At 36.0% G+C, this 72,089-nt stretch overlaps 3 protein-coding genes and 2 long non-coding RNA genes across 5 annotated transcripts; 2 read left to right on the top strand and 3 right to left on the bottom strand.

The window, feature by feature from the left end:
* The first annotated feature begins 40,457 nt into the window (after positions 1 to 40,457).
* On the top strand, positions 40,458 to 41,429 carry LOC147496419 (uncharacterized). Its single transcript, XM_086562574.1, has one exon. It carries the CDS (start codon positions 40,458 to 40,460, stop codon positions 41,427 to 41,429), a length of 972 nt encoding a protein of 323 aa, XP_086418700.1.
* Positions 41,430 to 55,131: 13,702 nt separating this feature from the next.
* LOC147496418 (uncharacterized) lies at positions 55,132 to 57,577 on the bottom strand. Its single transcript, XR_015196585.1, has 4 exons — positions 57,086 to 57,577; positions 56,828 to 56,897; positions 56,519 to 56,691; positions 55,132 to 56,432 (listed from the first exon to the last, which is right to left on the bottom strand). It is a non-coding gene; the product is annotated as an uncharacterized LOC147496418 (long non-coding RNA).
* Positions 57,578 to 58,667: 1,090 nt separating this feature from the next.
* LOC147496417 (uncharacterized) lies at positions 58,668 to 59,794 on the bottom strand. The gene is made up of 3 exons (XR_015194780.1): positions 59,584 to 59,794; positions 59,289 to 59,413; positions 58,668 to 59,192 (listed from the first exon to the last, which is right to left on the bottom strand). It is a non-coding gene; the product is annotated as an uncharacterized LOC147496417 (long non-coding RNA).
* A 3,256-nt stretch (positions 59,795 to 63,050) lies between these two features.
* LOC147496416 (acyl carrier protein 1, chloroplastic-like) lies at positions 63,051 to 67,142 on the top strand. The gene is made up of 4 exons (XM_086559441.1): positions 63,051 to 63,309; positions 66,247 to 66,345; positions 66,456 to 66,578; positions 66,704 to 67,142. Exons 1-4 carry the CDS (start codon positions 63,235 to 63,237, stop codon positions 66,833 to 66,835), a joined length of 429 nt encoding a protein of 142 aa, XP_086415567.1. The 5' UTR covers positions 63,051 to 63,234; the 3' UTR covers positions 66,836 to 67,142.
* Positions 67,143 to 69,105: 1,963 nt separating this feature from the next.
* On the bottom strand, positions 69,106 to 70,857 carry LOC147496415 (uncharacterized). Its single transcript, XM_086562459.1, has 3 exons — positions 70,514 to 70,857; positions 69,497 to 69,822; positions 69,106 to 69,413 (listed from the first exon to the last, which is right to left on the bottom strand). The coding sequence occupies exons 2-3, from the start codon at positions 69,818 to 69,820 to the stop codon at positions 69,135 to 69,137; spliced, it is 603 nt and encodes a 200-aa protein (XP_086418585.1). The 5' UTR covers positions 69,821 to 69,822; positions 70,514 to 70,857; the 3' UTR covers positions 69,106 to 69,134.
* Positions 70,858 to 72,089: the final 1,232 nt, after the last annotated feature.

The raw sequence follows: 72,089 nt of genomic DNA, 5'->3' as shown, positions 1-72,089 counted from the left end.
TAAGCTTTTGTTTTATACATTCAGATCCAAAATCGTGCATGGGCTTGGAGCCATGTTTTGGGCCGAGAATCGGGCCCAAAACCCAATTCTTTCAAATCCAAAAGGCCTCTTCAGCTGCAGTTGGCTTCCACAGACTTTTCGTCCACTTTTGCTCCTCTGATTGGGTCAAGGCTTGGACCATTGGAAAGCTCTTTCCGAGCCGGTCGTTTTGACATAAGGTAGGCCCAATTCCGAGGTTTGAGTCCAAAGATATGGCATTCGGAAGTTCTGCTGACTGTTGCTCCTTTATCTCGCTAAAGTGGTACATTTCTGCACATAATGGACTTTGAAGCCTGGAATGCATAAAAACACGTAATCAGTATTAACTCTTACTTATTATTCACATAATTGGTCTAACAGTATGATTATTAAGGGGTTAAAACTACAGTTTTGGGCTCTTATCAAAAAGGTGGAAAGTGGGGAAAATTGGTGATGGAAGCCTTAAGATATACAAGACATTCCTCGATAGGTGGGTCAAAAGAATCATTGGGATAGAGGGTGAACAATTCATCTTTCGTCATAGTGTCAAGGGATGAAGGGATGTTGGCAGGGTGGGACTCGCGAGGTGGCAAAGAGGAGTTGCAGAAGAGTTGAAGGAAATCTTCCTCAATTTCATCTACGTCCAAGGAGTCCTTGTTGAAGTTGGAACTTCCAAAGGAAAGGAATTTGTGCATCTGATCATCCAAAAATGTAGTTTTGAAATAATCCTGAGCTAAGCTCTCGATCATGCTAACCTCTCCATCGATATTCGTATTAGGAAACTGTTTTATCATTTTAAAAACATTTACCTCAACAGAAAGATGGCCAAAAGACATGGACATTGAACCATCGCGGTAGTTTATAAGCGCATTGGCAGTTGCCAAGAAAGGATGCCCTAAAATGATCGGAACAGAGTCGTTAGCGACTTCTGTATCGAGGATAACAAAATCTACAGGATAGTAGAAATCCTGGACCTTAACTAGCACGTTTTCAACTACACCCTTAGGATACTTGATAGACCTATTAGCTAATTGCAACGTCATTGTTGTAGGTTGCATCTGCTGTAGACCTATTTGTTTATATAAATAATAAGGGAGTAGGTTAACACTCACCCCCAGGTCTAATAAAGCAGTGGCCGTGTGAGTATCCCCTAAGGTTCATTGTACAGTAGGACGACTAGGGTCCTTGTACTTAACGATTCCATTGTGTTCCGTTAAAGTTGAAAATTGTTCAGTTAAAAAGGAGTCTTTAGGAATCTTTGTCTTACGCCTAGTAGTGCACAACTCTTTGAAAAACTTAGCATGGTGAGGTAACTTTTTAAGTGCTTCAAGAAAAGGTAAGTTTATCGTTAGATTTTTAAAAACTTCCCTAATCTCGTCAAAATTTGTATCCTTGTTTAACATAGCTAATCTCTAAGGAAACGGTGGTTTCTCTCTATATTTAGCATATGGATCAACAAGATGTTTAACCTTGTTTTTCTGTTTCTTAGGTTGTGGTTTAACTGGTACCTCTATAGGGGTAGGATCTTCTGCTATCATTTCGGTATCTAGTTTGATATCCGGTGTAAGGACTACTGGTGGGGTAACTATAGGCATAGTTACTTTGTTATCAACCACTCTGCCTGAATGGAGAGTGGTGATGGAATTTAGCTCACCTACGTGTGCATTTTCCGTATTAGTATTACCGTTCAACTCAAAGGCTGTGTTTGTTTTTTTAGGATTAGATATCGCTTGACCTGGAAACACACCTTTAGGTTGTACTTTCTCTTGTGCTAACTGCTGTAAGGAAAGTTGGATGGCTTGTAAAATCTATTGTTGAGATTGTATAAAGGCATCAAAACGATCCGGTTGTGGGAGAGTAGTTGTTACAAGTTGTGTGACAGGAACTATGTCACGTTGATTATTAATGGGTGGGTTGTGATAGTTATTATTATTAACCAGAATGTTACCTCTATTAGCATTATAATTATTATTGTTATAATTATTATAATTACCCTGACCTTGTCCTTGACCTTGTTGTGGTGGAGCTTGGTTATAATTATTTGCTTGCCTAACATTTTGGTTATTAAACCTTAGAGGTTGTTGATTATTTCTCCAATCGAAGTTGGGGTTTTGTCGCTAAGCTGTGTTAGGTTCGCTATTAATGGAACAAACATTATCTTGTTGTGATTGTTGTTGTTCATAGGAAAGAGGACAATAGGAGTCGGGATGCTCTGGACTCAAACAAAAATTACATGGATTAGAGTTGACATTCATGATGGGGATAGGCTTTTGCTGAATAGAAATAGCCTCTACCTTTTTAGTGAGAGATTCGATTAATTTTTTTAGTTCAGGATCGGGTTTCATCTCAAACATACTGGTAGCCTTAACTGTTAAAGAAGAACTAGCGTTGCGGGAGATATCGTCACTACCCCCCTAGTTATTATTACGCTTTGTTTGATCTTCTAAAAATTTATAAGCCTCTGAGGCTCCCTTACTGAGGAAACTACCCCCATTCATTATGTCAAGCACCTCTTTGTGGTGGTGCAACAATCCCTTGAAAAAGGCACGAACTAACGTGTCTTTCGCGAGGTTATGGTGTGGACACTCTATAAGAAGATCGGTGAAACGATTCCAAGCCTTTGAAAATGATTCATGAGGATTCTGTCAAAACAAATGAATCTTGGAAAGCATTTCATCGGTCTTCAGTGGTAAGTAAAAATGTTCCATAAATAGTTGAACAAGTTTAGCCCACGAGTCCACAGAATTAGGCGCTTGGGCAGTTAACCAAGACGCCGCCTTATCGGCTAAAGTGAAAAGAAATACCCTTAGTTTAATTTGTTCAACACCAACCGTAGGATGGTGGAATGAAGTAAGGACTTGGTCAATCCTACGCATGTGCTGATAAGGCGTTTCATGGTCTAACCCATGAAAAATGGGTAACAAATTAAATATATTTGGGGGGATTCGGAAATCCCCCACTGGGTCTAATGGAACGATGCAAGATTTTGGGCTATCATTCAAGGCTTTGTAAAAGTCAGAGAGAGGAGACTCTCTTTCTTCAGCCATTATTTCAGGTGTGGTGTGTGGTATGCTAGCTAGAGGTGTAGTGAGTGGTATACTAGAAAAACGTGTTTGTTGACGTTGCTGGTTGATTACGTTAGGCATTTTTCTTCGGCCTGACCTTAATCTCATGCAAGGCTAAGACCAATCTTAACTAAACATGACAACACTCCAAACAATCCTGATATATGAACATCTAACAGGAGATGTGAGGTGTGGAAGAAAGAAGTACATGAATGCCTCCTTGCTTCGCTTATGAATAGCGTCTTGTATACGCGTGCTCAGTGTGTATAACAAGTTAGAACACTGAATAACTTGAAGAAATGGAAGTTTGAACTAACCTGTGGAATCGGGATGTTCAGAGTAGAGAAGCAGGTCAGGCCGGAGAATCAGCCTAGGGTCGACTTCGAGTCCAACTCGAGCTCCAGCGCCCGGTGGCGTGGGGCTCAAACTTTGCCTTGGCAAGCGCGGTGGGTAAAACTTCAAGTTCAAGTAAAACGTTCAAGTTCCAGGCGTTTTTTTTGGGGGCTTCGGAGTAAAACTCAAGTTCCAGGCGCTTGTGTTTTGCCTTAGTAGGGCGCGGGTCGCGCTCTGTGTATTCCTGTGAGGAAAAATTCAATTCTGAAACAAACGACCACAGTTAGAATCAAACAAGGGTAGGTGGGTTATGGGACTTTGGAAGACTAACAATACTAAAGAAAACAATACAAACGGGAACTAAGATGGCAACGGCGCCATTTGATAAACGTAAAATTGAATAGTTTTACTCACAAATAAGCGATGAAACTAAATGCAAGTAAAACTAAAACTATTTTCTACTAGATTGTTTATCAAAGATTTATTCTACTCTCGAATCTATCGAAATAGAGTTAGAGTAAAAGATTTGTTCCACTCCTAGTTCGTTAGTATTCAATGTTTTCTACGACTATCAGTCCTATCCAAAGTTAATGAGAGTAATGGTAGGAATTTATACTATGATGCAAATTATACTAACAAGATATAAATTTATACGACTACGAAATACTAAGTTGATACTAGATAAAGAATTAGGGGGGATTGATTCTGCCTTAACTCAACTTAATTTACTAACGAAGAATCGTCGTAATCTAAATTGAAATGCTTTCGTATAACAATTGGTTCTTCCTAATCCCTAATTGTTCATGGTAATCTCTACCAACTAACATCTAGCATGTGAAACAATCAAACCCATTCTCATGGTGAACTAATTATTTTCTAGAATGGAATGGAAATTACGACTATTCTACGCTAATCGAAATTAAGTTTTCATTAAGGTTTCTTCAATCCCCTCTAATGGAGGTTTAGCCTAGAATCATTAAACTATCATTTCCAATTGAATTTAAACAAGATATCATCAAAAGATTGTAAATTTACTTATTTCAATTCAAATGGAAATCTAATTATGCAAGAATTGATTGAAACCAACAATGATAATAACTAAATCTAGGAATCGAAACTACAATGATTAATGAAATGAAACTATATTATGAAGAACAAACTACTTTATTGATCTAATAATTTAATAACAATTGATTCAAATACTAAATTAAAACAAGATAATAAAAACTAATTAATAAACTAATTAATGGATTCTCAAAACTAGATCTAGATTATTCTCTAATGGCTACTTGCTACCTAACCTAATTATCTCTTCAGAGTTAAGTCTTCTCTATTCAAATGGAGGAGACAAGATCCACATTTTCATGTATGGGCTGAGGAGCTATGTTTTGGGCTTGAAAATCGAGCACAAAACCCAATTTCTTCAGTCCATAGAGGCCTTCCAACTAGATTTTACTTCAACAGAATTTTCATCCACTTCTGCTCCTCTGATTGGGTCAAGGTATAGACCATTAGAAACCTTTTTCTGAGCCGGTCGTTTTAACATAAGGTACGCCCAATTCTAAGGTCTAAGCCCAAAGATACGGTCTTCGGAAGTTCTGCTGACTTTTGTGTGATGTTTCTGCCCGCGTTGACTTTGACTTTTCAGCTTTGACCGGCTTTTAAAGGCTTTTTCTCCTTGAATCTTGGCCTTTAATCACAGAACTTCTTAGCAACCAACCCTTGCTCCTTTATCTGGCCAAAATGACACATTTCGGCACATAATTGACTCTAAAGCCTGGAATACATAAAAACACATAATCATCATTAACTCTTATTTATTACTCGCGTAATTTGTCTAAAAGTATTATTGTTAAGGAGTTAAAACTACATTTTTGGGCTCTTATCATAACACTATCATCATCTACATCCTAGTAGCCGTAGACTATGTATCTAAATGGATTGAGGCCATACCATGTCGTAACAATGATAACAAAACAGTCATCGAGTTCATAAAAGAAAACATTTTTTCAAGATTCGGTGTTCCAAAAGCTATCATCAGTGATGGTGGATCAGATTTTTGCAATCGAGTTTTTAAACATATCATGAAAAAATATGGAGTAACCCACAAGGTTGCAACTCCATACCATCCTCAAACAAGTGGTCAAGTAGAAGTTTCTAATCGAGAGATTAAACGTATCTTGAAGAAAATAGTTAATCCAAATAGGAAAGACTGGTCTCTCCGTCTGAACGATGCACTATGGGCCTACAGAACCGCTTTTAAAACACCTATAGGGATGTACCCCTATAGGTTTGTCTTTGGAAAACCTTGTCATTTGCCAGTTGAACTAGAGCATTGTACCCAGTGGGCAATAAAAACCTTTAATTATAATCTTGATGCGACAAGTGAAAAGCGTAAACTACAAATAAACAAGCTCGAAGAGATTCAAAATGATGCTTATGACCTTTCAAAATATTACAAAACCAACATGAAAAGGATTCATGGCAAGCATATTTTACGAAAACAATTCGAAGTTGGTCAAAAAGTTTTGCTTTATAACTCTAGATTGCATCTTTTTCCAGGAAAACTGAATACTCGATGGACTGGTCCTTTTAATATAACTGAAGTCATCCCTTATGGGACTATTACTTTAAAGAACCATAAGGACAATAGTACCCTTAAAGTCAATGGTCAGCGCCTCAAACATTTTCATGAGTTACAATCTATGGATATCGAAGAAATCCTTCTCCAAGATCCCATCTACGAGGATTAACTCCTCTTTTTATGTATTCCTTTACCATTCCATTCTATCTTTTGCTTTTAAAGGGATACATCAATAAGGTAACCGGACCTCTCCACTTGGAGGGTGTGGTTGTAAGTGCCGAAGCCTTAGCCCACAGTATATCTCGCATATTCTTTGTAAAACACTTTTTACTCATCGTTAGAGTAAGTGTGAACCTATGGAGCAAGTATACAATTTTTCTTTTCATTATTTTACACTTCTTTTACAAAAATGTTTGTTTTCTTTGTGCTATTAATGATAGATTCTCGATACATCAATAGTTAAGTGATTTTTCAAAATGGGCAATGCATTTTACACATACCAACCCCTAGAACAACGTAATCTAGGGGCGGTTTGAGATCAGCTTTGCTTATTAAGGGTCGCCTATATCACCGAGCTATTCACCCGGGTCAGGACATTCCATGTCTTGCGCAGTAAATCCCCCAACTCGCGTAGCTGAAGCTCTGTCTGTCTAAATTGGGTTCGCCATAGAGCCAACACAAAAGTTGCCTAAGATTATTTGTTATGATTTTTTTTCAAGTAGTAACATATAGAATCACAACTTTTGAGTACAAGTTTCTTAAAACATCTCTCCATAGTTTTCAAAACCAGAGGACATAAAAATGAAAGTTATACGACTGGAGTAACCAAAATGATACCGGATTAACATATAATTTTATCTTCTTGGAAAAACCTTTATATAGATATAGATATATTTTGAATGAGAAACCCAAAAAAAAAAAAAAAAAAAAAAGTCTCTAAACAAGAATTAAACAAATAGAATAATCCAAAATGATACTATTCTCTGTTTAATTCTATCTTTTGCCTCTACCTCTCTATTTTGTCTCGAGAATCTTACGTTAAAAGACTCAAAAAATTTCAAATTTTCAAAATTTTCCTTTCTTAAAAATCTTTCCCCTCCCGTTTAAATCTTTTTCCCCTTCTAAATCTCTCTCATTTCTGAAAAACTTTTCAAAAATGTCTTCTGTAGTAAAGAAAAACCCTCCACCTAGCAAGACTAGATGGATAAGTTTCAGTGATCGTGTGCAAGCACTTCCTAGATAATTGCAGCTTAAGATATAAACTCATATACCGAAAATCATTCCTGGTTTAGGTAAGAGTTCATACGCCTGTAAGAGACGAGCTATGAGAGAAGGCTGGTGCTTGAATTTTCAAACATCAACTTGCCCCAGTCTTTAACCTCATAGTGAAAATTCAATTTTTACGATGTTCATGTGCTAGCCACCTACTCATCGAGCACAACGGATGAGAGTAATCTAGCCATCTGGTTGGGATTGACTCAAGTTTTCAAAAATTTCCAAGTCTTGGGGATCTAAATTAAAATGACCTACCTTTTAAAAAATTTCTATCAAACTTATTGAAAACCCAAAATAATTAATTAAAATTTTTCTTTCTGTTATCTATACATATTTCCCTACAATTCATGAACAGTTCTTTCTATCATCTACTTTTCATCCACCATTGTATGTGAGTGTACCCTATACCGTTACGTTACATTTTCGATGCTGATCATTTTGGTACCTCACGGGTCAAGATCGGACGAGTAACGAAGCACGGATCGGCTCTTGAAGTTGGCAAGGCACTGAGGACAAGATCGGAATTTTCTTATTTCATTTGGGCTTGGGCCAAAATTTCAATTTCATTAAAGAGGCACGTGCCTTGCACGTGCCATCAAACTATTTAACCCACTCAACCACACACATCTCTTCTTCTTCATCACAAAAATCCCCAACCCTAGCCGCCCACACCAGCTCGCGATCTCCCCCATCCAACTCGCGATCGTGACCTCACCTCAGCACACCTCCACCCAAATTTTTTACAGCGTACTCCATTTTCAGCCCCCATTCTAACTCAAAACCCAAATTTTATCAATCCCTACTCTAAATGGCTTAAATTCTTAAAATCGTGCCAGAGCAAAATTTTCAAGACCTCTTTTATTTCAATCTGTTTGAAGTGCACTTCAGGGCTGAGATTAGGAAAAGAGGATGGGAACCTTTGGTTTTTTTGGAAGGTGTGGCTTATTCTCCCTCTCTTACTCTTTCATTTTATAACTACATGCTTAGAGGGGAGGATGACTGCATCATAGTTGTCAAGGATGGCCGCTCGCTGGAGCTCATCAAGGAGGTGGTGAGTGGAGTTCTGGGGATTCCTCTGAAGGCTTATGTTCAGACAGAATAGTCCCCAGACGGTAAAACCATCGACGTGATGATGGTAGAGACACTTCTCCGTGTTTTAGAATTGCCTACGAAGGAACCAGCTAGCAGTATCTCAGTGGACAACCTATAACCTTCCAGGCTCAACCAAGCCTTCGGATATAAGTAAGGCGATGCTTCATCTTTTATGGATTCTTCAAGAGCAGAAGAACAGCTTCTGCATCGTCTCCTTTATCTTTGAGAAACTCTGCAAACCGAAGAAGTCAACTGCTCCTCTACCAGTGCTGGTCACCAGGATCATGCATCACTAGGGATTCTAAGCCACAGACGCCCTAATGGAGTTCAAGGACGCTACCACAGGTCTTATCTATGCCCATTGCGTCCAGAAGTTATGGGCTCCACCTGAAGCCAGAGCCGCTGAGCAAGCACGCCCGACTGAGAAGGTGGATTACTTCGCTGAAGATGCCACTCAACAGTTCACTCAGCCCATGAACGGAATTCACTTCCTCCATGGAGGCCAGAGGATTCTGCATTCGTATCTCCACCAACTCAGGGAAACTCAAGGGAACATTATAGCGGAACAGCGGACCATTAGAAAGGAGCAGTGGTTATTCCAGTAGGAGCAGCGACATTTTCAGCACAGTATCACTAAAACACTACATATCATCAGAGACGCGCTCCTGCGTAGTGATATACATGCTAGGTCCCAACGTCAGCAAGGACAAGGATCTTCTAGACGTCGAGATGAGTGACGCACAGATTCTGACTAGGATTCTCCCTAGTGTTTGTATAGTTGGATTTATTTCTTTTTCTTTTTCTATCTTACATATATGACGTAGTATAAGTTTAATTATATGCTTAATATTATTTCCTTGTTTTATTTTGTTTTATTTTTCTTATGGAATTTGGTATATGAGTTGAAGGTAAAACAGATATATCATGCCAAAATTTTCCATTTTTCTTTCATGCATTTCATACATATTTTCAAAAATACAAAAACCCAAAAAGATTTCATAATAGAATAAATATCCCTAGTATAATAAACCATGTATTTCTCGTTCTATATCAAACAACCCACGCCCCAAACTTGTTTTGGGGTGGTGTATTTTCATCATGAAGAACATAATACAAGTGTATCGCCATTTTTGCTCATTTTTCTATATTAACCTCTTTCCTTATCTCTATATACTTTGAGGACAAAGAATAGTTCTATTTGGGGGTGGTATAGTAAAATTTTGCAAAAATTAGGCATTTTCTATATAGTAGATATAATAGTATATTTCTTCTTTTCTAAAAAAAAATAAAAAAAACCAAAAATATTTTTCCATTTAGTATTAAAAAGTCTTGTTTCCTTTTTCTATGATGAATAAAAAGTTTAGAAGTCTCATTATAGAAATAGAGTAAGGACTTGTTCTTCGTACTTAGACTAATATACGTACAATAGTTTCTGCATCTTTTCATGAATAGCATGCATCAGCATTTATTTGTATATAGCAGTGAGTTTCCAAAGCCAAGGTTAGAACAATTAAGTTCCATATCCTGTGAGAATCTAGCCAAAAGTCTCATCTGAATGACTATTGAGTGATGACACAAAGGATGTTCGGATAGAAATACCACACGTCCACTTGTTTGATCACTACACCATATTCTAAGAGAGAATTTAGGCCCTTTTTGGATCATTATAGCCAAATAAACCTTAAAAACCCAAAAAAAAATAGGTTTTCCTCTAGTTACCCCTCTTGAGCCTTCACCCTTTTTTAAAAGCCTTTTTATTTTTCACCAAAAATTCCTAACCCATTACAACACACAATAAAAAGCTTACCCAGCTGACAAGTTGAGAACTGGATGGATATCAAAAAAAGAGAAGAGAAGAACTTGTACAAAAACAGAACAATTATTTGCTTCGAAAAGAAAAGAAAGAAAGACCCATCAAAAACCAAAACTCCAAAAAGCCAAAGGAGTCAAAAAAATCGAATCTCCCAAAAGTTTAAAATCAAAAGGGGACAATATCAGAAACAAAAACAAACAAAAGCAAAATCAGAACTCCTAAACATTCAAAATCATATGGAGTCACAAAGCCAAAGGGCTAAAAGAATGTATCACAATTCGGAAGCAAAATAACAAAACGAGGTTCTTCTATGGTTACAAGTATCTTGAAGATCCAGTTTCTCGACTTATCAAATTTTGTTTTTACCTTCCTTTTTCTTTCTAAACCATCACCCTAGCCCCGTAACTCCTAATAAAATACCTCTAACTCAATTAGGAATAGGATGGTGTGATAATAAGTGGCAAGCGTGATCAATCGACCCCGGTTACTTTAGACATCATTTGAGTATGCGAGGAATATAACTGCCTGCTGCACTTGAGAGAACGAACCTTGAGTAAATCTATCAGAGAGTTGTGATTGCAACACACCCCTGTGAGAACCCACCTTGACTCTGCTTTTGCATTTTATTGCTCATGTTTTGCACATTTATCTTTATATGATTAAATTACTGTAAATATGTTATTCTAAGTTCAAAGGACCTTGTCCTTATTCACCGCTAATGAGATGTATGAACTTCTAAGAATAAATAAGAAAACAAGATCCTATGTACTAAATAGAAGAAGTTTGTGAGTACCTTCACTGGAAAACTCTCATGAGGCTTAAAGCTCATCCACTAGGGAATTCCTAGTAGTTTAAGGCATTGTCACATATGGTCAATGCAATCGCACTCTGCAAAATGAGATTAGTATAACTTATAATAAATCACTCATTTGTGATCTTAGTTTTTTCCCTCATCCTTGCTTGAGGATAAGCAAGATGCTATTTGGGGGTGATGATCAGCTCCCAAATGTGCATTTTATTACCCTTATATTGCTACATTACAACATGTCTTATGTTTAACGAAAAGATAACTCATGGCTTTTATTGCCTTTTTCAGGTTATGGAGTATTTCAACCCACTTATCATAAAAGCTGCATCTTAGCACCAAAAGGAGCCTTAAATATGCTTATTATGAAGACCATAAGCGGCTATGGAAAAGCGCTGAAAAAGTCAAAGTCAACAATCAAAGTCAAAGGTCAAGGTCAAAGGTCAAAACCCTCAAATCAGAAGACCGGAGATGGAAGCCCTTATCTCAAAATATGACATTCTCCTAAAACCTACCTTAGTCAAGAAGAAATCAAAAAGAAAAGCAAAAGTGAAGTGTGAGGTGTCTCATTTGTAATTGATAGACTTAAAAACAATAGTTGTACCTACTCTTAACTAGTTATGCTATGAATAAGTAAAACTAAAACTATTTAGTACTCTATGAATAAGTAAAACTAAAGCTATTTAGTACTCTATGATCAAAGTTATCTACTCTCGTCTATCATGTAATATGTGGAGTAGAGAATTCATTCCACTCTTAGTTTCTTAGACAAAAGTTTCCCTAGTTCAATCGATTCTAACAAAACGTAATGAGAGTAATGAATTATGATTATACTAATATGGGAATTTAACTAATTTAATTGTTCTAACTTATACTAAGGCAATTAAATACTAATATGTGAATATGGAGAAGGAATTAGGGAGATTTGATTACACTTGATGTATTCCTAATATGCTAGTGTAGATTATTGCAATCCTAACCAATAAAGATTAAGTGTTTGATCCCTAATTATTCATAGTAATCTCTGCCAACTAATAATTAGCATGTGAGGAAGTTCAACCCATTCTCATGGTGAATCAACTAACCTACTAGAGTGAACTCTTAGAAAGCAATAATCCTAACTAACACCAAGTCTTCATCAAGCTTCATCAAACCCCTCTAATAGAGGTTTAGCTAAAAGTCATCAGACTATCATTAATTGAGAAATAAGAAGAAGACATAATGAAGAACAATAACTTTCTTTTGTTAATCTAATGGAAGAGAGTCTAAGAACTAAAAACTATATTAAAGACTAAGTATTAAATAATTAACTAACTTAAAACTAATGAAAGAGTTATATGAATTAAATCCTAGGTTTAAACTAAATAATAACTAAGTAATTGAGAGTTCTGCCTTAGTCCTCTTTATATAAGAGAGGGCTAGGTTTACAATTTTGTGTATGGGCTTTGGAGCCATGTTTTAGGCCATGAAATCAAGCCCAAAACCTAATTACATATGTCCAAAAAGGGATTCTCTGCTTGAAATTACTACAACATCCTTTTCATCCACTTATGCTGCTTTGATTGGGTCAAGGCCTAGACCATTAAAAAACTCTTTACAAGACAGTCGTTTTGACATATAATAGGCCCAATTTTGAGGTCTGCATCCAAAGATACGGCCTGCGGAAGTTTTGTTGACTTTTCTGCTCTATTTCTGCCCGCGTTGACTTTGACTTTTCAGCTTTGACCGGGATTTAAAAAGGTTTTTTCTCCTTGAATCTTGGCCTTTAGTCATAGTACTTCTTAGCAACCAACCTTTGCTCCCTTCTATTGCAAAAATGACATATTTCTTCATATATTTGACTCCAAAACCTGAAATACACAAAGGCACGTAAACAGTACTAATTCTTATTTATTATATACATAATTGGTCTAAATGTAATATTATTAAGGGGTTAAAACTATAGTTTTGGGCTCTTATCAGTAATGGAGAAGGGCAAATCTGTAAAAGGTAAAAGCAAGGGTATATAATCCAAAAGTAGGGAAGAAAGAAAGCATCCATTATCTAAGGATCTAAACCATTTGGTTTGTTTAATTTCTTGTCTAGTTTTTCAATTCAAGTTTTTACTTTATTGTTTGTTTTATTTCCTTTCAATCAAAACTTGTTATTTTACTTGTTCTTATTTCAATCTTCAATCTTATTTTACTAGTTCTTATTTCAATCTTCAATAAATCTTTCTTCAATGTTTTCAAGTCATTTCAATACCAACAACTAAAGCTTTCATGTTTTTATTAGCTTAAAACCAATCTAATCTATACAAGAGTCTACATTTCTTCTTCACAACTCCCATACTCAAACTCTAAACAATTTAGGATCGGATGAAACTCACTTCTAAAACAAACTCTTTTGAAGTTACCACCACTATCTAAAGCTTCAAAATGTCATGCTGCCTCTGGCGGTCCGACATACTTTGCATCAATGTATTATTGGATCTTGTCATCAATGCCAAGTATCACCTTAGTTGCCCTGTGCAGTCGAACATTTCTGATAAGAATGGGTTGTAAGGCACTAGCTACATCCCTGTTATCAACTTTATAATCCCGAACTTCTTACTCCTTACCAGTATTGCATCTATGGTAAATAGGATACCCAACTTGATCCATTGTTGTTTCATCCATGAATGCACGTGGATAATGTTTGGTACACTTTCCGTTCTCCATGCATGGGGCTTACGGATTCTTGGCGCCACAGGGTCCGTGAACCATACACCTCTTTACAATTTCAAAAAATGTTGTTTGGGAGACAAGGTCAGGGAATTTGGCATACACTACTTATCCACCTGTTTTGCATTTCATATCTTATCAAGCTATTTGAGAAAGATGAGTGCATGCATATGTGGTAAACCTCGTTTTTGGAATTCAATAGTATATACATGTGCAACTGCTTCGCCAAGCACACCATTTCTGAGTATTTCTTCCATTATGGCTTTCATTTTCAACTCGAATACACGTGTAACCACTTCAGGACATTCCAAAGTAGTCTGGTGCTGCTTGAGTGCTCTTCTAATTTCTAGCCAGTTTGGGTTTGTCCTAGCAGTAAAAAACACATCCGGATGTTTATTGTAACGCGTTATGGCCATTGAGTCCTGGTAAATTTAGTACATTTGTCTTGGGCTCCCTATATGACTCAACAGGAGAATGTAACACTAGCCGATCTCTTCGAGAGGTAATCCTTCCATGGAAATGTTTGTCAAACACTTATACAAATCTACAAGAATGTTATCTTGGTTCATCCGAACATAACGCAAACGATTTTGTTCAGTTGCAGCCCAGGCATCCACTATCCATTATTGATCAAAATAGAGAAGCTCCCCTTAAAATAGATGAGTATTCTATAAGGCGATCGAATAAACAATAAGCGTAATATTGCACTTGAGTCAAATGGGCTTCACCTGGACAATTGTTAGCAATATCCCATTGGCACAGATCTAGTTCCCAACCAAGGTCTCCTCTAGGGAAAAATATATTGAACATAACTTAGAGGTGAATATGTTGGGTGACACTCACTTATTCTTTCCACTCCACCTTCTGTATAATGCAGAATGATGTCTTGTAACATATCACATTTAGTTTCATCCCCAGGCAACACAATGGCAATTTCAAAAGTCGATCGAAGATTGTACTGACGTCGATCAGTACCAGGAGTGTATTGTATGTATTCTGGAATATTATTGTTTGTAGTTGTATTTCACCTTAGGATGTGATTTGCATTTTTGAAAAACTTGGACCATACATTCGCTTGAATAAGCAACCCTTGAATAATACTCAACACCTATGTTAACAAATGTGGATTGTGTTGTCTTCTGTATTCCAGAGCGGCACTTGCATCGTAAATGTATAGTTGGGTGTATTTCGGGTCAATATCACCATTCGGTAATAGTGATCCAATCTTATGGCACAATTCTCCATGAATAGTAAATGATTTTGGACCACGCCCTCTCAGGACACGATCATTTGCTTTAACACCCAGACTTGTAAAAGCATTGCATGCGTTGTACCCTCGAATGTTTTTATAAAAATCTTTTGCTAGCCAATCACCACCTTCGAAAAGTGATTCAAGGGGTTTGGGAAAAGGTTCAAGGCAATGGATTTTTATTTTGCCTTGTAGACAACACGACCCAAATAAAGGGTTTTTCTTAGTAGACCTGGTCAATTGCTCATCTCTCCAATTTAGGGGAGAGCAAGACTGACATTGGATGATCATTTCACCAAGATCATGGCACACATCTGGAACAACAGCCAGTGCCTCAAATGGGTTCCCAAGCTCAAATAATCTTCTTCGTCGGATGATTTTGTATCGCCTTGATAGGTTTGATTAAAGTCCATCTCCTTTTGAGAATGTATTAAGTCTATATCAGACGTACTCATAAGAGTAGTATCAACTGATCTGAAATTCAAAATATAGACATTTAGATTTTATGTACCACAATATAACAACATGAAAAGTTTCCAATAGTAATATATATTAGACTTACTGGCCACTATGCAAGGAAGAAGATCCAAGTTGGAAACCATAAGCGAAATTATGTGTTGAACGAGGAGAATGATGACACCTATTTTCGTCGCCAGAATGTGATGCAAACAATTGTCTGACAAATTGCCTATCATTTGGACGTTGTAAAATCGATGTCTCATCATCAATGACATTTTTACCTTTCTCACTTTGTCGAGATAGGATCAATATAGAATGTTGGGAACCTCTCAAAACATTGTCTGTAGTGGATGAAGAAATAACACTTGCCACTGGAGAAGCAATCTGCAATCGTAAAGTTCTTTCCCTTTCTCTACGTGCACATTGAGCCAGTGCATATCAATTGGGTCATTCAAATATGGTTGAACGATTGACCATCACTACTTGATGTAGGACTTGATGGTTTCTTTTCAATTCATCTCTTTTTGAGAATGTAAGTCTATCTCAGACATACTTATAGGAGTAGTATTAACTTATCTGAAATTCAAAATAGAGGTACCAATGAGATTTTAATCACCATAAAATAACAACATGAAAAGTTTCTAGCGGTAATATTAGACTTACTAGCTGCTTTGCAAGGAAGATGATCCAAGTTGGAGGACAAAGGGAAAACTACGTGTTGATACTAGAGAATCGTGGTGCCGATCTTCGTAGATAGAATGTAATGCTGACAATTGATTGACAAATTGCCTATCATTTGGACACTATGATATCAGTGTGGGATCATGTGTGGAACCTCTTGAAACATTGTTTGTAACTTACGAAGAAATAACAGTTCCAACTGGAGAAGTGAGCAATCGTAAAGCTCGTTCCCTTTCTCTACGCACATGTTAAGCTAGTGCATATCGATTGGGTCGTTCAATCACGGAAAAATGATTTACGGTCACGACTTCATGCGGTAGTGGATGTTCTGTTGTTGGGAGTAATGTTGGAGTTACAATCGTCTATGCTCTCTAACGTCGTATTTGCAATTGTGGTGTTTTACTATGACAAAGTTGTTCCAAAATAGAACCTTGAAGATCTGTAATGGTAGTAGATTTAAAACCAGTATGGTTTTATTTCGCATGAGTTGAAGTTATACAAAGGAAAACTAAGTTTGGATAGTGGGTAGACCTTAATTTGTGCTGCCGTTTGCGTTCGAATGTACTCGAGATATTTCTCAATTCACTGCTGCTGGTGTTTCACAATCCATGTTTAACTTATGGATTAAATTTTAATCAGTTTGTGTAATTGTTTGCATCAGTATAATGAAAGGAAATATAAGGTTACATTAAATATACACTTGACCTTAGATTAGATGTTGAGACCAAAACAATAAGGATTAAATTATGAATGAACATTTAGTTGGGGAATCTCACCACCGCCCGCCCGAGAGTTTGTGTTACCTGAGAACTGAAACTTAAGGAAGTTGTTATCTTGAAACTAAAAAACCAAGCAAGGGAAAACATCATATGGTAAGTTTATTCTGTCTCAAAACAAAACATCATGAAAAAACAACACTAACCTTGTATTTTCAATGCAAAACATCATTACAAAACAACACTGACCTTTGCTGAGGCAATCAAATTTTTTTGTTTCTCTATTTGTTCATTCCCGAGGAAAACTAATCTGTTATTTTGGAAATCGAAGTGAGACGTAACATAAAAGAGCTTTGTAAGGTAATGAATGGCACACCAACTATGACAAAAGCAGTTAGAGGAGAGAATCTCAACCCAAAAAAGGTGTGGTTGGGATTTCTTTGTAATATTTTCTGATAGACCTGTGATTGAGGTAGGGACTATGGTGGGGTATTCAATTTTAATTGACATACAAAAAAACTCTGACCTATGTAAATAGTTTTTCAAATAGTTTTAATTGGCTGGAACTATGCAATGTGTATAGAAATACACGACATGTGGCTCAAAACATAACCCTATGCATTGGGAAGCTACTATCATTTCAAGGAAGGGTGGTGCTGGCAAGACATGTTCTCAACAGTATCCCTGTTCACAACATGGCCAGTTACAAATGGCCAATCTCAGTGATAAAGGAATGTGAAACCATTATCTGGAACTTTATATGGAGTGGCAATCCAGCGGAAAGGAAGGCAATCACGATCTCTTGGGAGAAATCATGCAAACCAATCGAGGAAGGAGGCTTAGGGATCAGGTGACTCAAAGATATTAACCTTTCAATGCTTATGAAACAAGCCTGGTGCTTACTTACAAAGGAAGGAGATTGGTCAATTTTCATGAGAGGTAAATATATAAATAGAGTTGGTGGGTGGTCCAACTACAAATCCTCAACTGTTTGGAAAGGAATCAAATGGGCCCTTACCGAAATGTCCCCTCTACATGGATGGGTGGTTGGTAATGGAGAGTCTATTAATCTTTGGAGGGAGAATTGGTTGATACAGAAACCAATATGTGAGTATTTTCACGAGGAAAGAAAGGAAATCATTAAATTTCAATCTAGACTCTGTGAATATATTCAAGATGATAGATGGCAATTCTCTAATGAAATGACTCAAATGCTACAGCAGCATGGAATTGATATATCTTCAATACCACAACTAGATAGCTCTAAAAAAGATTTAAGGATCTGGATAGCTTCCACTACAGGGCAATTTACAGTGTCAAAGGCACATGAAGCAATCAGGAAAAAAGTCACAAAACCACCATGGTGTTAATTCATCTGGAATAACAAAGTCATTCCCATAACACAAGGAATCGCATGGAAGCCTGCACATGGGGCAGCTCAAACTGATGATCAGCTACAGTGAAGGAAGACTCATCTTGCCTCAAGATGTTGCATTTGCCTAAATCAAGAAGAACCTCTGGCTCATGTATTATTCCATTGCTTTTTCGCTAAGAGAGTTTGGAAATATGCAAGGGAAATCTTCAACATTCACAATGAGCTGGAATCTTTTAATGATGTGCAACAATAGAGTAAGCACTATAGTTCACTGATATTGGATATGTGGAAAGCGTGTGCTTTGACAACCATGGTAAGCCTCTGGAAGAATAGAAACAAGGTTCTGTATGATGCTAAGGAGTCAAGTTACAAGAAAGTGACCTTTTTTATCATGAGAGCAACAATAAGAGCCCATCACAAGTCATCAGGTCACATGGAAAATTCAGTACACGATCTCAAGGTACTGAAATGCTTTAATATTCAACACAAACTTTGCAAATACCCCAAAATATTTGAATGGTATTGGCTCTTACCTCCTCCGGGAATTCTTAAGATTAACACTGATGGATGCTCGAGGGGAAATCCAAGAAGGTCAGAATGGGGTTTGGTCCTCAGAAATCATAAGGGGGATTTTCTGGGAGCAACAGCTGATGGCATAGGTATATCGACCAACTACTTGGCCGAAACAATGGCAATTGTGCAAGCCATAAAAAAAACTTTGGAAATGGGATGGAGATATATATGAGTGGAATGTGACTCCTCCTCGGTGGTTAAAGCTTTCCAAAATAATACAGTGCATTGGAGATTCAAGCTTATATGGCAAAGGATAAAGGCTGCAGCAGCATGGATCAATGTCACTCCAATATGGAGAAAGACTAACTTGGGAGCAGATAGTTGTGCACAACATAGAGCTGCTCTTCTTCAAGGAGAAAGTATGTGGTGGGACTCCAGACCTCTTTTCATGAAGAATTTAGAGAACCACTATACTACTTACTTCATATTTGTCAACTAGATTCTCTGGTACTAGGAAAGATACTCACTTGTTGTTACCTTTCCTTTAGCTACTATTTCTCATTTTTATTTCATCTCCATGTAACTCTTATTCTTTTATTATTAATCAATTATCTTTTAGAAAAAAAGTAAGTGAAAACATTGAACTGAGGACAGAAACTAAAAATCTAGATAGAGGGAGTCTAGTGTAGGAGGAGAATACTACTACAATGAATAATTGTTCTAGTGTTGATGATGTAGCAAATGATGTTACATTAGTGGCTCGAGAACAGGTTAATCAACCTCTTGAGACAGAAGTGGAACATGTTAAGGAAGTTGTCAATAGTGTATTATCTGATTTATCATTAGTGCCTTATGTAAAGGTTGTGGAACATGTATCTATTTCAGCAGAACCAGTAGTGATGTCAGATTTTGATGAGGCACAGTTTTGGTTTGATAGCCTACCAAAAGAGATCGGGGAAGGGGACTTCTCTGATGATGTTGTGTCAATGGAGAAGACTCCATATTTCAGTGACAAAACAGAAGGGGTGCTGGCTATTATGCACACACCTATGCATCAAAAGGAGTTACTTGTCTCTTTTGACTCTACAACCATGGTTGAAAAGGAAGTGTTAAGCAATGACAAGCAGAAGCAGAAGCAAAAAAAGAAATAGAACTCATGTAGTAATAAGAATAAGCATGGATAGAGGAGTAGGGATAGGCCCAAGGGCTCCAAAAATAAAAGGCATTAAAAGATGATAGCTCTAATAAGTGTGTGGAATGTTAAAGGTACTAACGATGTACACAAAGCTGCAGAGATTAATAAGGTTCGAATAGCGAAGAAGCTTAGTATTTTTGGGTTGTTGGAAACAAAGGTTAAAGCACAGAAGTATGATTCTATGAGAAACATTTGTTGTCATCAATGGAAAAGTGTTGATAACTATGCTCATAGTCTTGCTGGCAGAATATGGATATGCTAGGATCCGCGATTGGTTTATGTTCAAAAGTTAAAGGAGTCAGATCAATATATTCATTGCAAGGTAAAGTTTATGCCGAGTAATGAAGTCTATCTTTTGACACTGGTGTATGCAAGTAACAGGTTCAAAGAGAGATTGGTTTTATGGAATGATCTCATCAATATAAGTAATATTGTTTAAGGCCCACGGTGTGTGGCAAGGGATTTCAATAACATTTTAGCAACTAATGAGAGAGTTGGAGGGGACCCTATGCATCCTAAGGAAGCACAAGATTTCAGTCTTTGCTTGCAAAATACAGGGCTGCCTGATATAAACTCCATTGGATTTTTCTTTACTTGGTGGAATAAATCTGTAGGTTTAAGAAGCATTATGTCAAGGATTGATAGATGCCTAGTGAACAAAGTATGGTATACTTCCTTCCCATATACTTTTGCAGTTCCTACCTTACAGCATATATGATCACTATCCAATGCTCTTGAGCTGGAGTGATTATACAAGAAAAGCCCCTCCTTTCAGGTTCTGCAACTTCTGGGTCTCTCAGAGAGATTTTAAATTTATTTTGGAGGAAGTGTGGAATATGCCCATATATAACAATCCCATGTATGTACTGGTTGAGAAACTAAAGATGTTGAAGCAGAAATTAAAACCATGGGCCAGAGTGAATTTTTCCCATCTTCATGAAAGAGTTGAATCAGCTAAGCAAGAATTACATGATGTGCAGATTTTACTACAGAGTAGTCCAGGGAATACAGGCTTGGGGGAAAGAGAAAGGATTTTCTTGGATAGATATAATACATTAGCGAGAGCTGAAGCAGTGGATATGGAACAAAAAAGTGAAGGTATGTGAATGAAGGATGGGGATAAGTGCATAGCATATTTTTTCAGTTGTATAAAAGAAAAGGTGTTAAGAAGAGGTGTATGGGCTCTGTCAAATGATCATGGACTCACTGTTAAAGGGCAGAATGAAGTAGCAAAGACCATAGTAAGGTATTATACTTAACTTCTGGGTACAAATGCAATGTCAGTGAGTGATGCAGAGTTCTTTCTAAACTTGAAGACTAGGAACGTCATCTCATAACCTATGGCATGACAACTAGAGGCAAAAATCACTGATGACGAGGTCAAAGTTGTTATTTTTGCTATGCAAGATAATAAAGTTCCTGGGCCTGATGGGTTCAACCTTTTTTTCTTCAAGGCCTACTGGGAGACAGTGGGAAAAGATTTCACTAGAACAGTTATGAATGTGTTCAGCAGCTACAAGCTTCCAAGGGCAGTAAACTCAACTTTTCTTGACCTTATTCCAAAAGTTGATAACCCTACTAAGGTGGAGGATTTCAGACCTATAGCATTGTGTAACACCATTTACAAATGTGTTACCAAGGTCATCACCAACAGGCTCAAGACATGCATCAATGACTTAGTGTACTTAAGCATATCTGCATTCATACCAGATAGATACATTCAAGATAATATACTCTTATCACATGAGTTACCAAGAGGGTATGAACGAAAGCATGGTACTCCTAGGTGTTCAGTGAAGCTTGACATCCAAAAGGCATATGATATGGTAAGTTGGGAGACTATAGAGTTCATGATGGAGAGATTTTGTTTTCCTAAGAAACTCATGAAGTGGATAAAACTATGTATAAGCTCTCCTTCCTATTCAGTCCTTGTAAATGGTGCTCCAGAGGGATTTTTCCAGGGTAAAAGAGGTTTAAGGCAGGGGGATCCCATATCTCCGTATATGTTTGTGCTAGTCATGAAAGTAGGGAAAGTATTGTGAAAGACAAGAAAGAAGCAAAGCAGATCAAGTACCACTCCAAATGTAAAAAGACCAATATGTCCCACCTTGCGTTTGCAGATGATGTTTTGTTCTTTTATAGAGGGGAGGAGGAGTTTATCAGAAGCCTCGAATACTGTATAGAATTGTTTGGGCATGCAACTGGTTTACAGATCAATAAACACAAAACTACTCTCATGACAGGCTCTATTAGTGTTTATGAGTCTCAAGCTCTGGCAACAATTTTGGGAGTAGAATTGGTTAGTCATTTGGTCAAATACTTGGGACTACCTCTCTTTGCAGGCAGACTTGGGATCAAAGAGTGTCAGCCATTGGTGGATAGGGTAACAGCCAAGCTCATGGATTGGAAAGCTAGGATGTTATCACATGCAGGAAGACTTTAACTTATTTTATATGTTCTCACTGCTATGCCTATATATTGGTACATAACTTTCATTATACCAAAGACAGTGATAAAGCAGATAGAAAAAGTTTGCACTAGATTTTTATGGAATGGAGTAGAACTCAAAAGGTGCCATTATCAAGCTAGTTTTTCCACCATATGCAAGACAAAGGAAGAAGGGTTTGGGTATTATGAATATGGGACTATGGAACATAGGGGCATATTGCGGGCTAGTGTCAGGATAGCAGCCAAGGAAGAAAGTGTGTGGGTTGATTGGGTCTAGCAAAATCTAATTCAAAACAAGTATTTTTGGACAATGGAGGTACCAAGTGATTGTGCTTGGGCATGGAAGAGTATTCTCAAGAGCAGGAATGAAGTGAAGCAATTTGTTCTTTATAGTATGGCAAATGGAGAGTCTACGCTTCTATGGCATGATATTTGGTGCCAGTCTAGCCCACTGTTACACAATGCACAAGTAGTAGCAGAGCTTCAACTATACCTTTGGATGCAAAGGTAAATCATTTGATTTTGAATGGAAACTGGAATAGCATAGGGGGCAATCCGCAGTGTAATAACCTCAGGGAGGCCATACTGAGCACTCCCATCAATACTCATTTGTTGGAGGATAGAGTCATATGGGTGTCGCACCCTAGTGGGCACTTCTCGGCCAACAGCGCATACAAAGTGATGTATCTTGTTGGCGGAAGCTTCAACAATGGATGAACATCAATAAGATTTAATAAATCAAACACCTAAATCTAGGGTTTAAACCTTCAAACGAGAAGAACAATTCACAAAGAATTAATAATCAATAATAACCAATGCAACAATGAAGGCTTAGATGCCTTTATATAATAAAACAACTACTAAACCTAATTAGAAACCAAATAGGAAACCATCCTAAATCATACTCCTAATTGAATTAGGAAACCAAATAAAATATAAACTACTAATTAATTAATAATCCATGCTCATGCATCACACTCCCCGGCTTGAAAGAAACTTGTCCTCGAGTTTGGAGTTATAAAAATCCATCAACACACAAAAGCTCTTCATAGTCATATACGTCACCCTCCTTGGGTTGCAGAAAATTCGACCTAGAGTTTTGCCCAAGTAATGACTCGCAAAAAGAACCAAGTACCATGCATTCTTTCCCCAATTCACTGAATGAATAGGCTTTGTTGCCTGGCTGAGTGTTAATGCCTCGTCTCTGCCGGGTATTCTTGGTTGACCAATACAATAACCAGAAAAGTGATATTTAAAGTAAACAAAAATACCAGGATCAAAAAGAACTTTCGATTCTTCATTCCTAATATTTTTCGCTGCCCCCGGTGAAAATTGCACTATTGTAGAATCCAATAGGGGTTTCTCCTCTTCAATTGATAATAGTTGTTGACGAGAAGGGAATAGATGATGTTTTACAGCAGTATCATATGCTGAAAGTTGGTTGGATTTATCCTCACTTACCAATATACTATTCCAAACCACATGATCTGCCTGGGATTTCGTATCATCTTCAGTTGGTGTAGAAGTAGAATATTTTGAAGCATTCCTTGGATCATTCGGTTGGTGGTCAGTGTGATTGTCTGTCGTGGGATCAATGGCAGCACAAGCTTGTTGTTCACAAGAGCTTATAGAGGCTGCTTGAAACAAAAGGTGTTGGCGCTGCCGCTCACTTTCATAATTAGACGATGAAGGATGTTCCCATGCAGGATCACTGTATCTCTGTTTCCTTGTTTGAGATAATTTTCCTTGTTGGTCAGGAAAAGAAGGTTTGTGGGTTCGCCTAACTAACAAAAGTGACTTTTTTCCATGGTGGTGGTAGTGACAATTTTTAAGAGGGGAAACACCATCCCTCTTTGTGTGGTCAAAATCAGAATCATACATCGATTCGTGGGAGGAAAATTCGCATCCTTTCTTTGACTTGAATTTTCGTCGCAAACTAACAACTGGTGATGGAGGAGGGGAAAGAGGTACATACCTTCTTGAAGGAGTAAAACTCTCGCAGCGGCTGCAATCCATATCGTAAGTTCTCCCATAATTGTGAGCGGCATAGTACTTCTACCCATGGAAACTTCAATTATTGGGCGGCGGCGGTGACTCTCTTCTACTTCTCCTACGATACTCCATGACAATTAACCAAGAAAAATGAAGAAATTTTTTTTTCCTACAGTGAATAGTGTTCAGTGAACAGTAACCCACAATGAATAGTGTTCCGATGAACAGTACTTGTGAACAGTATGTGTTTCCTCAAAAAAAATTCCAAAAATCGATTGGCTCTTGATACCAAATTTGATGTATCTTGTTGGCGGAAACTTCAACAATGGATGAACATTAATAAGATTTAATAAATCAAACACCTAAATCTAAGGTTTAAACCTTCAAACATGAAGAACAATTCATAAAGAATTAATAATCAATAATAACCAATCCAACAATGAAGGCCTAGATGCCTTTATATAAGAAAACAACTACTAAACCTAATTGGAAACCAAATAGGAAACCATCCTAAATCCTATTCCTAATTGAATTAGGATACCAAATAAAATATAAACTACTAATTAATTAATAATCCATGCTCATGCATCACAAAGCCTTGTCTCTAGCAAGGCCTAAAGTTAGGTGGCAGAGACTGGTTTAGGGTAAGTTAGTGATCCCAAGACATTCATTTACTTGTTGGCAGTTGTTTTCGAATAGTTTGCCCATACAGGATAAACTAGTGCAAAAGAAGATTATTACCCATTCATCTTGTTGTTTGTGTGATCAAAGTCGAGAATACTCTAATCATCTCTTCTTTGAATATGGTTACTCGAGAGAAATCATTTATGGGATCAAAGCATTCTTGGGTTTTTTGTCTAACACAAGATCTTCTAATAGGGAGTGGTCTTCACTATTGAAACTTTGCAAAAGGAAAGCTCAGGTTGGAGAAGTGTATAAAGCTTTTATATGTGCTACAGTTGATGCAATATGGAAATAAAGGAATCCCAAAAAGTTCAATAGTAACTCAAAGCTTGCTACAGTGGTTTTAGGGAGAATTATTAGAGACATGAGGATTTATCTTCAAATTCAAATTAATGTGATTCATCAAGATACACCTGAAAGTCGAGTCCTCTGTCAGACACTTGGTAAGAAAGTGGTGTCAATGGTATCCTCCGTTAGACCCAAGAAATAAATTGAATACTGATGGGGCTTTAACCCCATTAGGAACAAGGCATGGAGGATTGATTAGAGATAGAAATGATGCAATGATTGAAGCATTATCAGGATCTGGGGGAATGTAATCGGTGATTTTTTAAGAACTCAAGGTTATCGAAATAGGTATGATCAGATATGGTGGATATGGTGCCTTAGGGAAATCATTAAGAAAGTAGGTGATACTCCTTGGTACTGCCTGGACATTGTTACTCATATCCAAGATTTGGCTACCAATTTTGCTTTTTGCTCTTTTTCTCATGTATACAAAGAGTGTAACAAACCAGCTAACTTGCTAGCAGGTTTAAACATCTTTAATTGTATTAGTTGTGTGTATCATGGTCATCCTCTAAGTAGAGATCTTCACAGACTCATAGAGGATGACGCAGTGGGAAAGCTGTATGAATGTGTCACGCCCCAATTTTTCAGACTATTGAATATTTAGATAAAAGGGCTCGCTCCAAATATTCAACAATCTAATAAACCAAGACGTAAGCGGGTTTGACTCACACGAGTTCAAACTAGAACTAAAATATAAAACAACCTCTTAACATCGCATTCTAAAAAAAATTGGCAGAGTTTCCTCTGTATTTCCAACATTTCATAAATTTAAAACTTGTCATAATCTAAAAATAAAATAATATACTTTCATTTAATATATCAAAACCTCAGTCGTAAACCCAACTACTAAAAGATATACTGATCCGTGGAACCGGCTACTTAACCATCTCGACAAATGCCATTTAAATCAAGTAGCCAATCCTCAAATCAAAAGAAACAATTTATATACAAACAACATCCCAAATACCCTAATACATGTTTTATACAATACAAATAGAATCATAAAAACAACCCCTAAAAACAATAAACCATTATTCAAACAAAATATAACTTTCTCCAATTTCATTCTCCATGTCCACTTTGGAAACCCGTAGTTTCTCTTGGTATCACCACCACTAGCAATATATAAACATTCAATACCATTTCGACATAAATAACACGGCATGGTCCCAATTTAATTTCAACAAAAGAAGTCATTAATGCTATTGAACCACTAACGTGCATCAAGATGTATAGTTCCTCTTACCTTTCGAGACTCACTAGATAGTTTCTCGCTTAAGTAGAGGCATGTAGTTTCTTGCCACGTAAGCAGAACATTTTACATCATATATATAAATGTCTAACTATCATAAGCATTAGTTACACCAGTAAATACATTAATTACATAATATCTAATATAAAGGTTGCACTTTACTACAAATCTGCCTACGTATCCAAATTCTTTAAGGTTTGGAATCAAGCCTTACATAGCTTTTAAATTATCCAAGATCAAATAGTCTTCCCGTGCAATATTTCTTATTTTACTCCAAAGAGCTACGATTTTCACAAACTAACTCAATTGTCATGACAACATACCAATATTATCAAAATCACACTTGATATAGATACATAACAAATTCCAGGTTGTATAAAATCATCCACAATAACTGAAAACAAAAATAATCTCATAAAATAAACCATTTTCCATTTGCTACTTAACCAATACCAAGATGTTCTTCTTTCCATGCCTCGACTGACATCCCACTATCGGATAGGCCTGAAATCATAATGGGTATGACTACTATGTGTTCTGAATATACATATCAAATTTGAGGAAACTCCATGACTGGGTCATCCTTCATCTACGCCTACACTTATGACTGCGTAGTGCCGTTTTCTGGCATAGTTTATACTACGACCAATCAATCTTATGCATGCCTCGACGGAAATCCAACCGTTGGATCCATCTATAATTTCAGTATGTCATACTATATTGTTTTGGGAAGCTGTATTATGATCTTTGGAAGATCTCTATCCAAGCAATACTAAAAGACTGTGCAGTGTAGTTTTCTAGTGTACTATCACTGTTCATCTTCCTCAACATTCTAATATGGCTTCCTACTTCTACATTCATAAAAACAATAAATATAAAATCAACATATCATGTTTCTATGAAAAACCAAAAGCCTAACTCACCTTGTTGAAGAAATACGAAACAAATACAGTAAAAATAATATTTTATCTTCCTTCTTCCTTTTTAGCTTGTTCTTTTTTTCCTCTTTTTTTTTTTGTTCTTGGAGACTAGGGTTTTCAAAAAAAATAAATCTATTTTCGAATTTAATTAAAACATAAATATTAAAACACCTTTTCTTGTCATTATGGACCTCCAAATGGTCCAGAAAGGGCCCAAGGTCCATATACTAACATTATTTGGGTTTTCTCACTAATGTGCGCTAAAAATACTGGTTTTTGAACATATTACAACAATATATATTTTATTTAAACAATTATATCAATATGAAAAATGCAGGTGTTACATAACATATTTGAATTAATACAGGTCGGGGTCTGCCTAACCCTAGCTTATTTCTTAAAAAAAAAATAGATATCTCACGATAACAATAACCATTATTATTGGTGGTGGAGATTAGAAAAAAAAAAATAGGGGGTACGGTAAAAATTATTTAAAAGAAAAGTTGGATGATTTCACAATAAAAGATGGATGATTTCACAAGAAATTGGATATCGATATATCTCAATATCGTGATATTTTGTACTATGATTCAATCCACTATAATCTCTCATCTTTAGAAAAGTTTTCTATTACAGATACTCAGCTTAGTGGGAATTCATTTGAGTCATCTCTAATTGGGGGAAACCAATTTTTCAGATTCTTTTTCCTAATTCATTATTTAACGCTTCAAGACTCCTTAAGATTGGCTTTTATTTGTATATATACTAGTATACGCAAACATGCCTTCGGCGCCCCCGACACGCATCCCCCTTCCTGCCCTTTTTTTAAATGAGCCCATACTCATGTTTCCATAGCCCAACAACCCATAAAAATTCAGCCCAAAAACAGTCCAGGCCTTTTTTGTGTGGGGTGGGTGAGGTGAGAAAAACTAAAAAACTTGTTAACTCACCCCAGTAAAACATTTTAGTGATTATGGTTAGGGGGTGGCACAACCACATATCACCTTATGAGGTGGAATTTGTCAACCCACTCCACCCTTCTTTGTTATATAGATATTTTTCTTTGACAGATTCAATTTTCGTTCTGAAGATCAAATTGCAAATTACATTGAAAGACAGTCATTTAAAGAGTTTCCACTAGCAATTCGATAAGTTGAACAGGCTTCAACATCAGCGTGCAAATAGTCTCCCCATTTCTGATTGTTGACCCTCATAACTCTGAAAGTAATACATCGAACACAAGGCTGCCGTTAAGAATGATCTTCATTATCATCCCAAATAACAAACAAAGATCCCTTTCCAAGGTGCACAACACATCCATAACAGGGTATAGAAACGACACTCATGGAAGCCACACAACTACAAGAAAAAAAGATTTATATCATCACTATTAAAAACAATGACAAAAAGTTTGTTTTTTTTTTTCCAAAACCATGACGGAGCATTTATTTTTTTTCAAAAACCGTCACAAATATTTGTTCCAAACTAGCCTCTCTCAGCCATAAAAAAAAACGATAACAACTGCTCAAAAACCGTCACAAAAAAAAACGTATCTTTTGTGACAGTTTTAGCAAAACTGTGATAAATGTTATAATTTTTTTCAAAAAAAAAACTTGTATATATTTGAAAACAGACATTTCACATTGAATTGGACCTGCAACAAATATACGTACACCTAAAATATAATCCATTAAAATTCAAATAGCATTTATAAATGCTAACTCTCCAGTAACAAAAATAGACATAAGACTTAGGTAATCAATAGGTACTTAATAATATATAAATGAATGGATTAAGAAAGAATTGTGACCAAGTCACATTCACGTCAAACACTCGTGATTAGTCTTCATCATAGTTCGAAAGACATTCTTAGAGACACCGAACAAACTACGAGCTTTGACATCTATCCGAGGTGGAAGTCTTCTTGCTGGCTAGAAAGTTTCTTGATCTGCAAAAGTTAAAAATATAAGAAATAAAAAATAAAAATTAATGAACTAAAAGATCAAAATAAGGCTTGGGCAGCTACGACGCTACAGTATTAGGCCATCTTCATCGAATACCTAGCGACCATTGTTGATCCCACCAAATCTTAAAAATTAAAGTAAATGACAAAAAAATCATTTACCTGGTTTTAATGATTATTCCAGTAAAGAGAACTGCAAAACAAATAAAATTTATATAACAAGTGTTTCTAAGCTTTAGTGAATAAGAAAATAGGGTTATACAAAGTCAGATAGCAACATTTGTAAAAATTGGACATTGGGGGATATAACGCCCCAAAACTCAAACCTATGACACGGGGCTTATCTGGAAAAATTTCGGTGGAGTCTTCTCTGTATTTTTGACATTTCATAAATATAAAACATGTCCTAATCTGAAAATTTAATAAGAATACATCCAAACTAAATATAAAACCTCGTACCTTAGTCGTAAACCCAATTACTAAAAGATATATTGGTTCGTAGAACCAACTACTTAACCATCTCGACCAATGCCAGTTAAGTCAAGTAATCAATCCTCGAATAAGAAGAAAACTATAAATATACAAATAACATCCAAAAAATCCTAATGCACGACTTATACAATACAACTAACATACATACATCTCCACGTTACCAAAACAATCTCAACAAAACCATCTAACCCTACATATTCCAAATACACCCATAAACGAAAGATTGGCAAATGCCAGATCACTTGAATACCAAACTAATATCGACTAAACAAACTAAACAAATAAATATATCTCTAATCTGGCAATCGGGTGGATACAAACACGACTAGAAATAATGACACACATAGCAATAAATATTTAAGTTATAGTAAAACTTACTCTCATTGCGCTCCAATTCCCGTATCTGCCTATTTGTAACCAAATAACATACGTAAAACATTAAACCTAAATCACTTAATTTCAGTTCTTCCAAGCAAAAATACGTAAAGATCCAATATTAAACATATCACACATATCACATTAAGCACGCTCTAACAATAGTTACGAAATAAAACAATGCTCAAACATCATAAACAAAGAACTCTATGGGGTGGGTATCTACCTATGGAAGCGGCTATGCTAGGTGGCTGCCTACGTACCTTTTCAGGGATCAAGCCATACATAGTTTTTTTCCTTTAGAGCTCGATAAGTTCAATAGTAGAACTCAACAGTTCATCACTTCATCACTAGAACACGACAATTCAACACTAGAACTATACAGTTCAATAGTACTAGTCACATACAGTGGCCTACAGTGGCCTGTACATGTGTGGCCTAAAGTGAGTTGGCATTTGAATGCCACATGAACATCTACACAAATTGGAGGTGGAAAGAAATAACAGTAAACTGTCAGAACACCATATAACCTGTTTTTAGAAGTGACGTAAACTGAACTCAAGCAACGAAGAATCCTACAAGCTAGAGTCCAATCCTAATTGAAATGTAAATAATTAAAAAGTATATTATGAAACTTTAATTCTATCAAGTGTAATGGATCAATAACATCAGCAAATAGGCGTCATGTAATTCCATTTTCTACTATACATCAAGAGAACACTTTGACTATTTGGTAAACTTATAAGAGCGTAAAGACATATTTTATAACAAATCATACGAAGTCGGTCCTATTATTGTAAAAGATAATTTGTTTAACAAAATGGTTGCAATTAAATAATTTAGAGCATGTCAAATAAAAATAAGAAACAATGTTAAAATCAATCCAGATGCATGTTTTGTCGTTTAGTTATGGGCGTGTTGCTTCTGAGTAGCATGAGCTTGGTATTCTTGTGCAGCAGCACGTGCCATAGGAACTTGACTTAAATCCCTCATAGTACCTGAGAAGTTCCAAACCTTAGCATAGAAGACCAAAAGTGTTCTCACAGCTAACATAAAAATAATTTTAGACTAACCATTTACCTACGGACAACGACTATAATTAGTGAGCACAACAACGCATTAATACAACTAATAACCAATTTTACCTCATACACATACATTAGAAATCACTTCTTGCAATAACACTAGCCAAAGACACCTTGGACTGATTTGTTTTGGATTTCAACGTGTGCATTCATTGGATGGTTGTTCGAGCTACACCAGGGTGGGCATAGGTGTGTAGTGTGCTACTCTGCAGGTCAGAAAAAGAAAGATTGACAACCTTAAAAGAAATGAGAAGTAAGAGAACTATGTGTATGAGGGTGTTTTCGTGTGCAATTTAGGTGCTTGCCATGATGTTTGCAAAAGATCTGTGTGCGTAGGGATAAAATAAGTAGCGTAATTAATATACCGGTATGGTATTGCTCAAGCATCTGATCAAGAAAGAAGTAAAGTGTAGTAAATGGTCCCCATTTTTGGCGAACTCGACAACATCGTAATCGACTAGTTGCATAAAACCTGATTAAGTCCCACTTAGCCATCCTCGCATAAGCACCAACAAACAAATCTTTCCAAGTTACCAATAAAGACCAGTAAATAATTTATACAAAATTCAATAACTTATCATGATAGAAAGCATGTGTATTAGTTTAACTTGAGCTAGAAGTGGACCTACTATGATTCAATATACTAGCCTATATATATATGAAGAAAGTTAACTTCATTGTTAATGGTAACAAAGCTCCACCTGTATGGATACAAATAGGAGGTGTAAGTCTCCAACACCTCATTCAAAATTGGCATGTGACATAGTACCTCACATGGAAAATAGTAACTCAAGAGTGTTTTTAGTCGAGTCAAAGCAAGGAAGATTCTTAACCAAGTGTTGTTATCATAAAATATAGGAGCACAATGTCAATCATCGTTAACATAGGAAACTAGATTTTAATTACATCAAATCCAAGACTACAAATTTAAACCAATTTTACCAAATATCCACAACCTACATCAAAGTCATCAATAGGAGCAAATTTTTTAAGAAAAATTGCTATGTAACAAATGAAAAGCAAATTACAACGCTAGTCTACCAATTTGAAGAAAGTGATCAAGCTACTCGGATTTTCAAGGAATCAATTGATAAACAGTCATAAAAATGTAGAAAGTACAAAAAACTATTGCACCAATTGAAAAATCAAAGAGCAAAAAAAACCCTAGCCAGAAACAAGTACAACAAAGCTACACTAACCTAGTCATATTATATTCTTGATCATGTCTAATCTATTTGCATGTGAGAAAGAGATCAAAAATTGAGGATTTCCCATATTCACTGAGAACTTTTGATGCCCATACAGTAGTGGTCGTTAAAGACGGTTGAGATCTAGTGCTCGAATGGAGACTAATAGCGATGTCATTGCATAATACTAGAATCAGTATAAAACTGACGAACAAAATCCGATTGTTGTAACACTTGGTAATACTGCTTAACAAAATAAGACTCACCTTACACACTAAAAACATTATGCCAATCAAACATCTATTCACAGGATTACATTATTTGGCATCAATATACTATGGGCTACGATGCAACCAGATTTTGTCAAACAAACGAAATGTGTAGTCAAGTATTGCTCTACTATATCCAAATCGAAGGACAAGTATTGATCAGAATATGGGACGTTCTATAATGGCACGTGGAAAAGTTAAGCTTGTAAAATTGACAATTTTCCTTCTCAAAGAAAAGATACTACAGAAACATCAAAACAATTATGAAAATAAAAAACATTTTGCCTTGAGTAATAAGGATTTGAGCGAGGTAGTTGGCAACTAAAAACCTTCACACTTCATAAACAAAACTCAAGCATTAACTAACACTAAAACACTTTCATACTAAAAATGGGGTTTAATTTTATTTAAAAATTGGTACTAAAAAAAGGGATTTTATTTATTAATTGGGGAAAATACCATCTAACATACACTCCTCATTCACAAACACTAAATATAAAAGTTCCTTCCCTCCTCATTCACAAGATCTAAATAAAAAGGAGAACCCTAGAAGTTAGAAATAGAAATATATTCATGATGATAAGATTCTAGAGAGAAAGTGAAGAAATGGAAACCTTTGTGCAAACAATATTAATTGAGAGGGGAATTGAAGTTCCGAGAAGAGAATGACGAACCTAAAATGGCGACAAATCAGCTTTCTCAGGGGTTAAACCATGAGAGTCATGAGTGAAGATGAACGAGAAGATGAAGTGTAGTTTAAGAAGAAACTGATTATCTTCGTGGGCTTATGGGCAGTAGTGTTGTGTTTCGAATTAGGTTTTTAAGTGGAGTTGTGGGCACGCTGGACCAAAACTAGTTGGGTCAAATAGATGGTCAAACGGTCAGTGTTAGTGTTAGGATAATATGTAACTATTTTATTGAAATAGTCACAAATAGTTCTCCACACATATAGCCTTCTTTAGAAAAAAAAAAAAAAAAAAAAAAAAAAAAAAACTATTTGTGACCATTTCGAAAACGCACGTCACCAAAATATTTTTAAAACAGTCACAAAAAAAAATTTCTACCATTTGTGATCGTTCCGAACAGAACAGTCACAAATAACATTTTAAAACAGTCACAAAAACCCTTTTTTGTACTAGTGTTAGGGTGGCTTTTCTAACCAATTCCAAGCAATACAATCATAAACAAACACATTACCTTCACAATAAGTAAACACTAGTTTTTAGCACGTTCAACGAACGGGGATTGTTTTCATAAAATTAATTTAGTTTTTTTTAATATTTTTTGAATTATTATGTATCAAAAAAAATTAACTATAGAATACTGTAATGATTCGTAGAAAGGGCGTTGAGGCATAATAATATAGTATTAATAAAAGAAAAAAATAGTTCAACAAACATAATTAATTTGTTTTATGAACAAACCACTGACAAATCCTAAAATTTAAAAGTAGAAACTATCTTTCTTACATGCACAAATTCAAATTGGAAATGTCATTGAACTCAAAATTTAACTGTTGACACTTTTTAATTGATTATATTTTGACAACCAATCAATTTTTTTCCCTAATTTATACTTTAATTCATAAGCGGACCATGTTCAGTTCACATTTTGTGAAAACGAAATTATTTATATTTTTAAATTATTTACTTAAATTACATAAATTGGCACCCTTCACAAAACAGGGACTGTTTTCATATAATTGATTTTTTTTTTAATAATAGAAATTTGATTAAAGTTTTGTGAGAATGTCGAATGAGGCGAAGAATGAAGCCACTTGAATAGCAAAACAATCCCAATTATACAAAAAAATATATGATAAACACCATTTTAAATGCAAAATTATATTTGTCGAGACTTTCTCACTACATACCATACAACTATGTTTTGAGGTTAGTATGATGCATTTGCATTCAGTTTCCAATTTTCTGTTAATAATTCTTTGATGCTAGTTCGATGCATTTGCATCAATTTCTGATTTCCCGTTAATTATTCTTTGAGGTTAGTTCGACGCATTTGCATCGAGTTATTTCTAATTTTTCGTTAATTATCCAAGGTGGTGTGTAATACCAACTTCTATTTATCCTTTTGTAGCGTCCTTGCAAACATGGCATAAAAATAATATACATGATTCACTATGTGGGATCATCATAGATTATCCAGTTTTCGATTTCTTGTTAATTATTCTTTAAGGTTAGTTCTTTGCAGTTGTATCTAATTTTCGATTTTTCGTTAATTATTTTTTTATTAAATTTCCGTTAAATATTCTTTGAGGTTATTTCAATGCATTTGCATCCACCGATTTCCTGTTAAATATTCTTTAAGGTTAGTTCGATGTATTTACATTTAATATTTTTTAAGGCTAGTTTCATGTATTTGTACCCAATTTCCTATTTCATGTTAATATTCTTTGAGGTTAGTTCAATTCATTTTGCATCCAGTTTCCGAGTTCCCATTAATTATTCTCTGAGATTAGCTCAATGCATTTGCATCCAGTTTTCGATTTCCCGTTGATTATTATTTGATATTAGTTCTATTCATTGCATCCCATTTTCTATTTCCCGTTAATTATTGTTTGAGGTTAGTTTAATGCATTTGCATTCATTTTTCAAATTCCCGTTAATTATTCTCTGAGGTTAGTTCAATACATTTGCATCCAATTAATTTTCAATTTTCTGTTGATTATTCTTTGAGGTTAGTTCCATTCATTTGCATCACGTTTCTGACTCCCGTTAATTATTCTTTGGGGTTAGTTTAATGTAATTGCATTTAGTTTTCGATTTTTTGTTAATTATCTTTTAAGGTTAGTTCAATGCAATTGCATCCAGTTGTCGGTTTCCCATTAATAATTCTTTGAGGTCAGTTCAATACATCTAGTTTCTGATTTCCCATTAGTTATTAGTTGAGGTTAGTTCCTTGCAGTTGGATCTAGTTTCTGATTTCCCGTTAAGTATTCTTTGACATTAGTTTAATACATTTACATCAAGTTTCCGATTTCTCATTAATTATCCGAGGTGGTGTGTAATACCAACTTCTATTTATCCTTTTGTAGTTTCCTTGCAAACATGGCATTAAAAAAAATTATACATGGCTCATGGGATCATCAAAAAATTATCGAGTTTCTGATTTCCCATTAATTATTCTTTGAGGTTAATTCCATGCATTTGTACCTAGTTTTTTATTTCCCGTTAATTGTTCTTTGAGGTTAATTTTTGATTTCCCGTTAATTATTCTTTTTCCAGTTTATGATTTCCTGTTAATTACTCTTTGAGGTTAGATCAATGCATTTGCATCCAGTTTCCGATTTCCCGTTAATTATTATTTGATGTTAGTTCAATGTAATTGTATCCAGTTTCCAATTTCCATTTTTTTTAAGGTTAGTTCAATGAATTTGCATCCAATTTCCTCTTTCCCGTCAATTATTTTGTAAGGTTAGTTTAGTGCATTTGCATTCAGTTTTTTATTTTCTGTTAATTATTCTTTGAGGGTAGTTCAATGTTGTTGCATCCGGTTTCCGTTTTCCCGTTAATTATTCTTTGAGGTTAGTTCATGCACTTGCGCCCAATTTTTGATTTCCTGTTAATTATTCTAATTCAATGCAGTTGCATCCAGTGTCCAATTTTCCGTTAATTATTCTTTGAGGTTAGTTCAATGCATTTGCATTCAGTTTCTGATTTCCTGTTAATTATTCTTTGAGATTAGTTCAATGTAGTTGCATCTAGTTTTCCACTTCTCTTTAATTATTCATTAAGGTTAGTTCCATGCATTTGCATGTAGTTTATGATTTCTTGTTAATTATTCTTTGAGGTTAAGCATTTACATCTAGTTTCCGATTTCCTGTTAATTATTCTTTGAAGTTAGCTCTAGTTTCCGATTTCTCGTTAATCATTTTTTTAAGTTAGTTTAATGCAGCTGCATCCAGTTTCTGATTTTCCGTTAATTATTCATTGAGGTTAGTTCAATGCATTTGCATCCTATTTTCGATTTCTCGTTAATTGTTCTTTAAGGTTAGTTCAATGCATTTGCATATAGTTTCCAATTTCCCTTTAATTCTATATTGATTTTTTATGTTTCTATGAATGCTTGCATATACATATTTTGATCAGAAACTGAGAAGGAGATCAAATACATGTACCTTGAGTTAAAGTAGTTTGGAGATTATTATTAGAGAAGGCATATGATTTACAGAACTTGGAGCTAATTGTGAGTGGAGCAGAGTTAGTTATCAAGGTGGTGAAGAACCTCAGGGTGTGTGTAGATTGCCATGTTGCTATTAAGGTGATTTAAAAGTTGACTGAAAGGGAAATAATTATGAGGGATAACAACAGGTTTCCCAGTTTCAAGGATGGTGTCTACTCTTGCAAGGATTATTGATGAACCTAACAAATTCTCGCAATAGTTTGAGTATCGTAATAGACATGCATGTTTGATAAAATAATAGGTAGTTTTCGATAGATTGTAACTTAAAGATTCAAGTTTCTAAAGATTGAAGTGTATGATTGGGGCGTTCTATTTACTGCATATATACACTTGTACAATTTGGAGAACTTTAGCAAGAAAATTTATGCCAAACTACATTGTAGCCAAGGTACTTAGCTTCATACAAATTAGTTTCGTAATGAAAACTAATGTTTAATTAAGAATATCATAATTAAGGTTCATTAAGTCTGCCCTTAACACTTGGTCGATAGGACATAGAATCAAACGTTGTTGGTAATATCTTCACTCATATTAAAGAACATGTAGTTCTTCTATTGTCTATGTTGGCTAGGGCGTTGTGCCAATCAATGATGCAATTATGCAACTACTATGTTGTGAATGATAACTTGGAAAAAATTATTCAATTGCTGAAATATATTAAAGGGAAGATGTTTATTTGAATGAAAATATATGATTGACAGGGATCTCGGACTTCCTATCACAAATGAAAAGTAAGGAAATCCCACTCATTACATGGCAAAAACCTATTGCTATGGGTTCTTCATATAACACAACGATACTGCTATGAAGTCAACTGCATCCTCTATTGCATTGTCGAAAACAGCTAGCATATATGAAATCTTTTACTTCTAATAGCAACAGGTAACCTTCACAAAATTTCCTACAACAGTTGGAGCAGCTTGGAATCTATGTCCCTCACAATCTCTTGGGAATTTGAAGTCAGAGCTATCACACAACCTTGCTATATATTGTAGAAAATGAGCTCCAATCAATGACCTTATTGTCAATAAGTTTCATCAGTTTCTAAGTAAAAAATGTGATTAAAATTATAATTGCTAAGTACAATGCCATGCAGACAGCTAGCTAATACTAATCATTGTTACTGCGATTGAAAATCTATAGGTTAAGAAAATTATACTCAATATTTGCTAGAAAATGGAATTAAGATAATACATTTGCTTTTTTATTCCATCAATAGTTTCTTAAGAAAATGGCAGTAGCACGGGTATCCATTTTGAACATTTCCACCTACATTTGTATACTTCCAACTGCAATTGTATTTCCACTTGCAGTTTTTCTCAGTTTCAGATATCATGTCAATCCTCAGCTCTTCCACCTGCAAGTAAAATTGATTTTATACTCAAGTGAGTGGAGTTCATGGAGATTAGAGTTGGCGTCACACTTTGAGTAATTGGAAATAAGACTAATGAACATGCATCAGTACAGGGCTTCAATTAGAAAGATTAATAAGCATAAAAGAAAATTTTGAATTGAACCTACACACTTACTGTAATACCTAAGCATGACTTTTCTAGAATCTAGACTGAATTGAAATACCATCATTATTGTGAGATTCCGAAGATATTTCCATAAATTATTTTGAATAAGGTGTTTGACTAAATCATTGAGAAATGAAAAGAATACCGTGAAAACAACAATAGATGATATGTGGCACAACCTTGGTCAAAAGACCACACATAGACACAACACTATAATATGGACAAACTTGATATAAAGAGTAACTGTGAATCACATTTAGTATTCTGATCATTTTAATGGAACTTAGCAGTCGACCCAATAGAATTAGAGAAGACACAATATTCGGCCAAAATCTAGCTACTCCTTCCTACCAAGCTACAAATTTGATCAATAAGCTATAAATAATTAAGAATAAGAAAAATATGATGATGAGTGGCTCTAGCTACTATGTTCATGCATGTTTAAGCTTATTCATGTATTTCAGTTTGATACGATTGACTAACTTTAATTAAAGGTAGCATATAAGTTCCACGATAACATACCAAGATGCCTGAAATTCAAACTATTGATGTGCCAACAATGAAATAAAAGTAGATAACTCGATCTCCATAAGCAAGGGTCGGGCTAGCTTTTAACCTGTGAGGAGGTACAATGAGATATAAAGACTAAGAAAAATGCCCTAGAATTATAATGGAGATATCAAAGGATTACTATGTTTGTTTGATACCAAAGGATTACTATGTTTAACCTCCTGAACTTTTGAGAATTTAAATTTTCCTGAGAGAGTTTGAACAGACATAGACTTTATTGATGTTTGGTTGCAAAATCTTCAAAATGGTTGCTCCTGTGTATATGCTAAAATGGTCAAAGAAATCAATAAACATCAGATAACATCAAAATGACAGTAGATAAGTTAAGCTATTAGGAAGTTGATATCTTTGTCCAGATACGGCCTTAGTCTAGAATAGTTTTTTTTTTCTTACATGGATCCGTGAATGTCTTGGTTAGTTTCGAAAAGCTACATAACAAACAAATTGGAAATCCATTCCAAGAGCAATCATTTATAGACCTTTACTTGTTTCTTTCTATTAATTAAGGCTTAATTTATTATGCTCTCTGAGGGAGTTATACTGATAAGTGGAAATCAGACGTACATGGATATGTACTTGAATTAGTGTATCACTCTAAGCGGGTAAACCCCATGTAATTTGTCCTTTGGATATACGTGAGTGCTTTTTCTTGTGTCTAAATATTAATTTCTTATAATATGTTGTCATAGCTTCTAAAGCTATGTCTTTCCGTTCTGATATAAAGGTAAACTCTACATTCTCCAAATAACAAAAACGAAAAAAGTTTGTTCAGGGAATGATCTATATTGCTTAATAAGGTTAATTACTTAATTATTTATGCAAGTAACTCTACATTATTATAATAGTTGGACGTATTTACAGCTTCACCTAACGTTTCAACTGTGTAATTAAGCAAGCAAAAAATGGGGACCATGTTTTGGGCGACTGGATGTAATATAACTTAAATAGTGTAATGATCCGGTAATCCAATTTTTTGCCGCTTTTAGTCAAATGAAAAGTTGGTGAAAATTTCCTATCTTCTCAAACCTCCAATTTCCTTCCATTTTAGGTAAAATTGTCCATTGCTATACAGTGAGAGTTCTAAAAGGTTGGGTAATCTTCTACAAATCCTCATATTTAAGTTTTAACTCCTCTTCAGGTAAAATCCTCTACTGTCCACAGTAGAAGTTCTGAAGTGGGAACTCTAATCTTTTTCCTTCTCCATGCCTTCTTCATGTTTGGGTAAAATCCTACATTGATAACAGTGTAAGTTCCGAACCAGGAAGAGAGAAATCATGGATCTATCTGAATTTGAAACACCAAGAGTTGTGGAAAATATTGAAGTTGTTTCCCTGGAGAAACAAGTGGTGATTGAGGAAAAAGGAAATGAACCGGTTGCGATGGTAACCAGTAGTCGAACTCTATCCTATGCAAAGGCAGCGAAACAACCAACCCACCATCCGATGGAATGTCATGAACTTCCTATGCCTGAAAAGATGGGTGAATATCTAGCCATCACCATTCTGGAGAGAGTTTATGAAAAGGGGTTGTTATATTGCAAATATTGTTTGGTGGGTAGAATCGATATGCAGAAGATCCCAATCGAAAGAGTTCGAATACTAGCAAAGAAAATCTGGCAGCCAATAGGGGACTGGCTTATCACCCCAATCGGCAAGGGCTATATATTCCTGAAATTCTCTAATGCAAAGGATCCAAATAGGGTGTGGTCAAAAGGAGCATGGGACTTTGAGAAGAATGTTATGCGCATTAGTCAATGGACTCCGAACTTTAGCCCAGAAAGCCAGAGACAATCTCACGCCTTGGTCTGGATCAGACTCCCAGGGCTTAGTCAGGAATTTTGGGAGCCTGAAGCATTGATGTCAATTGCTAAAGGTGTGGGATACCCAATGCAAATAGACGAGGGAACTCTTAACAGGGAATACGGGTATTATGCTCAAATCCTAGTGGATGTGGATCTATCAGAAGCAATACCAAACCAAATATATGTTAAGACCAAAAAGGTGCAATTCTGGCAGACTGTAGAGGTTGGGAAGCTTCCCAAAATGTGCACACATTGCAAGATAGTTGGTCACTTGGTCACAGAATGTCGGAAACTAAAAGGGGCTATGAATAAGGACAAAGAGGTGATAAATGACTCCACTCCCCCAGTGGAAAATGTAGCGGCAAAAACCAGAAGGAAAATAGGGAGGCAACAGAAACAAAGGGAATCTAGTAGGCAAGGGGAAGAAATATGGATGTCGAAATAGTCGAAACAGCATACGGAAACTCATGTACAAAACAGATTTGCAGGGCTGGAAGTGGAGGAAATCCATGAGATGGATCCTGGTGAAAATCAGGAAGCATCAGGAGATGGGGCAATCATGGAAATGAATGATGTGCAGGAGCCAATCAATGTAAAGGAACAGGAACCTATCAATGTCGAGGAACAGGAGCCTATCAATGTCGAGGAACAAGAGCAAAGTTTTAGCCCTGAGAACCAAGACGACATGAGTACGGAAGCACAGGGGGAACAAAACCATGAACAAGTGAAAGAGAAGTCTGCTTCAGCAAGAAAGGGAGTATAGGAGGAGGCACAAGAGGTGGAAGTAGGGACACTGAGAAATACTCCTACACATGACAAAGACTCAATACCTACAGTCCCTATAGTCCAGGCAGAAAAGAATATGGCAGAAATAGAGGCCGAGAGAGTGCTACAACTTATGGCACACAAGAAACACGCTAGGGACAAAGATGATAAACCACCTGATCCAAAATCGACCAAAATTTACAAGATGGGCTGATATAGTAGCATGGGCAGAGGAGGATCAAAGTAGCAACCGCTCACAAGATCAAGAGGAAAACTCCCAGGCTTCAAAATATGGTAAACCAAAATGGCAGCTGCAACAGTCAAAAACCCTAGCAACCAGATCCAGATCAAGGTCTCGGACTGGAAGAAGGGAGAATTGATAAAGGTGTTCTTCACCATTTTCTACAATAAAACTTCTATATTCTCAATGAGGTGCATATTTTGGAATATTAGAGGAATTGCAAACAACAAGACACAGAACAGGCTCTTGAAGTTTATCAATAAATAGGATCCCGACATAGTTGAAATCGCTGAACCTATGATACATCCCAGTGATATTTCAAGTGCTTATCTCCAGTCTTTGGGAATGAATGCTTCTTTTTACTCCAATGATAGACATAATAGAGTTCCAAACATCTAGCTTCTTTGGAAATCCACAGTATCCACTCCCACTCTTCTACAGCAGTCTTCTTAACAAATCACAGTAGAGGTGGAGGGGTGTCTAATTATAGTAGTCCACGCCCACTGCATATATGTTCAGAGAAGACATCTTTTGAATGAAATAAAGCAAATAAGCTCATTCAATCTGCCATGGCTTGTTCTGGGAGACTTTAATGCCTATTTGAGTATTTTGGAAAAATGTGGAGGAAATCGCCAACGGCAGCAGCTTTAAATGATTTTCAAGATTGTATTAGTGAATCTCAACTTATGGAGGTCCCAAACACGGGATTCTTATATACTTGGTGGAACAAACAAGTGGGCAATTTCAAAATCCTGGGGAAACTAGACAGAATGTTATGTAATACAGAGTGGTGCTCTAAATTTCAGGTATGGAATTACAAAGTAGGTAGTAGAATCTGCTCAGACCACTCTCCGATTATGGGATATGGCATCAGTGTTCCAAGGCCCGAAAATATGCCTTTCAAATTTTTCAATATATGGTTCACCGATCCTAACTTCAGAGACATTGTGAAAGCAAGCTGGGAAATTCCCATATGGGGACACTTAATATATATTCTGACTCAGAAGCTGAGAAGATTGAAGGCTACCCTAAAGAAACGGAACAAAGAAGTATTTGGAAACATTACTTCTAAAGTAGAAAAGGAATCAAAGCTGAAACAGTGACAGAGGAATTCATTAAGATGGTGGTTGAATAGGAAAATAAAGTGGAACTTCTTCTGCAACAAGAACATATGTTTTGGAGACAGAAATCAAAAACTCGGTAGGACAATGACAATGACCGCAGCACAAAATTCTTTCATGCTATGGTTAACAGAAACAAGAGCAAATCCTTAATTTCAGAAATGAAAAATGAGGATGGTCTCAAGTTGGTTTAGCAAGAAGAGATTAGCAGATATATAGTCAAGCATTACTCAGAAAAATTCAAAAGGGTGGAACATGAGATGGACTGGGAACTTATATAGTGCATGCCTAATATGATCTCTGAGGAGGAAAATACAATTTTATCAAAGCATCCGACTGCAGAAGAAGTCAAGGCAGCAGTGTTCCACCTGAAGGCAGATAGTTCTCCTGGACCAGATGGCTTCAGTGGATATTTCTTTCATCATTGTTGGGACATAATAGGTCATGATCTAGTAAGAGCAGTGCTATATTTCTTTCTAAAAGCTAGATTGCCCAACGGATTCAATGCCAACTTCATAGTGCTGATCCCGAAAGAAAAGAATGCTAATCAGCTCAATAAGTATAGACCGATATGCTTATCTAACTTTGTGTTCAAAGTTATTACCAAGATTCTAGCCAAGAGGTTGAGTCCGATTGCAGAAAAAAGCATCAGCAAGGAACAATATGGATTCATAGCTAACAAGAATTCTCAGCAAGCCATTGGACTAGCATCAGAACTAGTGAATGAACTGCAAACACCCAGATATATAGGTAGCATTGGCATCAAGCTTGATATATCCCAGGCCTTTGACACCATCGATTGGAACTTTCTTTGGGAAGTGTTATAGCAGGTCGGCTTCAGTGAGAAATTGATCCAATGGCTAAAAGGAGCTTTTGCGAGCAATTCTATGTCAATCATGCTCAATGGAGGCCCTATTGGGCTTTTTTCTACAGAGAGAGGTCTAAAGCAAGGTGACCCATTATCTCCTATGCTCTTCGCATTTGCAGAGGACTGTCTCAGCAAAGGTATATCGAAAATGGTTCAAGATGGAAAAATCCAACATATGGTGGTCAATGCCAACTACTATAGTCCTTATCATGCACCTTATGTTTGCGGATGATATTTTCTTATTCTGCAATGCTAATATGAAGTGTATTAAGAATATTTTGCAGCTTCTAAACAGATATCAGGACACTTCTGGACAGCTAGTAAACAAGGGCAAATGCAAAATCTTTTTAGGCCCTATGACTCAAAGCAGGAGAGAGCGAATCCAGGAGACTCTGGGAATAAATGAAGGTACTTTGCCAGAAAAATACCTTGGTGTCCCCCTCATTACAGGAAGAGTGACTAAAGCTGCTCTTGCACCTCTAGTGGACAGAATCAGAAGAAAGGCTTCAGGGTGGGCAGGAAAGATGCTATCTTTTCAGGGCAGAGTGGTTCTTGCAACACATGTGCTTAACAGCATTCCTGTTCACAACCTGGCTATATATAGATGGCCAAAATCAGTCCTGAAGGAATGCGATAGCATCATAAGAAACTTCATCTGGAGCGGCAATCCAGCCAAGAGAAAAGCAATAACAGTATCTTGGGATAAGACATGCAAACCGGTGGAGGAAGGCGGGCTGGGGATAAGAAGATTGCAAGACATCAATCTTGCAATGCTCATGAAACAAGCTTGGTGTCCACTAACAGAAGACAGTGACTGGTCATCATTTATGAAGGTCAAGTACACTAACAGAGTTGGGGGATGGTCCAAATACAAGTCCTCAACAGTTTAGCTAGGAATATGATAGGCCCTCAAGGAAATGGCTCCACTTCATGGATGGATAGTGGGCAATGGCAAAGATATAAACATATGGAGGGATAACTGGTTACTGAGGAAACCTATCTGCGATTTCTTTCAGGAGGACAGAAATGAGATTATGAAACTTCAAGCAACTCTGACTGATTGCATCCATGGAGAGGATTGGCATTTTTCTACCAACATGACTCAAGTGTTAAATCACATTGGCATGGAAGCAGCAGAAATTTAGCAGCCACATAGCACCAGAGAAGATGAAAGAATATGGATATCAACGAATAATGGACAATTCATTGTCTCGGCAGCGCATGAGGATATAAGAGCCAAGGCCCACAAGCCCGTATGGTGTAAATTCATATGGAGTGCACATATCCTACCAAGGACGAAAGGAATAGCTTGGAAGTTGACTCATGGTGTCGTTAGAACAGATGAGCAGCTGAAAAAATGTAAATTCCAGCTGGCCTCGCGATGTAGCATCTGTAAGGAACAAGAAGAAACATTAGATCACCTTTTATTCTAATGCGAGCTGGCAAAGAGGGTGTGGCAGTATGCAGGTCAGTGCTTTGATCTCAATCAGAGCATGGAATCTCTGAACGATATCCAACAACAGGGTAAGCACTACAGCTCATTAATTCTGGATATGTGGAAGGCATGTTCCTTGACCAGCCTAGTAAGTCTATGGAAGAATCGCAACAAGGTAATATATTACAACAAGGTTTCCAACTTCAGAGAAATCTGTTTCTTGATTCGAAAGGCAACAGTAAGGGCTTATCATAAGTCCTCGGGACACATGGAGAACTCAATGAGAGATCTGAAGGTACTTCGAGCATTCAAACTCAACCACAAACTTCGAAAATCTCCAAAAATCTTCGAATGTTATTGGAATCTTCTGCCGCCTGGAATGCTAAAGATGAATACAGATGGAAGGGTGGGGTGTTGTTTATAGAGATCATAATGGGGCTTTCCTTGGGGCTGCAGCGGGTGGATTGGGAGTCACTACCAACTACATGGCGGAAACATATGCGATTGTGGAAGGAAACACAAAAGCTTTAGAAATGGGATGGAGGCATATATGGATGGAATCAGACTCTTCTGCAGTAGTCCAAGCTTTTCAAAAAGGTAATATGCACTGGAGAGTCAGGGCACAATGGCAGCTAATAAACTTGCAAGCAACATGGATTAATATCACCTCAATCTGGAGGGAAACTAATTCAAGAGCAGATTGTTGTGCCAGACATGGAGCAGGACTAACTAAAGGACAAAGTATATGGTGGCAGACTCGACCTCCATTCATGAGACATCTTGAGAACCACAACACTACGTACTTTATATTTACTCACTAAGCAATGTTGTATTGAGAAGGGTACACATTTGTTTTATCCTTCTTAGTCCAGTCATGTCATAATGTTCTTATTTTTTCTTCTTGTAACCTTTATTCTTTTAAGTTAATCAATTACCTTTTATCAAGACAAAAAAAGTATTTGTTCTTATTAAAGCAATGGCTGTCAAATGTCAAGTTGAATCTAAATCAAAGTGCAAAATATCTTCTAAAGTGTTTACCACTAAAATCATACTTAACCCAATAGGTCAAATCCTAAGGAAAACTAAAAAAAAATTGAATTAAGAAATCAATAAATTAACATAACCATACTTTATAGACTAATATATAATGATTGTATGGTTACCTTTTAATGAACAAATCAACTTTTTGCCCAAAGGAACAAAAGCTCTGTTCTAGAAAGATATGGGCATATAGTTTGAAGACCAAGGATGAAGTACTTGGCGTGTTCAAGACTTTCTATAGCATGGTAGAAAGAGAGACAGGGAAGCTGTTGAAGTGTATTCACTCAGATAATGGGGGAGAGTATATTGGGCTGTTTGAAGAGTATTGCAAGAGTCATGGTATTCGTCATGAGCAGACCGTTCCCAAGACACCGTAGCACAATGGTATAGTCGAGAGGATGAACCGTACAATTGTAAAGAGGATGAGATGCATGTTGTCTCACTCTAAGTTACCAAGGAGTTACTGGGTAGAAGCAATGCGCACAACTGTACATGTGATCAACCTATCGCTTTCGAAGCCTCTGAACAGTAATTATCCAGAGAGAGTATGGTTAGGCAGAGATATTGATTATGGATATTTTAGGGTATTTGGGTGCAGAGCATTTGTTCGTATTCCCAAGGATGAGAGATCCAAGATTGATGACAAAGCTAAGCAGTGCATTTTTCTGGGTTATGGGGATGAAAAGTTTGGCTACAAACATTATGATCCGATCAACAAGAAGGTAATCCGAAGTCGAGATGTTGTGCTCTTGGAAGACCAAACAATAGCAGACTTTGAGAATGGTGAGAAGCTAGAAACTTTCATTGATGATCTCGTTGATTTAGAACCAGAAGTTCCTACTGTGGAACGTGCATAAGGCATTAAGAATGCAGAAAACCATGGGTTTGAAGCTCATGATGATGATCTTATTGCTCATGATAGGATAGAACGTATTGATATAGAAAATGCAGATGAAGTGCATGAACCACCACCTGAGCAAGCAAAAGTGCATCCTCCTGAGCCACAAGAAGATTAGGTAAGGAGGTCAGAAAGAGAAAGACAAGCTTCAACCAGGTATCCACCACACACGTATGTTTTACTATCTAATGGTAGAAAACCTATATACTATCAAGAGGCTCTTGAAGGTACAGACAATGAGAAGTGGTTGAAGGCCATGCATGATGAGATGAGTTCTTTGTATAAGAATCACACTTATGATTTAGTTGAGAAACCGAAAAGAAGAAAAATTCTCAAAATAAGTGAATCTTCAAAGTCAAGCATGGGAGAATAATCCACATCCAAGGCACAAAGCTCGCCTTGTTGTGAAGGGATTTGGTCAAAGGAAAGGTATTGACTTTGATGAAATTTTCTCTCTTATAGTTAAGATGACTTTTATCAGGGTGGTATTGAGTTTGACCGCAAGTATGAACCTAGAGGTTTAGAACTAGATGTCAAGATAGTTTTTCTTCATAGAGATCTTGAAGAAGATGTCTACATGGACCAGCCAGAGGGGTTTAAGGTCAAAGGCAAGAAGCACCTGGTATGCAAGTTAAAAAAGAGCTTGTATGGGTTGAAGTAGGCACCGAGACAGTGGTACATAATGTTTGATTCATTTATGGTGAAGCATGGCTATATAAAGTCCGTTTCTGACTATTGTGTGTTTATTCAAAAAAATTCAGATGGGGATTTCATAGTGCTCTTGTTGTATGTGGATGATATGTTGATAGTTGGCCAGAACATCAACAAGATATCCAAGCTAAAGAAAGACTTGAGTAAGTCTTTTGAGATGAAGGATTTGGTTCAAGCAAAGTAGATACTTGGGATGTGGATCACTCTTGACAGAAAGAGTGGGAAGTTGTGGCTTTCACAAGAAAGCTACATTGAGAAGGTGTTGAAGAGATTCAACATGGATCAAGCGAAGCCAGTCAGTTGTCCACTTGGTGGCCAGTTCTGCATGACCAAAGGTATGTGTGCAAAGGGTGAGCATGAGCAGAATGAAATTGAAAAGATTTTTTATGCATCCATAGTAGGCAGCTTGATGTATGCAATGGTGTGTACAAGACCAGATATTGCTTTCACTGTTGGTGTTGTAAGCCAATTTGGATCAAATCCGGGTAAAGAGCATTAGGAAGGTGTTAAGTGGATATTGAGATATCTCAAGGGCACTTCCAAAGCGTGTTTATGTTTTGGTGGGAGTAAGACCTTGCTTGAAGGCTGCACAGATGCAGACATGGCAGGTGATGTTGACTCGATGAAGTCTACTTTCGGTTATCTATTTACATTTGCAGGGGGAGCAGTTTCTTGGTAATCGAAGTTGCAAAAGTGTGTTACCCTCTCCACTATAGAAGTCGGGTATATTGCAGCCACTAAGTGTTGCAAAGAGATGTTATGGATGAAGAGGTTCTTCAACGAACTAGGGCTAAAGCATAAACAGTTTGTACTTCTGTGTGACAATCAGAGCACCATCCATTTGAGCAAGAATCTGAGTTTTCATTCTAGATCTAAGCACATATATGTACATTATCATTAGATTAGAGAAGTTCTCGAAGACAAGCATTTGTGCATTGAGAAGATCCATACCGGCAAAAATGGGTCGGATATGATGACCAAAATCTTACCGAAAGGTAAGTTTGATGTTTGTTGTGCTACAGGTGGAATGGTAGCACACTCTTCCTATTGATTTGGGAATTCATGGAGGTATCCCCCCTCATGTTTCGGGAGGGGGAGATTGTTGGGTCCCTCACCTCGTGAAGTATTGGAAACTGGTTTCATTTTGGAAACTGGTTTTGTTTTGGAAACCAATTAGAGTTGCCTATTGGACTTGGGTTTCTAATTATTTTAGGAAACCAAATTGGACTTGGGAGTTTATAAATAATCTCATATGTTAGTATAACAAAGAAGTGAGAGAAAACCAATTTTGAGAGCAACCAAAATTTAGAGAAAACCCTTGCAAAGAGATAAAGCTTGTAAGAAGAGAGATTTGTAGAAGAGAGATCTAGTAAGTGTTGGAGAGATTTGTGAGGAGTGATTGTAATCTTCCTTCCCAATCTTATAAAGGATTTGCTCTTGTGGATTAGGTATCATTGCCCGAACCACGTTACATCTTGTGTTGTGGTATATTTTACTTTCTTTTCATTATTATTACTTGTTTGTAATAGTTGTTGATTGCTTAGAGAGTTGGGCTTGCTAGGTTGGTTGTAGTGAAAGTTTAGATTTTTCGATTAGAGTATAAAGTGTTCATTCAAGCTATCTTAGAGGGGATCAATTGGTATCGTTTTCCCCAATAGATAGATCTCAACTTGAGATTTTATTGTTAACTCTTGGTAGCCTAATGTACTTAGAGAGCATAAATTAGTGATTTGGTGATAGGGAGCACCTCCACGAGTAGAAATAAGCTCCCATTATGTCCTCTTAGATTAATTGTAGATAGTAGGTCTCTTGACTGCAAGATATGCACACAAAAATCTAATCATGAAGAACACTATCTTCCAATGGTAGCTTACAAACAACTATATTTGTACTATGGTGTCTTGGGTCACAGGCGTGTAAAATACTGATTTTGGTATTCGTCAATGATTCCTCTAGCATAAGCAACATATTGTTTTAGCAAATATATTCAGTCAAGGCTATGGTTTTTAAATTACTATAATTTGTAGTGTTCTTCAATAAAATGACCAAAAAGTAGATTGTCTCGATAGATTATCAATAAATAAGCAAACTCTATCTTACCTATTTTATAACAATTTAGCAATGTTTCTTAGCTTAAGGAAACAAAAAACTCTAACATAACAATAAGATAAATGTGTAATTATAAAGGACTAAGTTAATATGTAACTTAAGACTTAAAGGATCACCTCAAGGAAAGCTAGGTTCATTTCCATTGTTTTGAAGTGTACCAATTGGTCGATCAAGAACGACTTAGTATCGACTACCTGAAAACCACATTATGACATAAAATCATGAGAAAAAAAATATATAAAATTTATTCCACTCATAAAAAAAAAATGAAAACAAAGGATAAAAATAGGATTATAAGATTATGAATATATCATTACTTTTGTATGCAGCCCGAAAAAAAAATTAAGTTTCTCAAGAAAAGTTGAAATATTAAAAGGCGCAATCACCAAGCAAGCATACTCCATTGAAAACAGGTAATTCAAATAGAAAATAACTAAGCAAGAAGAAGCTTGTATGAATGGAAACTAATTTCTTAGCGCAGCTAGCTAGGTAATCAAAGTGAACCAAATACATCAAATGAGAGTAATATATATCTGAAATTGGGCATAGTTAAGAAAAAAGAACCCAGCCACATAACCGATAGAACAACTCAACCAACGCATTCAATGAATGGCTTAAACAATTATATGAATGTGCACTACCGGAAAAAAAAATGAACTACATACTGAGGTGTATTAGGACTGAAGCAGGAAAACGTTAAAAAAACCGCATCACCATTGTTTTAGTGACAATGACAGATAATATTCGCATCTAAAATTCATCTATTTAGATAAAGAGATAATCTTGGTCTCAAACAAAAGGGAAAGGCTACAACACAATAAATCAGTATCCTACCATTAACAAAAGAAGTTTGGAATCAAAGGTAAAACAATATAATATAGATTGGTTAGGTAAATATCTAAGGCCTAATCACAATACAATAAGCTACCAGTACCAAAAGAAGTTTTGAACCCATTCAAATAATTGATATACACTCTCATAAGATGGAAAAAAGAGAATCAGAAGCTTCTAGCTAGGATGTACTTCTAGAAAATCAAAAAGGCTTTCTCGAGCAACCAAAATCTCCTAAGATAGAAAATAATAGCAAAAGCTTCTAGGGATACTGTTTACATTAGACTTTGACAATCATTCGGAAAAGAAGCCGTGGAATCAATTCAAGTTGATCATACATGTTAACTCCTTAATGTGCATAGTGAGAGATTCAATGTAATATAGTGCATTAGTCCAAATTTATTTATTTCATAACCTATACAAACAACTTAGCAGCTTAACATGTTCCTAATATTACCATACCCTAGCTCAACCTATCAAGTTCTAGAGCTTGAGAAACTTTATCAATAACCTATATATGCATCACCAATTCTTATAAATGTATCCATGTCTTGTGATTATTGTACTCTATTGCAGGAATAGATGTACTCAAGCTTCACATTTTACAAATATAAAACACAATAACCACCTTTCATTTGTCTAGCTCTAATCTAATAAACTATAGTTAATGCCCGTGCAAGTGCCGACTAGCAAAGTCGGTAAAACCTTTGGGTGATGATACCAGAGGTCTGGGGCTTGAACCCCTCCAGCATCAAAGAGTTACTAATCTCATTTAAAAACAGGTTTACCAATCAAAAAAGTAGGTAAGATGCAGCGATCGCAAGCGTGTTGAAAAGGCTATGACTTTGATAGACCGTTTAGCTGTATTGGAGGATCCACAGTGTGAGTTAGCACTCTTACGAGCTTGTGTTGGGCTCTCCAAGTTGGTCTTTGTGATTTGCACTTGTCCACCATCACTTTTTAAGGATGCAGCTAAGACTTTTGATCAGCACCTTCACATGGTTCTACATGGTATTATAGTTTCTGATGGTCCTGGCTTCGGGGATTCGCAGTGGTGTTTAGCGACGCTTCCATTACGCATTAGTGGGTTAGGTATCTATTGTGCATATGATGTCTCTGCTTTTGCTTTTGTGACCGCCCATTTTCAGACTTTAGAGCTTCAGAACCACATTCTTAGGAATTGTGGTTAAGTGCCTATGGGTGAGATCCTTGATGATGCTACCAATGCATTGCGTCTCTATCTTCCGAATTTTGACCTTGATTCTCTGGCTGTGAATGCTACTGTCACCTCAAAACCACAAAAAGTTTTGGTAGAAGATTTCTACGGTAAGATTGTTGTTAGTCTTGAAAGGGAGTTTGAGTTATTTGCTCATCAGAAAGCAGTCATGGGATGCTTGTAGCCAGAACATGCAAAAGATTTTCTACTGGCTATTCCGATTGAGGGACTTGGACAACGTATGTCACAGGTGGAGTATCGTGCCATTCTCCGATACTTTCTTATGATTTCTTTGTACCCTGATGGTGGTCTCTGTCCTGTATGCAAAAAGAGTAGATTAGATGCTTATAGGGACCATACAGCACATTGTAGACATTTTTCGGGTTTTAAATACCGACATGATCATGTTAGAGACATTTTGTGTGATGCATTTTGGAGGGTTGGAGTACAAGTGAAGAAAGGAGCTCCTATTAACTTTCTCACTAATCCGAATGAGGGCAAATCGACACTTCGGCCTACGGATGTCTTGATTTACAATTGGTCTGAGGGAAAACATGCATGTGTTGATATAACTGGAGTCTCTCTGTTGGTAGGGTTGGGGAATGGTGACTTTGAGGTGGGAGAAGCAACTAAGAGAGCAACGACAGGAAAGATGGAGAAACATGAGGAAGCTTGCAGGGCTAACCAGCATTGTTTCATTCCGTTTAGTTTCGACACTTTCGGTTTCTTAGAACAATAGTCTGTTGAGCTCCTCAAGAGACTTCAGAAAGTTATGGACAGTAACGTTATGATAGCTGGTTCTAACGAGTTTGTTTTTAGAAGGATAGGATTTGCTATTCATAAAGGACTTGCGACGCAGCTTGTTACACGCTTGTCCTAATTATTTGTAAAATTCGTTATCAGTATCAATAAAATTTCCACTTAAATAAATAAATTAAAAAAAAAATGCCCATGCCAAACGGTACTCAAGACACATTGCTTTTGAACAACACTCCAAGAGACCATCTCCATGGTAGTTTTTATGAAGTTTTTACTTCATAACCATTTCAAGTGCACACTCAAGTGGGCTTATGACAATCCTATGCATTTCATTTATCACATATTCATAGTAAAGGATATGTGTAGTCGTGTAGATTGTATTTGCTCTTTTTATCAATTGTATGATAGTTTACTATGAGGGCGATTTATATCCAACTATCTTAATTCCTAATGTCAATACTTTTTCAGTGGGATGGTTGTTCGAGACCCTTCTAGAAATAAAGGTAATGATGTTGATTCATATTTAGCCAAGCTTGGAAGTTGGGGGCCATGGAAGGACCAGCTGCTCATGTTCATCCGTCTTCAAGCTCAAGAAGCTTTATTGGAACTGGTAGATTACTGCCAGGGGAGCCAGCACTATCTATTGTTGTTGCTCTTAAGCCACCTCAGTCTGTTGTCCATAATATCTTTGTTGATAATGCATGCGTAAATGTGAATAGGGTCTGTTTCTGATGCAAACTTTCATAACAAAGTTTTATCACAAACTTTAAAAAGCACAAAGAATTCTTTCTGATGGACTTGATCTTCGTTAATAACACAGTTCATTCACAAAATGGTCATATATAATCATACAAAGATCACTACATACAATATTTTTTCTTACAAAATATTGAGTCTTCACATTCATCAAAAATTCAAAATAAACTCCCTAGCTGCATTCATTAATTCAAATACAATCTCATTAGTAGCCCAGTTCATAACTTCTTCCACAGCTCCAATCCAACAACTGAAATAAAAAATGAAGAGAAATGAGATCTTTATAAAAGTATTACACCAAAACAGATAAACAACACAATCAAATGCCAATAGCATAAAACATCTTATACCCATTGTTTCACATCATTCAAATATCAAAACTTTTAAATCTTCCCATCCTTAAAAGTCCATAATTCTCTCAATATCAAAACTGCTAGGAAACCAATCTAAATGACATAAAAGTAAAAAGTCTAGAATCCCAACATACCTATTGAGAAAAGCCAATGATCAAAAGCTGATGTTTCTTCTCTAAATGCTTATATATGTGGATTGTATACAGAGAAAGTCAACTAAAATGAAGAATGCAGTGTAAGAGAAGATTTTGTCTTCCTCTGACAGTAAAATATCGATCTACAAAGTACTACAATTTTCCAAGTAGCATCTTAGGCTATAGGGGAAAGATAATAATAATAAAAATTAGTACATAGGGATATCGCCAATCAGTGAACTATGAAATTAAAATAGCTTAAGCATATGGAACTGCTCAGTCCAAATTAAAAGAAAAAAAAAACAATCATAAAACCATATATGGACACAACATATTAGGTATTCACACTATAACCATTACATTGAAAAATAGAAATAGGGCACCTTAATTTCTCACTCCCCTTTTCTCATTGGTATCGATGTCCTTAGAACAGAACTTATGGGTATATGATATTTGTGGTATAATTTCTTGCATTTTGCGGAAGAAATACATATATTCCTTTCGAAAAAGTACATCCAAACATGGCCAGAAGAGAAGATGCCCTGAAGTTACTCTATAAATCTGAAAATAAAGAAAACGTACCTCCGTGCCTGAAAACCTCAACTTTCCTTCAGTGGTGCGAACATGGCTTCAATTGGGGCATTTTATCTTCCTTTTAAGCAGCATAAAAAGGAAGTTTGACCTAAAAGGGTATTGAGTGAACTAACAAACAGCTAACATAGACATGGTAAGAGCGCAGTAGAACATAATTATATGCAAATTATTTGAAAGATGTAAATAGAAAGAAATAAATTTTGGAATGAAATTGAAATTCAATCGAAGCAATTAACCACTATATAAACTTCATAGCAACCAACCGAACCATACAAAGTACCAATGAAGTTTCAAAGGGGTTGTCTCTAAGTTTCGATACATGGTTCTTCAGTTTTAACCATCTTACTTGGGGCAATTCTCTAATTCTTAAATGAGCCATTCAAAAAAAGACATGGCCCATTCCAAAATAAAATAAAAAATAAATAAATCCTTAAAAAAAAATATTTGAGTAGTTTGAGTGGCTTAATAGTTTACGGATTAATGAGGAACTCTAATAAAAAAAAGCAAGACAAAGACTCGAAGCTACCCAAATTTTAATTCATCTTTCAAATGGTCTTTGTGTTGTTCCTAGATAGAATGGAATAAAGTTTTGGGCTACCCATATCCGAAATCAAAAGAAATTAGGCTATACTTATATGTGAACTTGAGTCCCAAACCAACTCAAACTATATACAACATATCAATCCATTTAAAAGAACATCCCATGGAATCTAAGAAGGAATAGAAAAGAATTTGATATGTTTTAAAGAGGTTCTCACAACTTCAACAACATGCATAATAATCTTAATGTCAAACAACTTAACTCACCCAGCAAGAAGAAGGTTCAATGATACCTATCAATATAAACACTTTAGAAGTATTCTACTCCCTAACTTGAATAAAAAGTATTGAGGGGATGTGTGAATGTATCGAGAGTATAATTATCTTAAGCATTATAACTTGAATAAAAGAATTAGTGACAAATACTATAAACACTATAGAAGTATTCTACTCCCTAATTTGTCCTTATGCTCTCTCATTTATATTTTTCCCAATTATTATTGATGAGCAAGGACTCTCTGAGTCCCGGCATAGAGGATCAATAGGTTAAAATATATCACTGACAAACGTTATTTTTTGTACACTTTTCTTTTTGATAATTAGAATAGAAAGTAGAAAGTAGGTATTGGTAAGTAGATAAGTTACGAACCTTCTTCTCCTTCTAAATCTCTGATATAACTCTAGTGATTCCGACCAATGACTTAGAACTTGTCAAGTGAACAATGATAAAATTGTGTGTGGGCATATAACTGTAGAGCCATTTTGTTAAATCAATTTTGACGCCACTTAAACAACCACACTTAAGTTGAAGTCTCACGCCACTTAAAAGAACAGTTATACGTGAAGCTCAAAAATTGAAACAATTAAGAAGAAACAATTTCTTTGATAGGAATTTTTAACCCTGGTAGCTCAATGTCATATAAACCGATTGTTTACACGTTACCTATGATAGATAATAAACTTGAATGTGCATATCAAAATAACAAAAGTGTACACAAACTGACATACCATTTATAGCTTCAATATCCTCCCCAACCATCACATGCTCATTGCCCACTACTCATAATCTCACCTTCCTAGAATAAAATTTCACAATAAACAACACTCCGTAAACAGGCAACAACAACATATACAAATAAATTATTAAGTTGTGAATGCATACCTCAACTTCAGGTTCAGGGGACATTGCAGTTTCATCATGCCCATAATCAACAATAGCTAAAGATCTCTTCTTTTGACCTCTCGACTTCCAATGTAGTATGTGGTTGTATTGGGGGTGAGGATATTGGAATTTGGGGTAATGGGCTTGGTGATAAAATTATCCACTTGAAGAATCTAAATCAAACCAACATATACAACAATTGGAATTTGTAAAAAAATAATCGAATTGGTACAGTCGAAAAACATAATCGACTTGGTGCAGTCAACTGTAATTCCAAAGTCACTGTAAATAAATAGTAGACATACTTACTCTTGTTCTGCCTTGGACACCAAGCCTTTACGTGTGCTAGGTTCGTATGGACACCTTGAAGCAAGCAAGTCTGGGGTTCACAAAGGCGGAATAATATGCAAATTAAATACTGTGTTTGGTAGCAGGAAGTACAAAACCATAAATTTAAGAGGAAATGGAGAAACTCATACCTCCATATTCAGCCAAAATTAATTCGAAAAGAAGAAAAAATTAAGAGAGTTCAATGATACCCATTAATATTCTAGCAAATAAACTCACCTTTTTGTGCTATGGTTTAGATCTCATTCGGTTCGAGCAAACGAAGTTCGATCTCTCAGAAGCTGTTCCCATACAAAATCATCAAAACAAACAACAACATCAGTAGTTGATTAAGAGTTTTTGAAGAAGAAGATGGCGGATTGAACCACATTCGGCTTCCTTCAGGCATTCATGTCCATGCTCCTCCACTGCTTCGATACCATATTCTCTCTCTTTTCTTTTTTTTTTTTTGGTGAAGAAAAGACTGCTATGGGTTTCACGGTGAGAAGAGTTTGCTTAGGGTATCACGAATCATAACATATAATTTAGTTTCTGTTTTTATATTTGAGGAGGTCAAAATAAATACAAAATACACGAAGGAGAAAGTAACAAATCTAAGGAGGTCTACCTAATATATGGAATTGTTTTTTTAGGATTCTATAAGAATGTTAGGTTAAGAAAACAAACGCATGTGATGAGGAGAGATGTCAGGTGCGAGCTTTTATATATAGGGTTAGCTAGTATTACACCACCTAAGCTAGATGAGCCAATTAGGATTTCCCCCCCACTAGATGGAAAATTAGGGTCTCCCCCCTAAATACATGGTCAACTTGGTTTGACCGTTAACTTGCAAATCAAACAATTGAAAATTACACAAATGCCCTCATTGTTTTCAAAAAGAAAATGTTCAATTTTAATTAGGTGGGGGCATTTATGTTATTTTCAGTTGTTTGACTTGAAAGTTAACAGTCAAATCAAGTTGACCGTGTGTTTAGGGGGGAGACCCTAATTTCCCATCTAGTGGGGGAAAATCCTAATTGGCTCATCTAGTGGGGGTAATACTAGTTATATATATATATATATATATATATATATATATATATATATATATATATATATATATATATATATATATATATATATATATATATATATATATATATATATAAGTAAGATCCCCCTGTGAGAACCTCGCAGTTTTTCTCTCCTCTTTCAAGTTGAGATTTAATAAGTAAGATCCCACCTGTGAGAACCTTATGATAAATTTAGGGTGTAACAACATTATCTACCTCGCAATTTTTCTTTCCTCTTTCAAGTTGAGATTTAATAAGTAAGATCCCACCTGTGAGAACCTTATAATAAATATAGGGTGTAACAACGTTGTCTACCAAAACAAAGAAAAATTCACTAAACCCTGGATATTCTAGTACTTCTACATAGGGCTGGCAATGGGTCGGGTAAGAACCGATATCCAATTCGGTCCGAACCAATAAAAGTGGGTCTGGGACAGATAGTTATTATATTGGACCGGTTTTGGGTCTTGAAAATCAAAACCGGACTCTTATTGGATTGGTTCTGGATTAAGTATGTACCGAACCGTTATGGGCCTAATCCAATTAAAATTTTTAGTCTTATTCTTTTAATTTTCCTCCACCATATATTTCTATTACCTTATACAACATTGAAATATTTAAAGTTCTAAAATAAGATATGCAAAATATATATGTACTATTACGATATTTTTTTACATAATAAAAAGATGGTTTCTATCTAAAGAAAAATCCTCTTTTACAAATTTGGATTTCAAATCATTCATTATGCCTTTTTTATTTGTGTACCTTGTTTTTGTGTTTAGCAAAAAAAAATTATTTAATATTTATATAACGAAAATTATGATCCAATTATTAAAAACTCAGTTCACCGGGTTGAAATTGAGCTTATTGGTTCGGAACGGATCGGATCCGGAATCAAAAAAAGTTTTTGGTTCGGTTCTAGTTCTCTAACTCAAATATCCGTTTGGGTCGGGTCCGGTTCTGGGTCTGTATTGTTGAAAAGCGGATCGGTTTTGGATTTGCCTATATCGGACCGATCCAACCCATTGCCAGCCCTACTTCTACAAAATCAAATCAGCTCGTCCATGCATTCGCACCACATCTATGTGGTGTTTAAAGTTCATTTGTGAGCCAATAGTTTTATGATTCTGTAGTCCTTTTTTGGGGCAATTTAAAATAATAATATGAAACTCACTCTTCCTTTGGAACAATGGGCATAAACGCGTAAAAATGGCGATGAATTGCTATCAGCAGCAAGGACTCCTTTGCCCATAAGCCGATGCCACAGCAGTGCACTGAACATAATAAATCCATCAACAGAGGAAGGACATTAGAATTAGAGTATCACTCAAGTATAAATGCCGTTTCAATCTCAATGAAAATTTTCTTGCCTGTAATAATCTGGATTGGGAACAAAGTTGTCGTGTTGAGGAGACCATAGTTCCCACCAATTAAAGTCTGTCTACAGTATACTTTAGTATTGTACTTGGATGCCATCCCCAATTGATCTAAGTACCTGAATTACGTACGGATATCGTACAGAAAATCTTAGAAACAGAAACAGACGCATATATATACACTGATGTAATCCTAACTCCTAAGAAGAAGAAGAAGACTTCTTGTGTCTCGTACATGAATGATAAGGAAGTTAAACCCAAGAAAGAACAAAAAAGAGGAGAAATATACCAAAAGCTGTTTACAAAGGATTGGACACATGACGACCTCCACTGTTGTAGGCGCCACCAGATTCTCCAACCCAAGCAGAAGCCTAGGGCTCATGACTTTTTATGGTTCCTTGAAGGTTTTCAAATGTTTTAGATACCCAATTTAAATAGTGGGATCCAATATTTTATTCGCAAGATTGGGATCATCACCTGAAAAAGGAATACGTTACAGTACTGATTTAAAAATTTCCAGCAAAATTGCCAAGAAACTTCATTTTGTGACTTGTAAATTTGGGTGCCAACGGGTCGGTTTTGGGTCGGGTTTTAGCTGTTTTGGTTTGGGTTTTATTATTTACGGTTTTATCAATTTCGGTTCTCAACAGTTTTAGTATGAAAATTATAGAATCCAACCCAAAACCATAAAAACCCATGGGGGTTTTTATCGGTTTCGGTTCTAATTCGGGTTTTTATTATTTATTATGGTTATTAAACAATTTCAATCATTTAAATACTAAAACTTGCATTGTTTTCATTTTTATTTTTTTATTTTCCTACACGATAATATTTTATATATAATTAGTGATGTATCAACAATCATATTTACATCAATTTATGAATATGTATCAATCATACACGTTAAAACATTTACTATTCATGTGATAATTTAAACCTTTGATATAGAAATTAAAATAATCAAATATCTAACCTTATAATTTTGTTTTTTTTTACGTACATACACATATATTTGTTTCTTTGTATTAACTCGATCGTGTACACGTGCAATCACATATATTTGTTACATTGATATATTTTACATGCATACACATATATTTGTACACGTGTATTAACTCGCATTTTAAATCGAACATGCGAGTACATGCATCTTACAATTACATCTCATCACTAATTTTTAACATGAACACTATATATTGGTTTATAATAAGTGTGTGTACCACAATATATCAAGCATGTGTATCCTATTTAAATATACACGTGCATAAGTTAATAAATATAAAATGTATAAGTTAATTCATAATATACACATTGACATTATTATTAACAATCTATGATACACTTGTTTAACGTATAATTATAAAATATACATTTAACAATACACATTCACTATTATGCTATATATATTTAATAGACTTTTACACGTAAAAAATATATTTTATATTATGATGTATGAGTTTGATTATCTTAAATGTAATATAATATTAAATTTTGAACTCCATCTTATATCAAAAATCATAAAAATGAATACAAAATGAACTAAGGACTAATTTTTTTGTTTGTGTACATCTCATGTTTCAGCTCAATTGAATATGTCTAACCCAAAAAATTGGGTTTTAAATATTTTTGATGAGGTTTCTTCAAAAGCGGATTTCTATTATGTGGAAAACATCTCCACCAAAAATTCTTTAGTTCATTGAGTTAAGTGGTGGAGTTCATTTGGAGTTCGTTTTAATGGAGTTCATATAACCATCCCATTAAATTTTATATATCAAAATCATAATAATCGGTTTTGGTTTCGGTTCAGGTACCCATGGGTTTTTTACTATTCGGTTCAACGGTTTCGGTTCTTTATCAGTTCGGTTTTTAATGACCCATTTTAAATGGGTCTAATTTTTTAAGACCCAGAACCGGAACATTTGATTTCGGGTAATCGGGTACCCATTGGCACCCCTACTTGTAAAGAACAGAGGAATATGAAAACACCCGTATGCTTTGGTGGGCTTTTTTTTTTTTTTTCGGTGATATAAATTATAAAATTGGAATTTGGGGAGGTGATAGTAATTTAAGAATAGAATAGGGAGAATTAATCAAATCTAGGGAAGTATTTTTAATTAGTAGCACCTCCTTATTTTTAGGAGTCTCTAATATTGGTTGGTTTGGCTAAATAGATCGATATGGTGAGGAGAGAGATAAGGTGTGCTTTTATATATACAAGGTTTTATACCCAGTCATAGCCAGAATCATTTCTAAAATTCATATTTCTTAAATTTTTGTGAGAAACTCAATGACTGATAATTATTAGCATAAATTTTTGGAGTTGATGTAGCAATATTTTAATTTCTTAATGGAGTCGTATTACTCTGCCTTAATATAGAGAGAGGTAATATATAGATAGATGAGATCATCAACAATGAATGGGAGGATTAGGAGACCAACGTCTTGCATGGTATGCAAAGAAGCGTAGAAATTGGACTACACGATTTTCTTTGCACATCGAAGGAGATTAAGCATTCGGGCTGAGACAAAAGAATCGTATTGGCAACAACAGCCGTACTAATAAAACTACAAGGGTTAAGAGTGGCCTCAATAGGAGGCTCGGGAAGTGGGGAGAAATTGCTTGCATTGTTTCTGGGTCGAAAACTTCAGCCCAGGACACATAGATCTTGCCGTGTGCAGCAACCAGTGCAGGGCTGGACCTCTTGGTTTGGGGTCAAATAAATTAGCTCCGAACACATAGATATTGCCGTGTGCAGCAACCAGTGCAGGGCTGGACCTCTTGGCAAGTAAATGGGTGCTCTCCTTTGTCAAGGTATGACGACAGGAATCATCATTACTGCTTCTAGTATTAGTATCAAACGAGAAGATATCTCTAGATCCTTCATAATCATCATCACCATCTTCAGAATAATAGAATATCCCGAGTACATACATACCACGTACCCATGCAAAAGATCTTGGACCCTATCCTAGAGCGACAGAACCAAAACATTTACCAACTTCAGGGTAAGGAACTGAGCAAATAAAAGTACGTGGTAAGAGTGCTACTTTCATTGTTTGTCATGCACTCATGCTGCGAGGGTCAATCTCATACCAGCAAACATTGTGTGTCGTGTCATATTCAAAACCGATAAACAATGATTTCACCTGTTCGTTGTTCGGAATGCAAAGGGGTCACATTCGAACTACACACTTCTTTTACCCCTTTCATATCATCCACCACCTCCAACTTGTTGTAGCAGCCGACTGAGAGACCGACGAAGACCGTAAAGGACTCTTGCCCTTTTCTTATCATCTTTCTCTTCTTCTCAATTACTTGGTAATCAAGATGCTCGTAACACCGTTTGAAACACTGTTTGATGCTCGTAACACCGTTTGAAACACTGTTTCTTCTCCATTAGATGGGTTTGCATAACTTAGAAAAATTCACGATGGAAATAAAGATAAGTAGTTTAAAAGGGTGGTTAGGGTCGTGTTTTTCTTCTTGCGTGGATGACAAGTTTACAAACTTAGTGAACTGGGCTAATGATGAAAACTTATGGATAGTAATATTCCCGTGGGCATTAATAGTTTAATACTCGCATGGCATTGGGGGTCTGGCTGTGGGCTTGGGTAACCAATGCAAAACTCAAACTCGCAAGGACTGGAGAATGAGATTATGGAGTATGGACTTTTAGACTACTGAATGTCCAAACTGCAAAGAAGTACAGCACTATAGCCAAGTGCCCAAGTTGCAAGACAGCAAGAGGGACCACAAGTCCACAACCAAATGTGAAGTAGATAGGGTGCATGGTTGCCAGTTGCCACTCGGACCACAAATGAGGATTCTCTTTTAAACGAAACTTGAAAACCAAATCTGCATTTCGCGGCTGCTCACTCTAAACTCTATAACATTCTCTTTCTCTGCTCTCCCTCTCTCTTCTTCTCACTTTCAACTCCAATGGCCACCATTTCTGCTACTTCCTCGATCAGGTTTTGTTCTTCTTTGAAGCTGTCCTCTTCCACCACTCTGCAGGTAAACTTTGGTTTCCGTTTTGTTTCTCTCGCTTTCTTAGTTATATATATTTTTCTTTCTGACTGCAAGTATGAAATGACTTGGAATTCAAATTATTATTTAAAACTGTGGTGGCCGATAACTTGATATGCATGGAGAGTTTGTGTTTTTTATTTTTTCACGAGTTTGCATTATATTGTTAATGGTGTTGTGTTATCTTTTATATTCTCCCTTAATATAAGTCATGACCAATATTGCTCTTGTCTTCGTCTGGTGCGGATACTTTAAGTAGATTTATTTAGCTTATGATGAAATCATATAACAGTTTATGCCATACACGTGTTGGAGCCCATGAAGACTCACAATTGTCTAGCTTCAGTGAACCTTTGCTTAAGCTCTAAAGCATCCTTGTGATATGATGTTGGACATCCAAAACTTTCAACCCAGATGGATAGATACTTTCCTATATCTTACGGAGTTACAGGTCAGTTATTTTTGGAACGATGATTTCCAATATGTATGCTAGAGGTCTATAATTGCTTGGAAGACTCCAAAGTGCTCTAGGAACCTCTGGAGGAGATAATATCAACAAAAGACCTAGAATTCACTCGATTAATTGTTTTCTATAGATATTCTAGGAGATTCCTAGAGCATGCCTGTTTTTGTATGGAAATATCTAGATGCAGATGGTTGTATAACAGTCTCTAAATGTACAATGCAATGGTCTACATTATCCGTCTTACCTCCTCGATCACAGCTTGAAATAGGGAGAGGAAGTTCATTTATAACTATCGAAGGTTTTGGAACTATGTAGAATTTTTGCTCTTTCTCTTGAGGCGTTCACTATTTTGTGAGTAAGATTTAACTCTTAGTCTTAGGTTCTAAAGGAGAGTGATTATGTGAATGTCATAACTCATAATAGTTTCTAGCAAGAGAGAAGTCTAAATACATGACAAAATGGTGTTAGAGCGCGCAATGGTTACGATCGAGTGGGTTCAACTTATAAGAGCATTACATCGCCCACTATGTAGATGTTGCTATTGTTGAGAGCAAGGTGCATGAGTCAGTGTCCACCGTGTGCAGTGTTTAGTATCAACCATTGACTTTGTAGATTTGTTTCTTAAGTAGGCATCTGAGAATATGACTGTGAGAACTCTGTCTTGGCACTTACTTTGTTCAACTTTCCTTTAGCATTGTCATTAAGTAGTTGTTAAGGGTTCCACCTTAGAGCCTTCCCCACAACTTTCTCCCTTATCTAGCACTGTGGCAATAGTATTCGAAATCTTCCCCTTTGGGCAGACATTTGCCGAGAAATCATCATTAGACAGGACATGATCATTAAGAGATTCATTCCTGCCATGCATGTAAAGCTCCTTCGGAATGGGTAGCTTGGGCATACTTTTCCACCCATGGTGAGGAAGACTTTTTCATTGTCAAAAACTATTTCGACAATGAGGGAAAGTAAAAGCTGTGGTTAGTAGGAAACATTGTGGGAGGTCATTGTGTGTGCACTACAGATAAGGCCCACAGTGATCTTTCAATGCAATCCAGAATTACAGAAATACTTAAAAGAAAGACAATTATTGTTTATTGAGCAAAGGAAAAAAAACAAAGACTTAGAAGACGAATTAGCTTTCTCTGAAGAGGTATTTCAGTTGACGACAACATCTTCGAACCAATAGCTTTTTTGTTACCACCAATCCAATACCAAACAAAGCCAAGCCAAAGCTGTGACCTTCATTACGTAGGTGGTGTAACAGAGACTGCTTGTTCAGAAAAAACTATGTTGTTTCTTGCTCTCCGAATGACTCAAAGCATATAAAAATGCAGATTCTTCCAAAGCTTTATGCAGATATCGAGTCTAAGGCCACTGATCCTGGAAGTTTATTAAATTGTGGTGGAATTTGGAGACCAGTCCCCTTTGTCACCTAAGTTAGGGTGGATGTGCCATACCTCATTGAGATCACACCCTGGAAAAGAGCACCAAGTGAACACTCAAGGATACAAGCAAAGATCAGTTTTTGTTTTTTGTAATATTTTTTCTGAATTGATTGATAGGTAAATGAACCTCCTATTTTTTCTGGCGAGAAATTTGAAACCGCTAATTGTGTCATACATTTTAATGCTACATTACAAGTATCTACAACTCACTACATACTATAGATATCTCCTAGAATAATTGAAACTAAGATATATGTTTCAAGGAATAGTCTAGGTCATTCCTAGATATATCCTCCAGCATGGTTTTCTAGAGTACTCTAGGGTCTAAACTCTTTATGAGAATTCTAAAACGTCGCTAATTAACCTTGTTTATACCTATGTGTTGATGAGATTGGTCTAAAATAGCTGGTCGATGACACTATCCTCACTTATGCCACCGCCGTCCTCGTTGATCAGACCTTCCTCTTGGAACTTGTGAGTTTGCTCAAACTGTCAAGTTGCCCACTTCATTCCCTACTAGCCTTGTTCTCGTGTAACAGTTTGCATTTCACTAATTTTAGGTATATGGGATACACTTCATAGTCGTATCGTACTATCACCCTATTGCTCTTGGGTAGGTCTTAAATGAACATCAAACAGTCAATCAAGGAAGAACTGAAGTTCTTTGTGGGATAATATAGGAACTCAGTTGCTCACCATATCACTTTACTTAGCCTTAAACCCTGATCAAGAACGAGAATATGCATTAGATAGATAATGATTTCAAGAAAGCAAGTTAATAAAATAGTTTAATAACTAGTATATAATTCCTTACTACTTAGTACTTATCATTCTCTTTTTTTTCGCGTGGTACCGCAAATTATCTTGAGCCACCCCTGATCACAAGCATGGAAAAAAATTATGCACAAAGTGTCTGTTTGAATATAGCTTTTGAATTGTGTCTCAAGTTCTAAACCTAAAAATGCATGGAAGACGACATAATGAAGTCGTGAACCTGAAAATGTTGAGTTTGTCCAGGTAAATGGGAGGACATCCACTGTAAAGGTTACTCATGCAGGTTGGAAAAGTAAGAGTTTCCCTTCTCTAAGGTGTACTGGTTTCCGTGTGTCTTGCTCGGTAAATAATTTACTTTACGATTTTTCATACTTCTATTTTTTTCATTTGATGTTCACAAGGAAATGTTTGTCTAATAAAGCTGCATATGCATATATTGGGTTGATTGGCAGGCCAAACCTGAGACTGTGCAGAAAGTTTGTGAGATTGTCAAGAAGCAACTGGCATTGCCTGCTGACTCTGAGCTCACTCCTGATTCCAAGTTTGCTGCCCTTGGTGCTGATTCCCTCGACACTGTATGTTTTTCATCTCAACTCTCTGATAATTTTATACTTTTATATATGTCATCATTTAGCATCACTAGGCGTCACCTTTTAAAGAAATGCCAGTCTTTAATTGTAATCTGAATTTCAATATGCAGGTGGAGATAGTAATGGGACTAGAGGAAGAGTTTGATATCAACGTGGAAGAAGACAACTCACAGAACATAACTACTGTACAAGAAGCAGCTGACCTGATAGAGGAACTGATTTCAAAGAAGTCCGGAGCTTAGAGAGTTGTAGGAGAGGGAGAGAGAAAGAGAGGGTGAAGAGTGAGAGTGAGAGTGAGAGTGAGGGAGATTTTAGTCGGTACTTGGGAGGCAGGATCATGACGAAGCTTGGCCTGTTGGCTTTACCATTTAAAACAAATTTAGAAGATTAGTCAGGATTTTTTTTTAAATGGATGGATTTTGTTTTCTTTTATTGACATTCTTACCTTCTGTTCTCATATTTTCTGAAGCTCAAGTACGCTGTTGTTAAGTTTTCCTGATGCGATGATAAATGTTAGCTATATTAATTTGAGAATCCATTTGGCCAAAAGCTATCTAGCTCACTTGCTAATTACTGCCATGAAAGCCTCTGTAATTTCCTCTGTTGCTCTATTCATCTCTTTTATCCATAGGGAAAAGATATGTATATCTATTATGGTGTTTGATTCATACAAGACATTGATCATAATGAGGAGGCAAACATTTGAAGGGATTCTGTTATAATGTGTTTTCTCTGGTGCAGGAGAAAACACAATATTACAAGGCTTCCATGGTTGTTAGACTAGGCACATTCTAAAGGTGGAGGTAGCTTCTGATTCTCCTCTCACGTCTATTATGATTCTTTTGGAAAATTAAGTTTAATTGAGCCAATTAGTTGAAGAAATTAAGGCTGTTTCAGCTAGTTTTTCCTTCTTTAGATTCATACACGTCTATATAGAATGTAATAGGCCAGGCTGATTATTTAGCAGCACTATCAAATCTAAATGAAGTCTTCTATTATGTTTCTCCTCTAGACTTTAGACTGGCATGTACTGTTGAAGAGGATAAACGAGGACAGGTTTTTATAAGAAATTAATACAGGTAGGGTTTGCCTAACCCCAAAAATTTATTCAAACAGAAAATAAGTTTTATTCAAAAATTTATTCTAAACGGCGATCATGAAATATTTTGAGTTATTGAAAAATGAGTGTAAGGTTTTTCCGTGGCATATTCTCTAGCCCCGTGCTCTCTCTTAACACATGCCCGATTGTAAGAGATTTGTTAGTCCCAAAACTCTCAAAGTGTGTTTGGCAACTGAAACTGGAAACTAAGGGCCTGGTTGATAACCCATTTTGGCCTGCTTGATAACCCATTTTTCAGCTGGCAAATCCAGATTTTACCACTTAACAGTGTATTTTCGCCTGCTTGGTACCATTTTAGGACTTGGCAAATCCTTTTCTCATTTGCCGGCAAACACATCACGTGACCCAATTTTCCCACTTCAAGCGGGAAAAATTTATCCATCTCCGAGATGGATATATTTTGCCAGAGGAAAATCGCCCAAAATTTTCCCACTTCATTTGCCAAATTGAATCAACCCTAGGTCGCAATCTCTCGTACTCACTCTCTCTCAAGTTAGCCGCAACTATCTTTTCCTCTTTCTCTTTTGAAATTTTTCAGAAAAAATCGATTTTAATAACTGTGATTTCAAAGTTTGTGTAGAGATTCGCACGGTTTGTAAGAAGATTGGAAAAAATATTGGTGGTGTTCCTGAATCTGCCAATCTGTTTGACCAAAGAAAGCATTGAGGTCATTTTTACTAATTATTATAGCTTGATATATTTTTTTTTCTTGTTGTTGATCTGCTTGTTGGGTGTTGACTATTTTGTTTTTGATTTTTAGCTATTAATTATTTGTTTATTTTGATTCGGACTTGATTAATTGTGTCCTGTTATCATCTCAACTTCTGTGTCTGTGGTTTGTTAAAACACTTTGATTATAACATACATGAGAAGCGAGAATATATGATTAGGAGAAATAATGTTGAAAACGAATGCACATCGAATCTAAATCTGGGAAGGGAATAGATAGTCTTGTTATGATAAAGAGAGAACGAATCTTTCAGTCGGACACCTTTTAGGCACCACTTCACACAGCAGCAGCACACACTTCACACACAGCAGCACACCACACACACTCGCCTTACTTCACACAAAGAATAAGCGGCACACACTTCACACACGCAAGACACCACCACACACTCGCCTTACACTTCACACGCAGCAGCAAACACACACTTCACACACACAAAGAAGACACCACACACACTCGCTTTACACTTCACACAAAAGACACCACACACACGCTTCACACTTCACACAGCAAACACACCACACACACTCGCCTACACTTCACACTTCACACACGCTTCACGTGCTAAAGACACCACACACACTCGCCTACACTTCACACACACGCATGAAGACACACTTTACACACAATTTACACACACACTTTACACTTCACACACACACAACAACACACACTTCAACAAATACGAAGTCTACTGCCATGAATACTCCACTGAAGAGAGGGAGGGGGTAGTATCATCAACCACACCAGAAGGTTCACCAAGTCCACCAACGTTTTCAGCACTCTCAACTTGTGTATCACCAAAGCTTTCACCAAGTACACTCGCAGCTTGTGGAGTGTCACCAACAACTGGCCCAAAGCTTTCACAAACATTCGGAGTATGAAGTGAGTAGTCATTCCCAAAAATTACACAAGCTTCAGCAAAATAGGTAAACATCCTCCCTTTTAGGTGTTTCGCTGCGGGATATGCCTATAACAATAAACAATTTCTAACAAGCACGCTATGGTTATAAACATAGTAATAATTTGTTACAAGATAGTCAAGTAAATTACCCTGAAATATCCATCCCATGCTTGACAATCAGTGTCAATACACTTGGTTTGTTGGTTGTATGAAAAACCAAACTCAGTACTCTCGAGAAGTTCTTTGACAGCTATGTAATCTCTCTTCAATGTTTTCATCCTAGAACATATATTTTCATCCTCAACTGACGAGTTCAATCGTTGATTCAACTCCCTAGCTATCATGGACAAGCTCTCACTCTCCCACCTATTATTTGACGTTCTGCCCGTACCATTTACAGTATGATCCAACAACAAATCAATTAGGATCTTATCCATCGTGGGAGACCAACGGGTATGCTGACGACTTGCCATAACTACAAGAAAAAAAAAGTAAAATGTGAACTAAAATAATTGTCCAAGAAGTCTGGAATCTACAATAAGCCCTTAAAACAAATCAAATGAGGGAACAAAATTGTCGACACTCATTCAAATTAAAAAAATAATAATAATAAAAAATAGTCCAACGTTAGATTAGGTTTGTATACTATTGGAAAACGACATTTTTGTTTGTTTTTGGTCAGTAATATATCAACAAAGAGACAAGTTCCAAAAGATGAGACGGGGCCACATGCCCCACCCCCCAAAACAACAAAGTAAACTGGTTGTCGAGAGATTGAACCTGTGTCCCTAATGGGATACAAGGGTAGTCACAAGCGAGAACACAACTGCTTTGTAAACTCTTGATGAGGATAAACTTGTAACTGATGCACTTGCATGCAATAGAAGATATGACTACAAACCTGACGAATTGCAAACTAGATGCTTGTGAGCTACTATGGTTATTGTGTTGGACAACTAGACTCAAAAGAAGGGAATCAATCAACAATTGATCAAATAAGAACACACACTAAAGAGAAACTCTTCTCTTGACAAAACACAATTCTATCAATTAATTAACCAAGAACAACAAATTCATTCAAAAACAGCAAATAATAAAATACAAAAGAAACATAGCTTTTCAAATGAAGAAAAAAATGAGTGAAACCTGGATAATTAATTTCTCACCTTGATTGAAGAAAGAGATGAACCAAATCTCCTTGCGAAATATGTTAATTCAATCATAGTAAAATCTAAGGAGACAGAGTTGAGGCGGCTAACTTTCACTTCACAGAGAGAGAGTGAGAGAAGCTAATGATTCAAAACTAGGGTTGAATTCATTGAACAGTAGATTTGCCGAATGTTGTGTTTGCCAAATTTGTGTTATCAAGCAAAGGAAAACCTGACAAATGAAATTTGCCAATCGTTTGCCATTGACGAAACAAGCAGCGGCAAATCAATATTTTCTCGCTAGTTAGTTTGTCGGTAAATTTTGAAGTGGGAAAATATTTTCCCATTACATATTTGCCCCTCAAGTGGGAAAATTTAACAAGCACGCCCTAATTAAGAATATAATGGAGTTGGAAACCATTGGAATGGGATCCACTTAAATAGAAGGTGATTTCAACTTACAAAATGTGTGTTTGGCAAACTTTTAGAAATCATTGGATTTCAATTCCTACTTTAGAAATAAGTTTTTGTGTTTGGTAGTCATACAGAATATTCAATTTGTGTTGTTTCTTTCTTTTATAAGTCAAATGGACTATTTCATTATAATTAAATTGCAAATAAGGAAATAAATAAATGAATTTCATCGAATTACCTTTTTAAAAATGTAAATAATTAAATGGATATTCTATTTAGAATCCAATTATTTCTACTTCCAAATCATCCAAACAGTCCCATATAAGGTTGTCCACCAAGAATTTCACCTAATTCTTTTCCTCAAGTCAGATTCTTGGCAAACAAACACACCACCCGATTGTTCTTATAGAATTCTATTAAAATTGTGTTCCACTCTAAAATTGAAACTTAGCAATATATGGGCATGAGCAATATATTGTTATAGAATTCTATTAAAATTCTTATAGTAATATATTCTTATAAAATTTTATTAAAATTGTATTAAAACTATTAAAATTGTGTGTTTGGCAAACTTTTAGAAATAGAAGGTGATTTCAACTTACAAAATGCGTGTTTGGCAAACTTTTAGAAATAATTGGATTTCAATTCCTACTTTAGAAATAAGTTTTTGTGTTTGGTAGTCATACAGAATATTCAATTTTGTTGTTTCTTTCTTTTATAAGTCAAATGGACTATTTCATTATAATTAAATTGCAAATAAGGAAATAAATAAATGAATTTCGTCGAATTACCTTTTTAAAAATGTAAATAATTAAATGGATTCTATTTAGAATCCAATTCTTTCCACTTCCAAATCATCCAAACAGTCCCATATAAGGTTGTCCACCAAGAATTTCACCTAATTCTTTTCCTCAAGTCAGATTCTTGGCAAACAAACACACCACCCGGTTGTTCTTATAGAATTCTATTAAAATTGTGTTCCACTCTAAAATTGAAACTTAGCAATATATGGGTATGAGCAATATATTGTTATAGAATTCTATTAAAATTCTTATAGTAATATATTCTTATAAAATTTTATTAAAATTGTTATAGAATTCTATTAAAACTAATCTTATAGAATTCTATTAAAATTGTATGGACAATATATGGGCATGAACAATATATTGTTATAGAATTT

Source organism: Coptis chinensis, chromosome 5 (genome assembly GCF_015680905.1).
Source record: "Coptis chinensis isolate HL-2020 chromosome 5, ASM1568090v1, whole genome shotgun sequence".
NCBI classification, from domain to species: Eukaryota; Viridiplantae; Streptophyta; class Magnoliopsida; order Ranunculales; family Ranunculaceae; genus Coptis; species Coptis chinensis.
This window is presented reverse-complemented; position numbering and strand designations above follow the sequence as displayed.

Coding starts and splice junctions, on each gene's coding strand:
- LOC147496415 (XM_086562459.1), bottom strand. CDS start 69,820: ATGGCAAGTCGTCAGCATACCCGTTGGTCTCCCACGATGGATAAGATC. Junction 69,414..69,496: donor CATGGGATGGATATTTCAGG/GTAATTTACTTG, acceptor TTATTGTTATAG/GCATATCCCGCAGCGAAACA.
- LOC147496419 (XM_086562574.1), top strand. CDS start 40,458: ATGGATCTATCTGAATTTGAAACACCAAGAGTTGTGGAAAATATTGAA.
- LOC147496416 (XM_086559441.1), top strand. CDS start 63,235: ATGGCCACCATTTCTGCTACTTCCTCGATCAGGTTTTGTTCTTCTTTG. Junction 63,310..66,246: donor CCTCTTCCACCACTCTGCAG/GTAAACTTTGGT, acceptor GAGTTTGTCCAG/GTAAATGGGAGGACATCCAC. Junction 66,579..66,703: donor GTGCTGATTCCCTCGACACT/GTATGTTTTTCA, acceptor TTCAATATGCAG/GTGGAGATAGTAATGGGACT.